This window comes from Eleutherodactylus coqui, chromosome 1 (assembly GCF_035609145.1).
Source record: "Eleutherodactylus coqui strain aEleCoq1 chromosome 1, aEleCoq1.hap1, whole genome shotgun sequence".
Classification (NCBI taxonomy): domain Eukaryota; kingdom Metazoa; phylum Chordata; class Amphibia; order Anura; family Eleutherodactylidae; genus Eleutherodactylus; species Eleutherodactylus coqui.
This window is the reverse complement of record NC_089837.1, coordinates 89635207-89707295: the sequence shown is the minus strand read 5'-3', so window position 1 is coordinate 89707295 and position 72089 is coordinate 89635207. Positions and strand designations below refer to the sequence as shown.

General features: G+C 46.9%; 1 protein-coding gene across 2 annotated transcripts; it reads right to left on the bottom strand.

Annotated features, from left to right (window-relative positions):
• Positions 1–37802: 37802 nt before the first annotated feature.
• On the bottom strand, positions 37803–64990 carry LOC136622325 (alpha-1,4-N-acetylglucosaminyltransferase-like). Of its 2 annotated transcripts, none has more exons than XM_066598089.1 (3): positions 64840–64990; positions 57487–57974; positions 37803–38831 (listed from the first exon to the last, which is right to left on the bottom strand). In XM_066598089.1, exons 2-3 carry the CDS (start codon positions 57958–57960, stop codon positions 38244–38246), a joined length of 1062 nt encoding a protein of 353 aa, XP_066454186.1. In that variant the 5' UTR covers positions 57961–57974; positions 64840–64990; the 3' UTR covers positions 37803–38243. The 2 variants fall into 2 exon arrangements, with proteins under 2 accessions (XP_066454186.1, XP_066454187.1); XM_066598090.1 differs by lacking the exon at positions 64840–64990 and adding an exon at positions 62870–62941.
• Between the last annotated feature and the right edge of the window lie 7099 nt (positions 64991–72089).

The following is a 72089-nucleotide window of genomic DNA, read 5'->3' as shown; positions in this document are numbered from 1 at the left end:
GCATCGGGACAGCGGGGAGCCGTGCCGCGGACCTCGGTGAGTAATCTCAGCTGCTCCGATCCATCAGAGCAGCTGAATCTTTAACTTTTATTGTACTTTTCTTTACTTTTTTGCGATCGGCGCTATCCACTAGCGCTGATCGCAATGCCGGGGGGGGGGGGGGGGGGTCCGAACAGCCCGGGATGACAGCTCCATGCTGTCAGCTACCTGCGGACACCGACAGCATGGAGCTGTCACGTCCACAGCCCGAGGGGCTTTATTCTCTGCAGGACACATGTTTTTACGTCCTCAGAGAATAAAGCCCACTTCGGGAGGACGTAAAAACACTATGGGCTGGTCGTTAGGGGTTCATCTTCTTCTTCCTAATATATGTCTGTTATGTGGATATACAGACAGACATTAATATATCCCAGATTATCGACCATACGGTTCTTGAAAAGTCGAAGGTCCGACAGAAATGCATCGAACCCTTTATTCACTTTGAATCTTTAAATGATCTAGTCGTTGATCGATTAATTATTCCATCAAGTTGAACCAACGAAGTAAAACAAAATTAGTGGTGCTCGAATAGTTAAATAAAGAAACTGGTTTGGGACAGGGTGGTAAGACGTGATTCTAAACAAGCACACCTAAGTCACCCCAGTCATGTACGTGAAAAACATCTACTTTTTGCAATCGGAGACTTATGCAGCCATACCACACATGAATATGACTGCGATTTGAAATTTCCTTTGGACAGTTGCATTTAGTTCTACACGAGCACATTTGTATGTGTTTCTATCAGTTGTCTTGTCTTTGTCTTTTCATCGGTTGATGATTAAGCCCATTGTGTGTATGTTTTTTAGGATATTATAATAAAATATTATTTTTAAGGGATCTTCTGTGATTTGGGCTTTTATGTAAACTAGTTCCCTCTGCCTCTGTGACTCCCATACTAGACTGCTGAACGGCTCAATGTATGTATCATAGCAGGAGGCCACTTTGCGTATGCTTTCCTTAGTTCAGTCATAGCAGCGGTCCTACGGGGCTTATAGAATCGCGGACACGAGATTTCTGCTTCTCACATGCTACTCCTCACTTCAGCAGTAGGGTTTTACTCTCTACTTCTTAACGGAAGCCACAACACAAAATTGAAATCCATGTTAAGTGGTCCGCAGGTGCCAGGGTGCCATACCATCATGTCGTGCATCTATGCCTTCCTATTCAAGGATGCTATTGTTATTTCAATCTAAGACCCAAGTATTGAGATACAGCGCTGGATCCGGCTTTTTGACTACACCCAGAATAATGTACTATAGAAATGTGAACCCTATCCAGATTTGCCTTGTTGTGCAATATACTGTATGTCAAACATGTAAATTTGTATCACCTTCAAAAAATTGTTTCAAACTTGCTCTTGGAGGATATAATGAAGAAATAATTGAAACAATTCTTTGTTTTATTAAACAAACAAACAAAACAACAATAATCAAAAAGCCAGATAAAAGAAAATAGACAACAAACATGCTAGAGCTTCAAAAACATCAAAAGTGGACATCTGAGATATGGACTGAGGTTATTTGGATGAAACAGTATGTACACCATCAAAGCAATGACAGATTCTTTGAATCAGCTGCGGCATGGAATGGGATAGGTACAAGTTTGGGCATGTAGAACATCTGGAGGTGGTAATTTACCAAACATATTTTAGAATATCCTGCACTATGCTTTAGTAAATGTTTGACTTGGGAAAAAAATGTATTTTGCAGCAGGATAAGAGCCTCAGGTTCTCAAGTGCTGTGAAGATCAAGACATACAGAGACACTGCTGATGTTTCTCAGAACAAAGGACTGGCCGCCTCGGAGCTCAAACCTCCACATGACAGAATGTACCATATTAGGGCTAACTTACATTGTGAGATAAAACACAGCTAACTTCTTTTTATTTGGAATAGTGGAACCTGAAAAGGAAACATTTTTAACCCCTTAATTATGCCGAGCTTTTTTTCCCCCATTTTTCATTTCTGGGTTTTCCTCCCCACTTTCAAAAAAAAAAAAATCATAACTCTATTCACTTTTCCATCCGCTGTCTAAGGAATTTTTTTAGTTGTATTTTTCAATGGTAGCAAATAATGTATTGAAATATTATTAGAGTTCTCCCACGTGGGATGGAATATTATGAACAGTTGTGCAGCTTCATTTTTTCCCATTTTTTTCCATTTCTCTCCACTTAGAAAATTGTAAATGTTTTCCAGTGCATTGTATAGTAGTTCTCCCTATTTAGGATGTATATATGCATAAGGTACTATAGGCTTTCCATAGTGGACAAAACTTTTAGTAGGGATGCTCTTGTCAGGGCGATTTCTCTACTGGTTAGGTAGAGTGATGTTTGGGCCAATATAGGGACATTTACTTTCTGTATAGTATCCAATGTGAAGAGGTATTTGGAATTGCCTGCTTTTTCAGCACAAAGTGGCTCACATTCAGGGATATGGGATATCAAGTTTGAAACACTCTCTCAACAAGCTGGGAGTACAGCCCATCTGGGCTTTGCTGCGAAATTATAATGGTTGCATGTTATTATGATACTTACAGAGTATGGCTTATTCTGCTTCCCTGCTGCTTTATCGGTATTGCGCTACTGTTTTTTTACCTACTGAGTTTGCTACCATTAAAGCTGTTTGTTATCATTGCATTATCTTTGAGAAGTTGGGTTTTATATCTAATTAATTAGTGTTTTTATGGAGACATTTTTGATGCAGTGATTTGATCGTGATTACTAGAGATGAGCAAACACACTCTTCCGAGCATTAGGGTACTCGAGACGAACACCACGCAGTACTCAAGTCAATTGCATTTCCTTCCCCGCATGTTTAGCGCCATTTTCTAGCGAATAGACATGCGGGGAAGGCATTAACACTTCCTGCTGTGACGTGCCAGCCCCCCCCCCCCACCCCCCACAGTAGTGAGTGGCTGGGCCGATCAGGTGACCGCTGAGTACTTAAACTGGTCCCGCCAGCGTCTCGCCTCAGACACATGCTGGCAGAGGTTAGGGAAAGTGCTGCTGCTGATATAGGGAAAGTGTTAGTGTAGGATCCTGTCTTCAAGAACCCTAACGGTCCTTCTTAGGGCTACTCTTCATAGTGTGCATTACTGTTGTGGCTGGCTGGGAGCAGTAGTGCACAATTTTTTTTTTTAAGCTTCTCGGGCTGTGCAGGCGATTTCAGCTATACTGTTCTGTGTCTGCAGTGCATAAGGCAGATTTGAGAGAAAGAGCTGCTTATATAGGAAAAGTGTTAGAGTAGGATCCTGTCTTCAAGAACCCCAACGCTCTTTCTTAGGGCTACATCTGACCTTGTGCATTATATTTGTGGCTTGCTGGGTGTTGTAGTGCTTCAATTTTTGTATTATGCATCTAGGCCTGTTCCCAGCCTTTCTTTAATAGCGTTCTCAGCCTGCAGTGCCGTACAACCAGCTCTCACCGTGAAACTGCTTTCTAACATTTCCTAGCCTACTGCAAATGACTTCAGTTATACCGTTCTGTGTCTGCAGTGCATTAGACACAGGTCTCACCACTAAACAGTACTGTAATATTTCCTGGGCCACTGCAAAGTATTTCAGCTCTGCCGCTGTGCAGAGCGTCTCACAATAGCCTTTTCTTGGTGGGGTTGAGATAGTCGCAGTTACCAGCACTATCCACTGGCTTTAGAGTCTTCTCCCACTCCATACAGCCTCTATTATCTACAAGTCTCTGCCAGCGGTAAATTATCCCTAGGTATCAGCGCAAGACAGCGGGTTAATTTTTTCAAGTCACAGCATAGACCTTCACTATCTACAAGTCTCTGTGTGCGGTGAATTAAGCCACAGTTGTCAGTGCTGTACAGTGGGGTAATTTATTTGGGCCCTGCTCTATTCTTAATCCGCCATGATGAGGAGTAGGGGTAAGGGTCGAGGACGCGGAAGTCCAAGTGAGGGTGTGGGTACAGGCCGAGTTCCTGGGCATGGTGAATCACAGCTGGCTGCTGCGGGATTAGGAGAGAGGCAAGTTTCTGGGCTCCCCAGCTTCATATCACAATTTGCGGGTCCAAGTGGTAGACCTTTATTACAAACAGAGCACTGCGAGCAGGTCCTGTCGTGGATGGCAGAAAACGCCTACAGCAATGTATCAACCACCCAGTCTTCTACGCAGTCCACTACACCCGGCTTAGGGACTGCAACTCTGAATCCTCTGGCTGCTGCTCCTCCTTCCTCCCAGCCTCCTCACTCCATGAAAATGACATATTCTGAGCAGGCAGACTGCCAGGAACTGTTCTTGGGTCCCTGTCATGAGTGGAAAAAAACAGTTCCTTTTTCACCTGAGGAGTTTGTCGTGACCGATGCCCAACCTTTGGAAAGTTCCCGGAGTCCGGGTGATGAGGTTGGGGACTTTCGGCAACTGTCTCAAGAGCTTTTTGTGGATGAGGATGATGAGACACAGTTGTCTGTCAGTGAGATAGTAGTAAGGGCAGTAAGCCCGAGGGAGGAGCGCACAGAGGATTTGGAGGAAAAGCAGCTGGACGATGAGGTGACTGACCCCACCTGGTTTGCTAAGCCTACTGAGGACAGGGCTTCAGAGAGGGAGGCAAGTGCAGCAGCAGGACAGGTTGGAAGAGGCAGTGGAGTGGCCAGGGGTAGAAGCAGGGCCAGAGTGAAGAATCCCCCAATTGTTTCCCAAAGGACCGCCTCGCGGCAAGCCTCCGTGCAGAGGGCTAGGTGTTCAAAGCTGTCGATGTTTTTCAGTGAGAGCGCGGACGACCGACGAAAAGTGGTGTGCAACCTGTGTCGCACCAAGATCAGCCAGGGAGCCACCACTACCAGCCTCACCACCACCAGCATATGATGGCAAAGCACCCCACAAGGTGGGACAAAGGCCATTCACCGCCTCCGGGTCACACCAATGCCTCTTCCCCTGTGCCCCAACCTGCCACACAGATCTAATCCTGCTCCCAGGACACAAGCACGAGCGCCTCCCGGCCTGCACCCACACCCTCAGCTCCACTGTCCTCCACTCCACCCAGCAATGTCTCAGCTATCGCTAACACAAGCGATGGAGGGAAAGCGCAAATACGCCGCCACCCACCTGCATGCACAAGGTTTAAACGTGCCCATTGCCAGCTTAATCAGCCAGGAGGTGCTGCCGTACAGGCTTGTGGAAACAGAGGCTTTCAAAAACATGATGGCGGCGGCGGTCCCGCGATACTATGTCCCAAGTCGACACTATTTTTCCCGGTGCCGTCCCAGCCCTACACCAGCACGTCTCCCGCAACATAAATCGTACTTTCACCAATGCAGTTACTGGGAAGGGCCACTTAACCACGGACACGTGGACAAGTACTGGCGGGCAGGGCCACTATATCTCCCTGACGGCACATTGGGTGAACTTGGTGGAGGCTGGGAACGAGTCAGAGCCTGGGACCACTCACGTCCTACCACACTCAGAATAGCAGGTCCTACCTCAGCGCTGGTATCTGCGGCATTTTATGCCACCTTCTCCAAACCCTCCCCTCCTCTTCCTCTGTCACCTCTACCTTCTCAATTAAGAAGTGTGAGCACGTCGCCAGTGGTCCCTAGCACAGTGGTGGGCAAGCGTCAGCAAGCTGTGCTGAAACTAATCAGCTTAGGTAACAAGAGGCACACGGCCGCCGAGCTGCTGCAGGGTCTGACAGAGCAGACTGACCTCTGGATTTCACCACTGAGCCTCCAACCGGGCATGGTCGTGTGTGACAACGGCCGTAACCTGGTGGTAGCTCTGCAGCTCAGCAGCCTCACACATGTGCCATGCCGGGCCCACGTCTTCAATCTGGTGGTTCAGCGGTTTCTGAAAAACTACCCCCACTTGTCTGACCTGCTTGGCAAGGTGCGCCGTGTCTGCGCACATTTCCGCAAGTCCACCACGGATGCTGCCACCCTGAGGACCCTGCAACATCGGTTTCAGCTGCCAGAGCACCAACTGCTGTGCGACGTGCCCACACACTGGAATTCTACGCTGCACATATTGGCCAGGCTGTACGAGCAGCATAGAGCAATAGTGGAATATCAGCTGCAACATGGGCGGCGGAGTGGTAGTCAGCCTCCGCAATTCTTTACTGAGGAGTGGGCAGGGATGGCAGATATCTGCCAGGTCCTCGGAAACTTTGAGGTGTCAACCCAGATGGTGATTAGCGATGCGGCAATCATTAGCGTTACCATCCCGCTGCTTTGCCTGCTGAGAAGTTCACTGCTAAGCATAAAGGCCGACGCTATACGGTTGGAGCAGGAGATGGGGGATGACAGTATATCGCTTGATAGCCAGACCATCCTCATGTCTATATCTCAGCGTGTTTTGGAGGAGGAGGGGAAGGGTCAGGAGGAGGGGGGGGGGAGAGACAGCTGGTCACACTGCAGAGGGCACCCATGCTGCTTGCCTCTCATCTGTTCAGCGTGTATGGGTTGAAGAGGAGGAGGATCCGGAAAGTCATCTTCCTAGTGAGGACAGCGATGTGTTGCGTACTGGTATCCTGGCACACATGGCTGACTTCATGTTAGGCTGCCTTTCCTGTGACCCTCGCATTAGATGCATTCTGGCAAACATGGATTACTGGGTATACACCCTTCTTGACTTACGTTATAAGGAGAACCTTTCCACTCGCATTCCCAAAGAGGAAAGAGGTACAAGAGTGATACAATACCAAAGGGCCCTGGAGGAAAAAGTGATGCTAAACTTCCCATCTGACAGCGCTAGTGGCAGAAGATGCAGTTCAGAAGCCCAAGTAGCAGGGAAGGAGAGGGGATCAGGCAGCATGTCCAGTGCAGGCAGGGGAACACTCTCCAAGGCCTTTGCCAGCTTTATGGCTCCCTAGCAAAACTGTCACCACTCCCCAGTCAAGGCTGAGTCGGAGGTAGCACTGTAAAAAGATGGTAAGGGAGTACATAGCCGATCGGACCACCATCCTCTATGATGCCTCTGCTCCATATAACTATTGGGTGTCAAAGCTGGACACGTGGCACGAACTTGCGCTGTACGCCCTGGAGGTGCTGGCCTGCCCTGCCGCTAGCGTCTTGTCAGAGAGCGTACTGGCCTGTCAACTGCCAGTGCCGACATGCATACACTCATAAAGATGAACAAAGGCTGGATTTCCCCAGACTTTTCTTCTCTACCTGCGGAAAGCAGCGGAACCTAATGATTCTTTTCGCTGCACCAGAAGAAAAATGCATCCTCTATCACCACAAAAAAGGGGGAATTAGCTTTGTAAAATCATTCTCAGATATTATTACTCCTCCTCCTACTCCTTTTCCTAAAACAGAATCTCATAACACTGGACAGCCAATTTTTCTGTAGCCCAAAAGGCTCTGTTTAAAAGTTTTTTACAATTTTTCAATGTTTCAAAAGTATTGATGCTTTAACAGACACCATTTTTTTTCACAGGGCTGCCTCGAGGCTCTGTTACAAATGGCACAAATACACTGACTGACTTGGACAGAAATGTGGCCAAGGCCGAGATCCTTGGCAGGGTGAAACTCTACCATGTTTGGGCGCTTTGATTTCTTCCTGTGTAATACCATCTTTGTGCACCCACAGCATAGGCGATCCCAAGGAACTCAAAGACTTCCCATTGCGGTGTTGAGCTATCTGACACCTGCACAGAATGAAGTGTGTGGGGACCCATGGATTTCCCATAGCTATTTAACTCACGGCACTTTGGGTCACACAAGGGTGAGGCTGGGACCAGGATCCGCTCACGTACTTCCCACACAGAGTATTGCGGGTCCTACCTCGGTCATGGTTTCTCGTCCCTATTATGCCACCACCTCCTCCTGCTTGGGGACTGGGTATCAGCGCTGGGCAACATTTATTTTCTCTCGTGTTACCAGAGTTTTCTGAGACACTGGTTTGGGCCAAACAAAAGGAGCTTTACTGCATTAATGAGACGTTCACAGCTGCACAAGCATCCGAGTCCGCTTTATGCCCATGATTAATCAGGGTGTGAGCCGAGGCCCTTGGCAGGGTGAAACTGCCATGTTTGGACACTCTGATTTCTTTATGTGTAATACCATCTTTAAGTTCCTTGGGCTTGCCTATGCTGTGGGTGCACAAAGACTTCCCATTGCGGTGTTTTACCTGTCTGGCACAAATACACTGACTAAGGTAGAAATGTGGGCCAAGATCCTTGGCGGGATGAAACTCTGCCATGTTTGCGCACTCTTATTTCTTCCTATGTAATACCATCTTTGTGCACTGACAGCATAGGCGAGATAGGCCGAGATCCTTGGCAGGGTGAAACTCTGCCATGTCTGGGCGCGTTGCTTTCTCCCTGTGTAATACCATCTTTGTGCACCCACAGCATAGGCGATCCCAAGGAACTCAAAGACTTCCCATTGCGGTGTTGAGCTATCTGACACCTACACAGAATGAAGTGTGTGTGGACACATGAATTTCCCATTGCTATGTAACTCGTGGCGCCTTGGGTCACACAGGGTGGAGGCTGGGACCGAGCCTGACCCTGCGCCCGCTCATGTGCATCCCACACAGAGTATTGCTGCTGCATTGTGGAGATGTGTAGAAGTGCTGGCACCCGAGCCCCATTTATGCCCACGTTTGCGGCTCCTGACAATTTTGTGACGGAGGTGGCATGGGATTGGAATGATGATCGTATGTCAATTTATCATCAATTCTCAACAGCATTGCGGGCTATTGCCCACACTTTTAGAGAGGGTCGTTGCCTGACCCTGCCAACCCTCTGCAGTGTGTGCCTCGGGTTCCTCCTCATCCAGTATGCACTTATAAATAGACATTAGGGTGGTGTGGCTATGAAGCGAGCATGTGGCATGAGGGCAGCTGAACGCTGCACAGGGAAACTTGTGTGCGCTGTGGACGCAGGGTTGGACAGCAATGCCAGCATGTAACCCAGGAGAAGAGGCAGCGGTGTCACCCGCAGGCAGTTATTGTCAATGGTTGCAGGTAGTGTGGTGCCTAGCTAAGATATGCCAGCGCATGTGCCTTGCTAATGAGGGTTTGTCCGAAGTAAATTGCTAGGGGGGGTGACGCCAGACTCTTGCCCCCATTTTGGCTTAATAGTGGGACCTGGGAGCCTCAGATGCAGCCATGCATGCTGCCCCTGCCCTTCCCTATCTGTTTCTGTGGTGTTTCCATGACTTTCTAATGTTTTCTGGTGTTTGACAAGTCATCATCACCTATGCGGAGCATCGATCCCATACAAAAATGCTTGAGTTGCCCATTGACTTCAATGGGGTTCATTACTCGAAACGAACTCCCGAGCATTACGAAGAGTTCGACTCGAGCATCGAGCACCCGAGCATTTTGGTGCTCGCTCATCTCTAGTGAAAATGCATTGAGAAAAAAAAAATGGTGTTCAACATGAATGTCTTATATACACTTATTGTAAAATAAATGAAGCCCCTATAAGGAGTTGTTGTTTTGCTGCAGAATGTGGCATGCAGTAACATTTCAGGTGGATATGCAAATGATTAGAGTGGTGACGTGATTAGACGAATAGTCTTGCCACCAGAGGCCCTAAAAATGGTTTTACTCCTGGCTATAAGAAGGTTCTCAGAGGCTACTTGTCTGTAGTGACCTCTTTTTTTGACCTGTGTAGAGCTTGTTGACCACTAGATGCCTCTACAGTGCAATCAAAGAGATTTCATCCGGTTAACATAGTTTAAGAGGCGCGCATTATTGGAGAGGGGGAAGATGGATGGTTGTATTGATGAATTGCCCCCCACTGGCCATTCTGACCAGACTGCTAGGGGGTGTTGGGACTAGTGGATGTGTGAGGGCACACAAGACAACTGGGCTAAAAATACCTTCAACAGACCACCAGTTGAGAAGATCGTCAGCTTACCTGACAAGCACGAGCAGCTCTGACTGTTTCATTGTCCGCCATCAGACAGGTGGCCCCATCATTACACCCCTGTGTCTGTCAGAACTGTTTCTAGGTGCTTGGCTGCAAGACATTTGTTCTCATGGCACCCATTACATGTACTGCTGTTCATCACCTTTATTTGAAGTGGTGTTGTTAATGATGAAATTGGACTGCTACGGAGTGGAAGCCTAGTAGTGGTACGAGGGACAATGACAGCTCAGCGGTATGTTCAGTACATCCGGCAGCCACATGTGTTCCTGTCATGGCGGCTTCCAAGTGGTATTTTTTAGCAGGATAATGCTCAGTCGCACACAGAAGGGGGTCACAGGAATGTCTCCACAACATTGTCACACATCCATGGCTGCCCGGTCACCAGATTTATCACCAATAGTACATGAATGGGACAATCTGTGATGCCAGCTTCAACAGCCTACAAAAATTGCATTATCTAGAGGCTCAGTTACAGCAAATGTGAACCAATATGCCGCAGGATACCATACGGAACCTGTATGCCTACATGCCCGCCCGTATCACATTTTGTATCTAAGCCAGAGGCGACCCGAAATGGTAGTGGAGTCTCCATCCTTGCCCGTACCACATCTTATATCCAAGCTAGAGGCAGTACAACAGGGTACTAGAGCCTCCATGCCCCCCCTATCACATCTTGTATCCAAGCTGGAGGTGGTATAACAGGGAACTAGAGCCTCCATGCCCACCTGTATCCCATCTTGTATCCAAGCTAGAGGCGGTACAACAGGGGACTATAGCCTCCATGCCCGTCCTTATTCCATCTTGTATCCAAGCTAGAGGCGGTACAACAGGGGACTAGAGCCTCAATGCCCACCTGTATCACATCTTGCATCCAAGATAGAGGCGGTACAACAGGTACTAGAGTCTCCCTTCAAGGGTTCAGTTTTCCACAATAAATTCTCCCTTTGCCCTGATATTATCACTTACTTATACCAACATTACAATCACACAGAGGAAGTTTCACTTAATTCCAACAACTCCTTCTATGAGATGATGTTATTTTGACAATGAATGTATAAAGGTCTCCAGTACGACATCTTATGCTAACGCACTTATTCTGCCAAATGAGGATGTGACCTTTCAGTAATACAAATGCAACTGATATACTAGACTTCTTAGAAATCCGTAGGTGCCCAACAGAGGTGTAACCTGAAGCTTCTGGGCCCCAAAGCAAAACCTGTAACAGGGCCCCTAACTATAATGCTTTATTCATAGTACTGGGCTCCCTATAAGGAGAGGAGAGGCCTTATGGGCCCTCTAAGGCTCCTGGGCCCCGCATCCCCTATAGTTACGCCAGTGGTGCCCAACATAGGGTGAGCCCTGGCATTGTGCAGTAGACTTTATACCCTCACATATATACTGCCATCACTAATCTGCTCTCTGAGCCTGAGGAAGAACCCTTAATAATTTGGAAAGCTTGCTATTACATCATGCATTTCTGTTAGCCACCAAAAGGTCTCATATTTACAAGAATACTTGGTTTCTCTCAGAAAAAAAAAATCACATTTTAATCTGCTCTGCATTCTAGTACACTACTGAAGCAGTGCAAACATCTTTATACATGATCCTTTATGTCTAACTTCTGTCTCCTATATAATAGAAGTGAATGTCTGACTCTCCTGTATACTCTGCTACCACTGATGTCATTTTACTGTATATAGTTGCTTTTTCTGTCTGTCTGCATTACTGGCATATTTCTACTTATTTTGTGGTAAACAGTGACATCTACTGGTGACTGCTGGAAATACACAGTACTCCTTCATACTAGTGGGCACTTCATTGTGAAGGCCAGTCACATGCCTGTCACTCAAGTCAGGACAGGTCATGGAGCCCCCAGGAGCAATAGTGCAGCACAATCTTCAGCCAGTCCTACAGTATTTGGATCTGTGTTCATGCTGCAGTCATATTGTAGGGTAAAAAGTTTTTAGGATTCTGCTTGGCCTATTTGTTTGGCTCCTGAGTACATAAAGTGCAGCAGTGTGCGCAGTAATAGTCTTTCTATAATATGTTCATACACATTCTGTGTCTAAGTGCTGAATCACACAGGCGTAAGCGAATTTCATCCGTGTAAATGCCCTGCTTAGCCCACCTTCACACAAGCACATGCGTATTTGCGCATGTTTGAGTGCAGCATATTTACATCTGAACTATGTTTTTTGTGCGCGTATCGGTCTATTTTACTGTATTTTTTCGGACCACAAGGTGTGTTCAATTGCGCGTGGCAAACAAAGACGCAGAGATTGAAATCTAATTAGTTCAATATGGTCCAAATGTGTTTTTATTTCCAATGGAATTACGCAGCATATTGCACGTCTCTTAGGGTACTGCGCGTGCATTTGCACCCTCCCCCCATTGACTTCTATGCAAACTTTTGATGCAGAAATGCACAGGAATGTAGAGCATGCTGCTTTTTTTTGCACACGCAAAATACAGAAGTATGAACAAACACATTGAAAGCAATGGATTCTATTCTGGAAGTTGGCCTTAGGTCCTCGCAAATCACGCACTCAGGGCTCCTGCACACTTGTGTTTTTTTCACGCGATATAGCTGCCTTTTTTTCATGCTATATTGCTACTTTTTTTCACGCGATTGTCAATGGGACTTTCTAATGTTAAAAACGCTTTGCAAGTTGGTGCGTTTTTAACATTGGAAAGTCCCATTGACAATCGCGTGAAAAAAAAGCAGAAATATAGCATGAAAAAAAGGCAAGTGTGCAGTAGCCCTCAAGCGTGCTTTTCTGTGTCCAAGTACACTGCATATTTGCACATGTAAAAAAAGTGCATGAATTGCATTGATTTTGTGCGTAAATATGCAGATTTCTTGTGGCTTTCATGCAGATTTACATATGGCCATTGATTTCAATGGGCTTTGGTGTGTAATACATTGCATTAAAAAATACGCTCACGCAAATCAACCCATTGAAATCAGTGGGTTCTATTCACTGCTTATTAAGAGCCCAAAAATTGCACACGTAATACACGGTGCAAAAACTCTCATGTGAACTCTCACTTTAAATAGCAGCACCCTGGAAAGATCCCTTATTAAATGTAACCTTCATTAACCCCTTAATGACGCGGCCCTTTTTATTTTTCCATTTTCATTTTTTCCTCCCCCCTTCAAAAAAATCGTAACTCCTTTATTTATCCATCAACGTCGCTGTTAGAGGGCTTGTTTTTTGCAGGACGAGTTGTATTTTTCAATGGTGCTATTTACTGTACCATATAATGTACTGAAAAATTCTAAGTGGAGTAAAATGAAAAAAAATACATTCCGTCTTTCAGTGCGTCTTGTTTCTACGGCGCACAAACTGCAACAAAAGCGACATGTTAACTTTATGCTATGGGTCAGTACGATTACTACGATACCAAAATTGTATAGTTTTTTTTACTGTATTACTCTTTTTCAAAGACATTTATTTTTTTTCAATTATTTTCTGCCGTCATCTTGTGCGCGCAATAACTTTTATTTTTCCGTCGACGTAGTTAAGCGATGGCTCATTTTTTGCGGAATGTCCTGTAGTTTGATAGTACCAATTCAGAATACATACAACTAGAGATGAGCGAGCACCAAAATGCTCGGGTGCTCGTTGCTCGAGTGGAACTTCCCGCGATGCTCGAGGGTTCGTTTCGAATAACGAACCCCATTGAAGTCAATCGGCGACTCGAGCATTTGCCCTCATGCCACACGCTCGCTTCATAGCCACACCACCCTCATGTCTATTTATAAGTGCGTCTGCCGTGAGGAGGAACCAGAGGCACACACTGCAGAGGGTTGGCAGGGCCAGGCAGCGACCTTCTTTAAAAGAGGAGGGGCAAAAGCCCACAATGCTTTTGAGAATCAATGAAAAATTGACATTCGATCTTTATTCCAATCCTTTGCCACCTCCATCAGGAGCTGCAAACATGGTCATGAAGGGGATTCAAGTGCCAGCCCAGCACTTCTACACATCCCCACAATGCAGCAATACTCTGTGTGGGAAGTATGTGAGCGGGCCCTGGGTCTGCCTCTGTCCCAGCAAACACCTTGTGTGACCCAAGGTGCTGCGAGTGACATAGCAATGGGGAATGTATGTGTCCACATACTACTCATTCTGCTTGGGTGTCGGATACCTAATCGACAACGAAAGGGGTAAACCATCTGCACTCTGCACCCTACCCAAGTCTGTCAGTGTTTTGGGGACAGACAGGTAAAACACCTCTATGGGAAGTCTGTGTGCACCCACAGCATGGGTGGGTCCAAGCAACTTAAAGACAGTACAAATAAAGAAAATCAGAGTGCCCAAACATGGCAGACTTTCACTGCGCCGAGGACATAGGGCTCTGTACAAACCCTCAGCAATCGCGGGCATAGAGCGGACTCTGATGCTAGCGTCTCATTAGCGCTGTATAGCTCCTCTTGTTTGTCCCATTGCAGTGCCCTGGATAGCTGTGGTAACGTGAGAAAATACATGTTGGCTTCGGCCCACACTCCATGCCCTAGTCAGTATGTTTTTTTTTATAGTGCTAGGCAGGTACAACACCGCTATGGGAATTCTGTGTGCACCCACAGCATGGGTGCGTCCCAGGAACCCACACATGGTACATAAAGAAATCCCATTGCAGTGCCTCGGATAGCTGTGGTAACATGAGAGAAAATACATGTTGGCTTCGGCTCACACTCCATGCCCTAGTCAGTCAGTGTTTTTTGGGGGGCCAGATAGGTAGAACACCACGATGGGAAGACTTAGTGCACCCATAGTATACACAGACCCCTGTAATATTCCTGTAGCAAAGGTATAAGCTGACCCCAGTAACAGTTATGTTGCAGAAGTCTACGGAGACCCCAATAACATTTCTTTAGTAACAGTATAGACAGACCCCAGTAACATTTCATTAGAACAAGTATAGGCAGACCCCTGTAACATTTCTGTAGCAGAAGTATAGACAGACCCCTGTAACATTTCTGTAGCAGAAGTATAGGCAGACCCCTGTAAAATTTACATGGCACAAGTATAGGCAGACCCCAGTAACATTTTAGTAGCAGAAGTATATGCAGACCCCATAGTAACATTTATGTAGCAGCAGTATTGGCGGACCCCAGTAACATTTGTGCAGCAGCAGTTTAGTCAGACCCCTGTAACATTTGTGTAGCAGCAGTATAGGCAGACCCCAGTAACATTTGTGTAGTAACAGTATAGACAGACCCCAAGTAACATTTCTGTAGTAACAGTATAGACAGACCCCAAGTAACATTTCTGTAGTAACAGTATAGACAGACCACAGTAACATTTGTGTTCCAGCAGTATAGGCAGACCCCTGTAACATTTCAGTAGCAGCAGTATAGGCAGAGCCTAGTATTAGTAACAGTTCAGTAGTAACAGTATAGACAGACTCCAGTAACATTTCTGTGGTAACAGTATAGAAAGAGCCCAGTAACATTTCTGTAGTAATAGTATAGGCAGACCCCAGTAACATTTGTGTAGCAGCAGTAAAGGCAGACCCCTGTAACATTTATGTAGCAGAAGCATAGGCAGACCCCAGCAGCATTTTTGTAGCAGCAGAATAGGCAGACCCCAGTACCATTTTAGTAGAAGTAAAGGCAGACCCCAGTAACATTTGTGTAGCAGCAGTATAAGCAGACCCCAGTACCATTTTTGTAGCAGAAGTTTACGCAGACCCCTGTAACATTTCTGTAGTAACAGTATAGACAGATCCCAGTAACATTTCTGTTGCAGAAGTATAGGCAGACCCCAGTACCATCCTAGTGGCAGCAGTATAGGCAGACCCCTGTAAAATTTACGTGGCAGCAATATAGGCAGACCCCTGCAACATTTACATGGCAGAAGTATAGGCAGACCTGTAACTTTCTTGTAGCACAAGTATAGGCAGGCAGACCCCAGTAAAATTTCTGTAGCAATTGTATAGGCCAACCTCTGAAACATTGGGGTACCATGAGCGTAGGCGAAAGCCAGGAAAATTAGTTGGAGAAGAGTGTAGGCGTGGGCCCGAAAAATAAGTGTACCTCTGAAAAATTTTTCAACTGAGAGGGCAGGTGAAACCCATAAAACTTTTTTGAAAGATACAGCTCAATGTTGCTTAATTTGTAACAGAGCATGTAGGCAGCCCTGTTGAAAAAATTGGTTCATGTTAAAGTATCAATACTTTTGAAACTTTGAAAAATTGTAAAAACATTTGTAGATGAGCCTTTTGGGCTGCAGAAAAATTGGCTGTTCAGCACGATGACATGTTGTTTCTGGAGGTGGAGGACTAATGTCAAAGACAGATTGACAAAGAGAAATGCCCCATTTTCCCGGTGATACAGAAGAGTGCTTTTATCTGCGATTGCAGCGAAAAGAATCCTTAGGTTCCGCTGCTCTCCGCCGGTGGAGAAGAGAAGTCTGGGGAAATCCAGGCTTTGTTCATCTTTATGAGTGTAAGCATGTCCGCACTGGCAGTTGACAGGAGGGTACGCTTATCCGTGATGATTCCCCCAGCTGCACTAAACACCCTCTCTGACAAGACGCTAGCGGCAGGGCAAGCCAGCACCTCCAGGGCATACAGCGCAAGTTCGTGCCATGTGTCCAGCTTTGACACTCAACAGTTGTATGGAGCAGAGGCATCACGGAGGACGGTGGTACGATCGGCTATGTACTCCCTCACCATCTTTTTACAGTGCTCCCTCTGACTCAGCCTTGACTGGGGAATGGTGACGCAGTCTTGCTGGGGAGCCATAAAGCTGGCAAAGGCCTTGGAGAGTGTTCCCCTGCCTGCGCTGAACATGCTGCCTGATCTCTGCGCCTCCCCTGCTACCTGGCCCTCGGAACCGCGCCTTCTGCTGCTACTGCTGTCAGATGGGAAGTTTACCATCAGTTTGTCCAACAGGGCCCTGTGGTATTGCATCACTCTCGAACCCCTTTCCTCTTCGGGAATGAGAGTGGAAAGGTTCTCCTTATACCGTGGGTTGAGCAGGGTGTACACCCAGTAATCCGTAGTGGCCAGAATGCGTCTAACACGAGGGTCACGAGAAAGACAGCCTAACATGAAGTCAGCCATGTGTGCCAGGGTGCCAGTACGCAACACATGACTGTCCTCACTAGGAAGATCACTTTCAGGATCCTCCTCCTCCACCTTGTACACAGGCCATACACGCTGAACAGATGGGAGGCAAGCAGCATGGGTACCCTCTGCAGTGGGCCCAGCTGTCTCTTCCCCCTCCTGCTCCTTCCCCTCCTCCTCCTCCAAAACGCGCTGAGATATAGACATGAGGGTGGTCTGACTATCAAGCGACATACTCTCTTCCCCTGTCTCCTGTTCCGACCGTAAAATGTCAGCCTTTATGCTTTGCAGCGAAATTCTCAGCAGGCATAGCAGAGGAATGGTGACGCTAATGATTACAGCATCGCTGATCACTATCTGGGTAGACTCCTCAAAGTTTCCAAGGACCTGGCAGATATCTGCCATCCAGGCCCACTACTCGGTAAAGAATTGAGGAGGCTGACTCCCAGTACGCCGCCCATGTTGGAGTTGGTATTCCACTATTGCTCTACGCTGCTCATACAGCCTGGCCAACATGTGCAGCGTAGAATTCCAGTGTGTGCACACGTCGCACAGCAGTCTGTGCTCTGGCAGATTAAACCGATGTTGCAGGGTCCGCAGGGTGGCAGCGTCCGTGGTGGACTTGCGGAAATGTGCGCAGACCCGGCGCACCCTGCCGAGGTGGTCTGACAAGTGTGAGTAGTTTTTCAGAAACTGATGAACCACCAGATTGAAGACGTGGGCCAGGCATGGCACGTGTGTGAGGCATCCGAGCTGCAGAGCCGCCACCAGGTTACGGCCGGTGTCACACATGACCATGCCCGGTTGGAGGCTCAGCGGCGATATCCAGAGGTCGGTCTGCTCTGTCAGACCCTGCAACAGTTTGGGGGCCGTGTGCCTCTTGTCACGTAGGCTGAGGAGTTTCAGCACAGCCTGCTGACGCTTGCCCACCGCTGTGCTGCTCACATTTCTTAATTGAGAGGTAGAGGTTGCGTAGGAGGAGGAAGAGGGGGATGGTTTAGAGGAGGTGGCATAGACCGCTGCAGATACCAGAACAGAAGAAGGACCCGCTATTCTGGGTGTGGGTAGGACGTGTGCGGTCACAGGCTCTGACTTGGTCCCAGCCTCCACCAAATTCACCAAGTGTGCAGTCAGGGAGATATAGTGGTCCTGCCCGCCAGTACTTGTCCACGTGTCTGTGGTTAAGTGGACCTTCCCAGTAACCGCGTTGCTGAGGGCACGATTGATGTTGCGGGAGACGTGCCGGTGTAGGGTTGGGACAGCACACCGGGAAAAATAGTGGCGACTGGGCACCGAGTAGCGTGGGACCGCCGCCGCCATCATGTTTTTAAAAGCCTCTTTTTCCACAAGCCTGTACGGCAGCATCTCCAGGCTGATCAATTTTGGCAATGTGCACATTTAAAGCTTGAGCGTGCGGGTGCATGGCGGCGTATTGGCGCTTTTGCTCCAACGCTTGCGCTAGTGACAGCTGGACGCTGCGCTGAGAGACATTGCTGGATGGGGTCGAGGACAGCGGAGGTGAGAGTGTGGGTGCAGGCCAGGAGGCGCTCGTGCCTGTTTCCTGAGAGAGGGGTTGGATCTGAGTGTCAGGTTGGGGCACAGGGGGACAGGCAGTGGTGCGACCCGGAGGCGTGAACGTCCTTCGCCCCACCTTGTGGGCTGCTTGGTCATCATATGTCTGCGCATGCTGGTGGTGGTGAGGCTGGTAGTTGTGGCTCCCCGGCTGAACTTGGCACGACACAGGTTGCACACCACTGTTCGTCGGTCGTTCACACTCTCACTGAAAAACATCCACACCTTTGAACACCTAGGCCTCTGTACGGTGGCTTGGCGCGAGGGGGTGCTTTGTGAAGCAGTTGGGGGATTCTTCGCTCTGGCCCTGCCTCTACCCCTGGCCACCCCACTGCCTCTTCCAACCAGTCCTGCGGCTGCACTTGCCTTCCCCTCTGAAGACCTGTCCTCCGTTGGCTTATCAAACCAGGCGGGGTCAGTCACCTCATCATCCAGCGGCTCTTCCTCCGAATCCTCTGTGTGCTCCTCCCTCAGACTGACTGCCCTTACTACTGCCTCACTGATAGACAACTGTGTCTCATCATCATCATCGACCTTGTCACCCACTGAAAGCTCTTAAGACAGTTGCCGGAAGTCCACAGCCTCATCACCCGTTTCCTGGGAAATTTCCAAAGGTTGGGCATCGGTCACGACAAACTCCTCAGGTGAGAGGAACCATTTTTTCCCAATCAAGGCAGGGGCCCGAGAACAGTTCCTGGGAGTTTGTCTGCTCATCAGAATGTGTCATTTTCATGGAGTGAGGAGCCTGGAAGGAAGGAGGAGCAGCAGCGAGAGGATTCAGAGTTGCAGCAGTGGACGACGTAGAAGACTGGGTGGTCAATACATTGCTGGATGCATTTTCTGCCATCCACGATAAGACCTGCTCTCACTGCTCAGTTTGTCTACCACGTGGACCCAAAAATTGTGATATGAAGCTGGGGACCCCAGATACTTGCCTCTCTCCTAATCCCGCAGCAGCCGGCTGTGACTCACCTGGACCAGGAACTCGGCCTGTGGCCACACCCTCACTTGGACCTCCGCATCCTCGCCTGCATCCACGTCCTCTAGCCCTTCCCCTGCCCCTCAGTATGGTGGATTACGCATAGAGCAGACACAGAGCGGTATTGTAACGCTAACTCCAGGCAGAAACAAAGACTACGGAAGGCTGCAAACAGGCCTAGCTGTGCAATACTGACGCACAGCAACTCCCACCAGACATCCAGTAAATTTCAGACGGTCAGAGGTAACCCAACGAAGGAGCTTTTATTTAATTTTTGTTTTCTTAAATACCGGCTATATAGCGTGTATATGACTTTCCCTCTATCAGGGGCTGTCGCCGTACGCTGTGCGTGAAGTTGATGGCAGAAACAGAGCAGTGTAAATAATTATGGAATTATTGGCGTACAGTTGAAGGCTCACAGCGGTTATGTAACGCAAACTGTCGACAGAAAAAAATTATACGGAAGGCTGCAAACAGGCCTAGCTGCGTAATAGTGAAGCACTACAACTCCCAGCAGCCACGCAGTAAAATGCACACGGTCACAGGTAGCCCTAAGAAGGGCCGTTGGGGTTCTTGTAGACAGGATTCTACACTACCACTGTCCCTGTCTCACCAGAACTACCCCTATACTCTGTACACTATAGGTGTAATAGCCTGCACAGCACGAGATAAAAAATAAAAAATTGTGCAAAACTGCTCCCAGAAGCCACAACAGTAATGCACATGGTCAGATGTGGCCCTAAAAAGAACTTTTGGGGTTCTTGTAGACAGGATCCTACACTAACACTTTCCCTATCTCGTCAGCAGCACTCTCCCTGATCTCTGCCAGCGTGTGTCTGAGGCGAGGCGCGGGCGAGACCACTTTAAATACTCGGCGGTCACTTGATCTCACCAGCCACTCACTGCAGGGGGGTAGGATAGGGCTGGAACATCACAGGAGGAAGTTGTAATGCCTTCCCTGCATTTCTATTGGCCAGAAAATGGCACTAAGCTTGCAGGGAAGGAAATGGAATGGATTTGAGTACCGCGTGGTGCTCGTCTTGAGTAACTAGCATCTCGAGTACCCTAATACTCAAACGAGCATCAAGCTCGGACGAGTATGCTCGCTCATCTCTACATACAACTTTTTGATCGCTTTTTATTGCATTTTTTCTGGTAGAAAGGGTAACTAAAAAAGTGCATTTCTGACGTTCTTTATTTATTTATTTTTTTTGGACGATGTTCACCGTGAGGGAAAAATAATGCACAACTTTGATAGATCGGACTTTTACGGACGCGGCGATACCAAATACATATTTTTATTTTAGGATTTAAATTTTTTAATAGATATGGCAAAAGGGAGGTGATTTAAACTTTTATAACTTTTTTTTACAATTAATAAAACTTTATTGATTTTTTTACTTTACTTTTAAGCCCCTCTGTGGGACAACAACATGTGATGCTTTGATCGCTCCTGCAGTACGATGTGATGCTATAGCATTACGTCATACTGCCATTTAACAGGCAGTCTATCAAGCCACCCCACAGGGATGGCTTGATAGGCAATCTGCTAAGGCAGCCCTGGAGCCTTTCAGAAGGCCCCTGGCTGCCATGACACCTGCACGGCTCCCCCGATCTTACCGCAGGGGGGCTGTACAGTACCCCTGATCATAGTTCGGGGGATTTAAATGCATTAAAGGGTTAATAGCCACGATCAACTGATCGGCCGATAGCGGCTATTGCCCGCGCGTGTCCAACTGTAATAAACAGCTGATGCCCGTGCTGTATGAAGAGAGGTCGCCCTGCGACCTCTCTTCATACATACCCCGACGCTCCACGACGTACCCTTACATCCTGGAGCGGGAAGGGGTTAAAATATTCTATTAAGAAAATGGCTTATTTCAAACAGACATGAATACAACACATTCTGAGCTACCTGCAACAGCTCCGAAACTTGGCCAGCACCTCTAAGAGAAGGAGAGCAAGTGTAGTGGCCAGAGTTTGGGGCCCCTCCCGCACAGTTGAATGTATGTGTTGTGTCCTCACAGGACGTGCAATATTCAAAAACTAAAGAAAAGGCACAACTGTGCAACGTAAATACAAAACTAAGGGAAATCCTTTCCCTCCAGACCCCTGACCCAGGAGGGGGCCCTGCCTACTCGGCAGGCCAATCGCTTTCGACAGGTGCGGACCCACAACACGTGCCTAGGCCACTAATGATTCCCTACAGGGAGCCCTGATGCAAAAAAGGGAACAGTACACCATAAACGCAGAGATACTTAACTAAGGCAGCAACGAGGAGGAGCCCTAGTAGCAGGCTGTGCTCCTCAGCAGCAGTCCAGGCAGCAACTGAACACTGACCAGCATTGAGGTCAATTCTAGCACAGCTTATATAGAAGCAGAGCTACTCAGAAACAGGTGAGGACTGACATCACTCATCCACGCACCACACTCCTCAGCTCCAGGAAAGGTAGAGGCACTGCTAAACCCTGGTTCGGCCTGAAAGCAAGGTGAAGACTTCAGAACGGCTGCAAAAGTACCTCCCCTTCTAGAAGGGGCCCCAGGACGCTTAGGACCAGGACTACCAGGGTTTGATCTGCCAAAATATTTTACCAGAGGATCCGCATGAACATCAACTGCTGGAACCCATGACCTTTCTTCTGTGCCATAGCCGCGCCAATGCACAAGGTACTGAAAAGAATTCCTGACTCGACAAGAGTCCAAAACGCGACTTATTACAAACTGCACTTCCCATCCACTAGCACAGGGGTGGTGAATCATTCCCAGAACCGATGAATCTTTTGAGCAGAGATTTGTGGAAAATCTTCATCGTGCTGGGAATTTCTAACCGAAAAGTGACCGCATTAATCTTCTCAATTATTTTAAACAGACCAATAAATCGCAGGCCAAGTTTAGCAGATGATTGTTTGAGTTTTATATTTCTGGTAGACAACCAAACCAAGTCTCCAACACAGAATCCCGCCTCCTCAGAGCGATGACTGTCTGCAACTCGCTTGCTCCGCAGGACTGATCGCTGTAAATTTCTCTGGACCTCAGCCCACCCGGCCTCAATATCAGAACAAAACTCATTTGCTCCTGGTACCTCAGAAACCCTCTTGGAAAGGGGGCAAACACATGGGTGAAATCCGTAGTTACAAAAGAACGGTGATGTCCCCGTAACCTCCAGTGGTCTATTGTTTAGAGCAAACTCAGCTAGTGGTAAGAACCTCGACCAGTCCTCCTGGTTTTCCGAGACATAACAACGTAAATATTGCTCCAGGTTCTGATTACATCCCTCAGTCTGCCTGTTGGTCTCTGGATGGTATGCCGAGGAAAACGAAAGCTGGACACCTAAACGAGAGCAACGTCTTAGCATTTGGTAAACCAGGGAGTGCCACAAAATGGCACATTTTGCTAAACCGATCCACTACCACCCAAACAACTGTGTTGCCATCGGAAAGTGGTAAATGCGTAATGAAGTCCATGGAAAAATGAGTCCATGGTCTCATAGGAATTGTCAATGGTAATAACATACCGGCTGGCCGACTGCGGGCTGACTTGGTTCTGGCACACAACTCACAAGACGAAACAAAACTGAACATATACCGTTGTAATGACGGCCACCAAAACATTCTAGAGAGTAGTCTACGGGTATTATTAATTCACGGATGCCCGGCCAATACCGAACTATGAATCTCAGCCAGCACCTGTAACCTTAGATGAACTGGAACAAAAAGCTTCCCAAGCGGAAGCTTTGACGGGGCCAAATCCTGTGCTCTACGGACTTGCTTCTCTAATTCTAATGACACTGCCGACACCACCATCCCTTCAGACAGGATAGGGGCAGAAGGTTCATCAGAAACTACTGGAAGAAAACTTCTCAAAAGAGCATCAGCCTTCACATTCTTCCAGCGTGGACGATATGTAACTAAAAGATTGAAGCGGGAAAAGAAAAGCGACCAGCGTGCCTGTCTGGAATTAAGTCTCTTAGCAAATTCCAGATATATAAGGTTTTTGTGATCCGTGAAAAACGTTTCTTTGTGTCACGCCCCTTCTAGAAAATGACGCCACTCCTCGAATGCCCATTTAATCGCCAGCAATTCCCTGTCTCCAATATCATAATTTCATTCCGAAGAAGAAAATTTATGAGAGAAGAATGCACACAGGCGGAGGTCTTGCAATGTCTCCGTTCCCTGAGACAGAACTGCTCCAAACCCCACCTCAACAATAAAAGGCCTAGAAGAATCTGGCTCCACTAGAAGCGGGTCCATAGAAAAACACTTCTTCAATCTCTGAAATGACTGCATTGCTTCCGCCGACCATTTACTAGGAAAGCACCCCTTCTTTGTCATATCAGTAAGAGGTTTAACTATCACCGAAAAATTCCTAATGAATCTACAGTAATAGTTGGCGAATCCCAAGAACCTTTGTAGGGCTTTCACATTCTCTGGTAGGACCTAGTCCTGCACCGCTCTAACCTTCTCAGGGTCCATCTTGAATCCCTCTTGGGTAATTATATGCCCCCAAAATGTGATCTCTTGTACAGCAAACACACATTTTTCTCTTTTGGCGAACAAACAATTCTTGCGCAAAACTTGGAGGACCTGGCGAGCATGGGAAACGTGAGACTCAAAATCAGGGGAAAAGATCAAAATATCATCCAGGTATACTAATACAAATCTTCCCACAAACTTAGAGAACCTCATTGATAAAGGACTGAAATACAGCAGGGGCATTAGTGAGACCAAAAGGCAACACCAGACTCTCATAATGCCCCTCTGGGGTATTAAACGCAGTCTTTCACTCATCTCACTCCTTTATCCAGATTAAATTATATGCCCCGCACAAGTCTCGTTTAGAAAACCAGTTGGAGCCATTCAACTGCGAAAACAGATCCGGGATAAGGGGAAGAGGGTATGGATTGCATTTCATGATTTTGTTCAATTCCCTAAAGTCAACACAGGGACGTAACCTGCCATCTTTTTTCTTTACAAAAAAGAACCCAGCTGCTAATGGGGAATTAGATGGCCATATATGACTCTCTCAAACTGTCCTAAATATAACCTTGGAGCGCCCTTCTCTGTGCGGTGGTAATTTGTCTGTCCCCTCCTGGGAAAACACATCAGAGAAGTCAACGATAAATTCAGGCAATTCTTCTGCCTGAATAGAAGCTATATCAACAGAAATGCAACACGACAGACAACCAGGGCTCCATTTCGCAATGTCCCCCTTCTGCCAGTCCACTACCGGGTTGTGTAAGCGTAGCCAATGCAACCCCAAGAATACTTGCGTAGGGAGGGATTCCATGACGTTATCATTTCCGTGTGGAACAGCCCAATCTTTAATTGGACATTAGGCACACAAAACCTCAGACTTTTCTGAGATAGTGGAGCAGCATCATTGGCGGAAACAGGGATAGGAAAATCCAAAGCATTCATCTCCAAGCCTAAACGTTTGACCTGTCTCCTGATGTATTAAATTAATACTAGCTCCACAATCCAGAAAGACTCTTATGGGACTGATCACACTGCCACAAAGGATCTCAGCGGGTAGCACCAGCCTGGAGGATGATACCCAAGCAATTTTATGACCTAGAGGGACCTTTTCACTAATCTCCAGGCCATCAAGTTCCAGCTGGCAATTATGACGGAGACAAAACTTAGCTATATGACCTGTACAGTTACAGGAAAAGCAACGACCTTTACACTGTACATTCCTCCCACTTCTAACCCTGCCAGTCAGTGACCCCAGCTGCATGGGCTCCTCCACATCCACGGGTAAGAAGCCAGAATCTATGGAAAGTTCCTGATGCCTCTCCCTAATCCATCTCCCAACTTTAATAGCCAGAGACATAGCCTCATCTAGACTGCGGGGTACTGGATACCCTACCAGTACGTCCTTGATCTTATTGGACAGACCATAATGGAACTGGCTCTTTAAAGCAGGGTCATTCCACTGAGTTTCTGCTGCCCACTGTCGAAACCCAGCACAATAATCCTCAACAGGGGAGTCTCTCTGTCGCAAACGTCTGATATTTGCCCCAGCCACAGATATCTTATCTGGGTCATCATAGATAAGACCCAATGCAGCAGAAAAGGTATCCACTGAGGCCAAGACCTCAGAAGTCAAAGGCAAGAAAAAAGCCCATGCCTGCGGCACCCCCTGCAGCCTGGAAATTACAAATCCCACCCTCTGGGTGTCATCCCCTGAAGACTCTGGACGCAGTCTAAAATAGAGCTTACAGACATCCCAAAAAGATCCAAAAAAAACAATTGGGTAGCTCAATCTTTGGTTCCTTGCTGGGAACCTGCATCGCAAGTTGTCGCTGTTTTAACTCTGCGACCTCAGCAGCCAGCACTCCAAGCTGGTGCAACAAAACCACAAGCTGATTCATAATACACACACAGAATCTCCCTGAGTAAGTAAGGGCTGGTCAATCTGTTGCGTCCTTACCAGACGTGCAATATACAAAAACCAGAGAAAAGGCACAACTGTGCAACGTAAATACAAAACTAAGGGAAATTCTTTCCCTGAACACCCCTAACCCGGGAGGGGGCCCTGCCTACTTGGCAGGTCGATCGCTTCCGACAGGTGGGGACCCACAACAAGTGCCTGGGTCACTAAATATTCCCTACCAGGGAGCCCTGATACAAAAAAGGGAACAGTACACCATAAACGCAGAGATACTTAACTAAAGCAGCAACGAGGAGGCGCTCCAGTAGCAGGCTGTGCTCCTCGGCAGCAACTGAACACTGACCAGCACTGAGGTCAATTCTAGCACAGCTTATATAGGAGCAGAGCTACCTAGAAACAGGTGAGGACTTACATCACTCATCCACGCACCACACTCCTCAGCTCCAGGAAAGGTAGAGACACTGCTAAACCCTGGTCTGGCCTAAAAGCCAGGTGAAGACTTCAGAACGGTTGCAACACTATGCTCTATGTATGTCTTATGTCGTTCTCATGAATGTGGTGTGAGTAAGTAATATGTGTATTAGTAATTCCAGGCATGAAAGAGTTAATGTCTGGTGATGTCTGGAAAATGTATCAGTTGGTCTAGTAATGTATTGGTTGGTGTGCATGTAATAAGTCTGGAGTGAGGTGTCAAGCGGGAAGGTTGTGGAGTGACTTGGTGGTGGGCGAGCGAGGGAATAGAGGAGAGATGGGCTGCTGCTCCTACTGAAGTTTGCCCTTATAGAAGTTTGCCCTTTCAGAGTTTTGGAACCCAAGACATGCTGAGAATGCGTGGGTGTGAGAGCACAAGAACTGCACATTCCTATTCAGAAACCACAAGTCATGCTAGAACAGTGAGTGACCGCCTGATGTAGCCCGAAGTGTGAAAGAGGTCTAGAGTCCGTCCAGTTGAGAGAGTTTCATCCAAGAGAGAGAGATCCAACAGATAACTGAGACTGTGGATGAATATACCTTGGGAAACCCAAACTGCACGAGTGAAAGGAAAACAGGCAAAGGAATGCAAGCCTACTACTAACAAGTTGATGCTGTACAAGTTGTTTCATACAAGTTATTCATCTGATGATTGAAAAAGACATTGAAGTAAAAGAACAAGACCGCACATTCCAGTTTCTTGTTGAAAAAGTACTTTCTGTGTGTGGACTAATCTTTATTCAAGTTTGGTAATCCGCCGCTGATTCAGGAACGTTGGCATCACTGGGGCAAAACAGGAACTTAACGTAACCCAAGTTACTAAACGTGATCTCCCCCTGGTTAGTAACCATTTTGGGTTCCTAGCTACCCCTTTAGAAGAGACAGTAGAGCCCCGTGACAAAGTTACTACTTTGTTTACCCCACTGTCTCCTCGGCTGGGGGCCTGCTCCTTGGTTGCTGCACAAGATAATGTTGTATTCCATAGAAGGGCTCCGATAAATTATATACTTCACTAGCCCTCTGATACTGCAGATATATACAGCTCAGCAGTGAAGGGATGTTGGTAAAAGCTCCCAACCACTCCGCTCCGCTGGAGAGAAAACATAACACTACATACAACTGATGCAGGTACACGGAACTGTCGGCCAGGGTCACAGTCAGAATCTGCAACAAGATTCTGCATGCAGAATCTGTCTCACCCATGTGAATCCGGCCTAAGTGTGGTGTCTTTTAGGATGTGTTTTCTGTAGTTTTTCTAGTTTACACTGCGATAGTCTTTTTACAGCAAACAAGAGACATCACAGCTACATAAAGCAGTAACAACAAACCAATACATTTGCATTCCTGTAATCTAGACATTGCGCAACAAATGAAACATGCAGACACCATTAAGCAATAATAGGCCAAGAAGGAGCTCCATGTTAGGCATGCCTTTGACCTCAGTCGGGATCATATTGACAAAAGTGCTGGCTGGTTTGTGCTAACCCCTGTGGAGAAACAAAGGGGTGCATGATTGACATACAGGATCAAGTTATTATTATTATTAATAATAGTAGCAGCAGTAGTTTAAAAAAAGCACTTAAATTAAAAGAAATGCATTTTCTACTTTGTCCACAAGATGGCAGAATAATATAAAAAAATGTAACTATACTCCATCCAGTGGGAAAATGTTTTACTATAACAGATTATATTTTGCAATGGATTTCCCAAAGCAGACAGCAATAATATTATAGAAGCCACAATCTGAAAACATTCTGCTTACAATTTTCTTTTTTCCTTAACCTTTAACTGTGGACATGATTTATTTCTTACACTTCCGTTAACATGGGGTCTCACAGTCTCCTATATATTGCGGTTGACTTTCTTCACAATAATGAACTGTATGTTTGCAATAATTTGTTTTCTTGTTAATTTTCAGGTTATAAATAACTAAAAAACATGTAGAGACAATCAACACACATATTAGAATGGGGAGGTGCCTGTGAGACTCCATGTCTGCAGTTATAGGTTAAGGAAACATCCCTTACTCAGCTGAAGACTCCAATCTCCAGTCTTACCTAACTACATTTTTTCACAGCCTGCCAGGAGGCATAGACGCGAGTTTTCAGGACCTGATCAGGGTCAAATTTGATTCAACCTAATGAATCTGCAGAACATTTAGAATGAATATTTTAATTACCTGATAAATCTGATCTGTCAATGCTAGAAGTAAGTGCATAGTAAACGCGAGTGTGACAACACCATGCTGCAATATCGAAATGAATAGTGCACTTCACTTATATGTGAAGCATTGGTATGGTTGCTAAGAGTTACTGAACGGCTGCTGGTGTTCCGTATGACTGTAAATTAAGTTTTTTATTCTACTAATAACTGATAACTTGTCTTGAATTTCTGTTTCAATGATAGTGTTCTGTTTCTATATACTGTTACATTTGAAGAATATATATATATATACCGTATATACCGGCGTATAAGACGACTTTTGAACCCCGAAAAATCTACTCTGAAGTCGGGGGTCGTCTTATACGCCGGTAATACCAAAAAAAAAGTGTAAAAAAAAAAAATCATTACTCACCTCCCCCGGCGTTCTGTCGCGCTCCGGCAGGATGTCGCTCGCTCCTCGTCCCCGGCGCAGCATTGCTTTCTGAATGCGGGGCTTGGAATCCCCGCCTCCAGAAAGCTAATACACACGCCGTCAGCCAGTTACAGCCATTCAATGACAGCATTGAATGGCTGTGATTGGCTGAAGGCGCACGTGGCTTCAGCCAATCACACCCATTCAATGATGTCATTGAATAGTGTGATTGGCTGAAGCCACGTGCCCTTCAGCCAATCACAGCCATTCAATGCTGTCATTGAATGGCTGTAACTGGCTGACGGCGTGTGTATTAGCTTTCTGGAGGCGGGGATTCCAAGCCCCGCATTCAGAAAGCAATGCTGCGCCGGGGACGAGGAGCGAGCGACATCCTGCCGGAGCGCGACAGAACGCCGGGGGAGGTGAGTAATGATTTTTTTTTTTACACTATATTACCGGCGTATAAGGTGACAGTTGGGGGGTCGTCTTATACGCCCCGTCGGCTTATACGCCGGTATATACGGTATATATATATATATATATATATATATAATTTTAATAAAAAAATCAAACACCTAGAATGGGCAGATATGCAAATGATTAGAGTTGTGGTGATTAGATGAACGGTCTTGTCACTTGCGGCCCTAAAAGTAGTTTCCACCTTGGCCTATAAAAAGGCTCTCAGAGGCTCCTTGTGTGCAGTGACCTCTTTATCTGCTTGTGTAGAGCTTGTTGACCAAAAAATGCCTCTAAGAGATTTTGCCCAGTTAACAGAGTTTGAGAGGGGAGCATTATTGGAATGGAGGAAGCTGGATGGTCATATTGATAAACTGCCTGCCACATGGGCCGTTCTGACTAGACTGTTGGACGGTGTTGGGACCAGTGGATGCATGAGGGCACACAAGCTCAGGACAGCCTCGACAGATGACCATTAGAAAGGATCGTCTGACAAGCACGATCAGCTCCAACTGTTTCGTTGTCCGGCATCCAGACACAGGTACATCGATACTGGCCCCTTAGTCTGTTGGAACCATTTCCAGGCGCTTGACTGAAGGATATTTTATCTCATGGTGCCCATTACATGTACTGCCTTTGAAACCCACCATCGCCTCCATTTGTCGCATACAACAGTCGGTCACCCCTAGTAGTGGCACGAGGGACAATGACAGCTCAGCAATATGCTTAGCACATCCTGCAGCCACATGTGTTCCTCTCATGGCGGCTTCCAAGAGACATTTTCCAGCAGAGTAATGCTCAGCCGCAAACACAAGAGGGTCACAGGAATGTCCCCACAACATTGTCACACTTCCGTGGCTGCTCGGTCACCAGATTTATCGCCAATAGGACATGTATGGGACATCTGGGACGCCAATTTTGACAGCCTACCAGTTTGCATGATCTAGAGGGTCAGTTACAGCAAATGTGGACTAATATATATAGGGAACCTGTATGCCTCTATGATCCCGGGTATCACATCTTGCATCCAAACTAGTGGTAGCACAACAGGATTCTAGGGCCTCCTCCCAGGGCTTCAGTAAATTATTCTTTTGCTCTGCCATTGTAATCACGTATATCAATGTCACAATTATACATAGAAAGTTTTGTTTGATACTGACAACTCCTTCTAGGTGTCATATACACACACACAGCATAAAAGGGAACTGTCACCATTGTCTCACTGCTAAAAGTGACTTCACTGACCAGTAAAGAATAAATAATGAGTCCCATGAGTAATAAGGTTCCAATGTCATCCTGGACCGTATGCAAATTATTAAGTCATGCTGATTCATGAGCTGCTGAGCTAGCCACCCACTTTCTCTTTATAGACAGCTTGTTGAATTCCCTGTTACACAGAGAACCCTGTCTATCAGGATAAGTGGGGAAAACCTATTGGATCTTAAAAATCCTAGGACCTTCCAGGCCCTTCTAATGGGGAGACTTAAATGTTCCCCTGGAGCATTTGTTAGATTTTGGAGAAACAATCAAATCCTATTAAACTTTACGCACACTACTGCTAAAGTGGAAACTCTGCTCTTTCAGTAGTTTGTGTGCAAGATGCACAAAGCAGCAACCAACGGAGAGTTCAATGGAATTGGCTCTTACAAAACCCCAAATATATAGCAATTTCCACCCTAGAAAACCGCTCATAAAAGACCAACGCCTGGTGGACACTGGAGGAATTAACACACAGACATCAACAATTAAAAGATATTTTTCTATATAAACAGGAAATGCAATATGCAACGCGGGACGGTACAATGCCTCTAGGGCAGCACCATCTCCACAGCCCCGATTGGACAAACCATCAGCAGACTTGGCTTTCGGTGCCATCTCTACACTGATGACACTAATTTATATACGTCTTCCTGTGATATCACACCCTCACTGCTATAAAGCACCGGTGATTGTCTGCTACTGTCTGTAACACCATGTCATCTCTAAAACCACATCTCTCAAAAACAACTTCTTGTGTTTCCACCATTAAATACCTGAGCTAAACCTGATATTTCCATCTCAGTCTGTGGCGCCACCAATCCTCCTCTGCAGCACATGCGTTGCCTTGGAGTCATATTTGACTCTGATCTTTCCTCCTCTCCCATATTTACGAGGACTGAGTATATACACTCATGGGAATAAGGCCTGAAATGCTTAATTAATGCTCTCTTCACACTTGGGTTGCAAGAAAAAACTACCTCCAAAAGTACATTGTTGAAACCCTGTGAGTTTTTCCTATGTGCATATTAAAATGCTGCACAAAATGCACGCAGTTGTGCTGAAAAACTTTTTGGTACGGCTTAAATTGCACCCGTAGTGCCCCGTGTGAATAAAACTGCAGCCAAAAGGGCATTTGCATGACTGAGTCCATTCACATGGGGCATTGCAGCTGTAAATAAAACCGCAACCAAAAGGGTAATTGCAAGACAGCGTGCATTTTTTTGCAACATTTTTAATACACACATAATAACAACACACATGGTTTCCGCAATGTACTTTTGGGAACAACTGCCCCGTGTGAAGGGAGCCTAAAAAGGGAACAGAAAGGAAGTCAGAGCAAGATTCCCAGCTAAAATCAATCGCTCCCCCCTCAGTTTTGCTTTGACTCCCATAGAAGTCTATGGGCTCATTCACACAATCGCAGGTGCGTGCTGTGTGCTATCCATCTCCCAATAGGAGTCAATGGAAACTCCTGTGCAGCATGCACCAAAGATAGGTCCGGTCCTATCTTTTTGCACAGCACGGACCTTTAGATGTGCGCATAGCACTCGCATGTCCTATCTTTTGCAGATGTGAGCGTTTTGCGTGTCTAAAATTCCTTTGTGTGAACACTTCTATAGGAAATCATTGGTTCTATTTAGATGCGACCTTTTCACGTGCCGCTAATGCGCAAAAACATCGCTCATGTGAACGAGGCCTAATACATATATTAATTGTTACCAAATTGAATTTACACCCAATTTTGGATTGGTAACTCTTTCACTTCTATTTCTGGCATAATTCAGTCTGTTAACAAGAATAGGTGCATTGAATATATGAATGTCCGTGCCATAAATAAGAAAGTTAAATTTAAGTAGGAATGGGTTACCTGGCTACAAAGTACTTACAGCTTCGTGCCCACCTCTGCATCGCTTTAACACACACTAGAATTTTGGTGTATCGACTAAGGCCTCCTTCCCACGAACGGATTTACGCCGCGTAATTCGCGGCGAAAATCCGCTGCGTTGCCCACTGCTATTAGGTTCTATTGAACCTAATAGCATAATGCTCACGATGTGGAATTCCACCGCGGAATTCCGCACCGTGAAATCTCCCGTCCTCACCCGCGGCATGCTCTATTTGCCGCGGGTGTACGCGCTGACGGCTTCCATTGCAGTCAATGGAAGCCGTCCGTTCACGCTATCTCCCGCTGTAACACAGCGGAAGATAGTGCGAAAACGCTTTCCCGCCTACCGCCGCCGCGTCATATGACGTGGCCAGCGCGTCACGTGACACGGCCGGCCGCGTCATGTGACACGGTGGGCGTCTCACATGACGCGGCGGCGGTGGGCGGGGAAGCGTCTTCACGCTATCTTTCGCTGGTAAGTATGGGGTCTCTGGGAGGCGCCGTGACGGGCTTCGCTGCGGAATATTCCGCGGCGGAGCCCGTCACGCTCGTGTGAAGCCAGCCTAAGACTTTAAGTTGTTTCTTATTGTTTATTTAGTACTTTATTTGGAATTGAAATGTTTGTTTATTTTTATGCATCCATTTGGATACAAAGTTTCTGCATAAACTTATCATTCAACCATAACTAAAAATATGTGTCCATGTAATACATATTTCTATAGTGCTTTAGTAATTGCAAAAAGAATTCAATAAAAAACAATGTTTGTAAAAAAAAATAAAATAAAAGGGCCTTAAAGGGGTTGTCTCGCGAAAGCAAGTGGGGTTATGCACTTCTGTATGGCCTTATTAATGCACTTTGTAATATACATCGTGCATTAAATATGAGCCATACAGAAGTTATTCACTTACCTTCCCTGCGCTGGCGTCCCTGTCTCCATGGCTCCATCTAATTTCAGCGTCTAATCTCCCGATTAGACGCGCTTGCGCAGAAGTGTCTTTTCCCTTCGGCTCGGTCCGGCAGCAGCGGCGTTCTGGCTCCGCCCCTTCTAAGCGTCATTGCGTAGCTCCGCCCCGTCACGTGTGCGGATTCCAGCCTCCTGATTGGCTGGAATCGGCACATGTGACGGGGCGGAGCTACGTGATGACGCGTAGAAGGGGGCGGAGCCAGAACGCCGCTGCTGCCGGACCGAGCCGAAGGGAAAAGACCCCTCTGCGCAAGCGCGTCTAATCGGGAGATTAGACGCTGAAATTAGATGGAGCCATGGAGACAGGGACGCCAGCGCAGGGAAGGTAAGGTAATAACTTCTGTATGGCTTATATTTAATGCACAATGTATATTACAAAGTGCATTAATATGGCCATACAGAAGTGCTTAACCCCACTTGCTGCCGCAGGACAACCCCTTTAAGGACAGCTTCATGCGAGCCTTTGCAAAAAAAATGCTTGCCGCAACATATTTGTGCATGAACAAGGTTTGAAGAGGTGCCTTTGCATGCATGTCTGTGCATAGTACTGCAATTTCTGCGCACACAAGGCCAGATCACACCCTTAGGGTGCATTCAGACGACCGTATATCAGCTGGGTTTTCACGCCGGCCGTTATACAGCGTCTCTCTCTACAGGGGGAGGAGGCTGGAAGATCCGGGAGCAGTGCTCTGAGCTCCCGTCCCCTCTCTGCCTCCTCTCGACCCCCTCTCCGCCCCTTTGCAATATTTGCAATGAGAGGAGGCAGGACGGGGGCGGGGCTAAGTTTCGGGAATTAGTTCCTCCCCGCCCCATCTCTTCTCATTGAAAATAGTGCAGGTGGGTGGAGATAATGCAGAGAGGGGGTGAGAGCTCAGAGCACTGCTCCCGGCTCTTCCAGCCTCCTCCCCCTGTAGAGAGAGAGACGCCGTATATCGGCTGGGCGTGAAAACCCAGCCGATATACGGTCGTCTGAATGCACCCTTACGTGACACACCCTTTCCATGGATTTAATAGCTATTTAAGCCTAATGAGGTCCAGATTTCAGCGTGGTCAGTGTCATGCTCTTCACCTTGAGTATTTTTGCACCCTCCTCCATAGATTTCTATGGGACTTCTGCTGCACAAAACGCAGAAAAATATAACAGGTTCTACTTGTTTCCGCATGCATGTGCAAATTATGTGTGTGCAAATACCTGCATAAACACAGTCGTGTGAAAAAGTAGATATTTTCTTATAGAGCAACCTACATGAAAACACCTGAAAAATCCCATACTTGGAGCAAAAGAAATTTCTTTATAGCCCCCAGTGTATGTAGTTTGTTTCATAACTGCATACTGAAGGGGGCGTGGCCTGACTGAGGAAGAAGACGGACGTCTCTGACTGAGCTCCGTTTCTAATCAGCCTGAAAGCAACTAAATTCTGCTCCAGCAGCAAGATCTCCCTACCTCCAAGCACTGACATGCCGAAGAGAAAGGTGTTTAAACCCCCGCCACAGAGAGTTTCCGACTTCTTCCTGCTGCGGCCAGAGACCCAGGAGCGGACCACACGTGTGCAGCAGCCGCCATCACCTTCTCTCTCACTGCCGGAGAGAGAAGAGAATAGAGGACCGGCTGCGATCCCCGCAGCAATAGGGACAGCAACTGACTCCTGCACCTATTTGCCCGCAAGACTGAAAAGCCCAGCGAGCGGAGAGGTAAGCGAGGGGATGAGAGAGATGCGGGTTCACAGCAGAGCTCACCTATTGGCGTCTGATAGCTTCCAGACACCTTCACCTCCTTCTCTGCATCAAATAAAGCAGCAAAAACCCACAAAAAACCCCAAAAAGATACACGCTCACCACAACTAAGTAATGCCCAGAGCCATGCAGAAGAGAATACAGAACTCTCTCGAGAAGGGGAAAGCCTTCCTGCTGCTTACATACCCAGCAGCCAGCAATATAAAATGGCTGCATCTCCGAGCTCAAGCCCCTCTTCCCAACCTTCATCTCCCTCTAATAGCCCGGAAAAACAAAAACCCAGGCTCTCTGCTCCACAATACTTACAACAGCTCTCAGAAACAGAAGATGATTTTCTGATCAAAGTTCCCTCCTCCAATACCCCTGCCTCAGAGGACTTTATCAAAAACAGGATCATCGCACTAAGAGGCACATTACAAAACGATTTCTTCCACATTCCACCACTCGCTCCAAGAGCTAGAAGAGCATACAGACCACATTGAAAATAAAATGGAAGAATTCTCTTCTTCACACAACAACCTAATCGATGCGCATTATGCCTTAGAAGAAGAGGTAACAGCGATCAAACACAAAATGGCAGATTTGGAAGATAGGAACAGAAGAAATAATATTAAACTAAGACGCATCCCCGAAAATGTTGGACAATCTGAACTAAAAAATTATCTTTCCAAATTTATGGCGACTCTCCTGCCAAACTCCTCTGAACATGACCGAATAATTGACTGCATGGACTGCCTAAACCGAAATTCCTACCAGAAACTACTCCCCGTGACATAATCGCAAGAATCCACTTTTTCCATATAAAAGAAGCTCTCATCTTCACAGCAAGAAAATCTAAAACTCTACCTACTCCATACTCTGATATTCACTTATTCGCCGACCTCTCTGCATTCACAGTTCAAAGCAGAAAAACCTTTACACGAGTCACCTCTTCCTTGAGAGCAGCCGGTATACCGTGGGCTTCCCCACAAAGCTCCTGGTTCACAAAGACAACTCGCTACACATAATATCTTCCCCAAAAAAGGGAGAATCCATATTGGTGAAATGGGGAATACAGATGATCGAACAAGCTCTACCCACTAATCCACCATATCTACAGAGGTCAAAGACAGATGCTTCACCTAAATGATGAATCCGGAATCTCTTCAGACCAAAACATATTACCACAAGACAAACTGCTGCTGGTATTCATCCAAACCGAAGATTTAAACAGGCTGAACTAGTTCAGGCGAACTTTTCTTCCCCCACAAAATAAGCATGCAGGCGTCAAAACCTGTTCTGATGCTCATTAGTTATTGTTTCCTTGTTTCTTCTGTGTTTTTGTTCCCACTCTACAGATACGAACCTCATCAAAGCCCAACAACAAGAATCTCAGACGAGTTACGAACCACTAACTACGCATTGTTTGATGTACCTGGTAAATTTGTGTTCTATTACTTTGTCGCTAGGATTCTAAGTCAAGATATTAGCACATGTTTGTATAGATATAATGACACTTTAAAATTTTTATCACAAAACGCCAAGGGTCTAAACTCCCCTTTTAAAAGAAGTATGATGTGGAGAGAGGCAAGGGAAACATATTTTGTGTCCAAGAGACACATGTTGCAGAAAAATCGCACCCAAAATTTGAAAATAAAAAATTCCCCCAAATCTTCATGGCATGCGCAATTAAAAAACATGCGGGTGTCCTTGTGGCATTTAAGGAAAATTGTGATTTCGTACTTCATGATTTAGCTTCAGATAGAAATGGAAGATATATAATTTTGGTGGGTACCCTACAGGGACATTTAATTACTTTAATCAATATATACGCTCCCAACAAGTCACAGCTATCATTCCTGAATAAAGAAAATTTAAAAAATCCCGAATGGAAAATTATTAATTTGTGGGATTTCAACACCATTCCAGACAAAACTATAGATACTACCTCAAAAAACAGAACAGCACCCACACTAAATCCATGGCTTCATAAAGAAAACCTATATGACACATTCCGCTGTCTAAATTCATCTTCTAAACAGTACTCCTATTTCTCCCCCCGCCACAAGACTTTTTCGAGAATAGACGTTTTTGTATCAGACAGATGGATGCTTCCCCACATTCGTACATCAGAAATAGGAACCACAACATGGTCAGATCACTCTCCCATTCTGCTAAAGCTTGACCTAGGAGCCCCCCATAGAAATCCATAACTGCATACTGAAATACAGCTAACATCCAGTTGTGATATTTTTTTTACTTTTTACTGCCAAACACAAGCTTCCAGAGGGGGGAAAAAAAAACAACATATCATCTTTGCAAAAAAAAAACACACTACACACTATGTCACGCCAGCCTAATAATGCAAAGTGTAGACTGGGTGTAATGAAAGCTGGAATGTGAGTTATTACCATCTACAAGTTGTTGGAGTGCTGCTTGAAATTTAAAATTGTAATAAGGCTACTGAGATCGGAGATCTCTCATATGTCCAAATTATTATCATCCGAAAAAGAACAAGAGACTGTATGCAGAGTCACCATTGTCCTCTTCATGAGGAACCAGCACATGTAAACTTTATTAATAGTGCAAGGTAAGACAAAGAAGTATGTAGTGGTCCAATCACAGGAAGCAACACCATAAGTTAAACCTTAATTCAGTGGAAAAGTAACAAATCATTACAAAATTTAGTACTGACAAATGAATACATAATGTGACATGTGTATACATTAGCTACTGTTTATAAGAGGATGGAATGTGGATACAATGACTCAATATGGTCTCCAGGAAACCCTAAAGGCCCCACTACAAGGACACGCAAGTTTCAGACTAGACTGTTTTTTTTACCCCCGAATAACAACAGTAATAGAGGTCATCTTTATACTTTTACAGAGTTTTCCTAAACTTCCGTCATCCATTATATTTCTTTAGGGCACTTTTTTGCCTCCTCAGTAGCATAAAAAAATGCACTGTGCTTTGTAACAAAACTAACACACAATTACATTATGAGGTCATTTGGTATAACAAAAATGAATCTACTGGTGACTAGTTACATTATTTAAAATTGCTCCATAGGTGGAGGGACAGTATTGCTTGTAAAGATGCTCCACTAGTGTGTGACTTCCAACCACCATGGATTTCCTCTCTTTATTCATGTAGTTCCAAAGATGAACAGCATAAGAGTTATTAAACATTGGCAACGTTTTCCAAACCTTAAAGTAGTTTTTCCAAGCAGGATACGCAATGGGATAGAATCGTTCAGGATGAAGGTAGGAGACATTTGCACACTTGAGGTCACCAACAGATTTAAACTGGGGAAGACCACAATACTTCTTTACGACACGTGTGAAAACGCCTGGTCCTTGGTGTCCCCATACTGTTCCTTTATAGTTTTGTACAAAGTTTTCCATAAACTCCCATGATAACTTATGGTGCAGAGAGAGACCAAAAACACTATTGCTAGTACTTTTGGTATTTTCAGCAGCTAGAAAGTTGTCTTCAGGAATGGGTCGAATTGAAATCACGTCAGTATCCATATAAATGCCTCCGTACTTCCAGATCAGGGCAAGTCTGCAGGCGTCTGCTTTAACATGAGTCCAGTAAATGTCTCTTCTGGGGTCTATCTAGGATTTATTAAAAAAAGGAGAAAACATTCTGGGTAAATAGTGGCAAGCAACATTGACATACTGTAAGTGCATTTGACTTCAACTAAGGGGGTTGTCCCATACAGACCACTAATGTCCTCATGTCCTATTGGGCATATGGACATCATATAGGCATATAGGGGGTCTCACATTTGAAGCCCCCACCATCCTAGTCTGTTTTTTTTTTCTTCAATTGGTTTCTAAAGCATAAGAGGGCATTTCAATGTAAGGGATTTCTGCACACAAGCATACGCGTATATTCACTCGCGAGAGCATGACGTGATTATTGCTGTGAATGGAGCACTGTCACGTGGTTTTGCGGCCCTTGCATTAAACTGTACTTTATTTACACTTTTGCGTCCGTTCACATGTGTCCCGTGCCATTTTTGAATCGGCTGAGCAGCCTAAATAGTCCCCAGTGTCATCAAATAACACCTCACAATCGTGCAGATACGTATGCGATTGCATTCGGACAGTGCGCACATTTGCACACCTCCATGGACTCTTATGGTGCTTTGGGTCCACACAAGAATGGAGTGTTTCTTGTATTTTTCCCTGAAGGAAAAGCGCACACAAAAAAATGTTGAATCTAGGATAACCATTGAAAACATGAATTATCGTCAGTGGTTTGCACAAAATCGCCCGTGTGAAGGAGTTTAAAGGTGTTCTTAAGGGCTCCTTCAAAATCACTCGCATGAATCGCAGAGAGTAGAACCCATTTCAATGGGCTCCCTCACATTCAAAAATATTCATGACATGCTATGTTTGTGTGCATTTGCGCACCCAAGACACCATAGGAGTCTATGGAGGTGGGCAAATGTGCACCCCATCCGTACGAAATCACGCTCTGAACAGAGTGATCTAACGGTGTTGATTGATAACATCGGGAATAATTAGGCTGCCCAATCTGTTCAATCACGGCCCGGGTGTGTCCCGCACTGTGGTAAACAGGCCCAGTAGTGTAGAAAAGTACAGTAGAATGCGCGGATACCTGAGCGAAAGCACGTGATAGCGCTCCCTTCACAGAGCAATCATGTCACACTCTTGTGAATGTATACACTCCTACACTCATCCTCAGGAGCCTTAAAAAGGATTCTCAGTGCTGAACGCCATTGAAGGCTAACACTGCAGTAGCTTCCAGTCTGTCTGTTTCCCACAACCTGTCTGTACAAAGTGAACACAATCTAAAAGATATCTTATTTAAAATTAGAGCATTAACTAAAGAATAAAATCCTTGACAACCACCTTAATACCCTTTAACGACAGTTTCACATGGACCAAAACTAGAAATGTATAGAAAAAAGAGAAGAGTTAAGTCTTTCCTGCACATCTCATCCCCGTGGGAAATAAAGAATTTCCTGTTGCACCTGTCACAGATGTGACAGATGTGGCAAAGGAGTTCTTCATCCCCGCAGGGAGTTTAAAGAATCCCCTACCGCAGCTGTCACAGATGACAGCTGTGGTAGCGGATCCAGCTGCCGGCATCCTGTAATTGTTTTTCAGGGAAGGGCTTTAAATATAACCAATGGTTCTAATAGATGTGTGGTTTTGTGCACACAATTGTATGCACATAAACACGCTCGTCTGAATCCACCCTTAGGGCTTTTACCCACTAGCGTTTTTTCTAATGCTGCAATATCGCAAAATACGTTTTTTTCCAATGGGACTTTCTAATGATAAAATCGCATTGCACAATAGAGAAAGGAAATAGAGAGCAGTGCATTGTGGGAGCTTAGATGACAATTACACAAACCTAAAATTATTAGGTCACAGAGATTTCCCCCTTGGCTGGGTTCACACAGGGCGGATTTGCCGCGGAAATTCCGTACGGAAATTCGCTGCGGCAAATCTGCCTGCGGCGGTTAGTCCCTGCATTAGCCAGCCATGTGGGCGAGATTTGTCAAAAACCTCGTCCACACAGGACCGCCAATCCATCGCAGCAAAGCCAGCAGAAGCCTGCCCAGCGGCGCAGATTCCCCCGCCAAGGCATGTCAATTTTTTCTTTTTTTCCGTTGCAGCCGCAGAATTGCGATTCTCTGCATTAGATTTTAACATTAACAAGTCCCATAGACGCCAGGGAAAGAAAACGCTGCGAATTTCGCAGTGAAAAAAAGAACAATAGTGGGTAGGCACCCTTAGGGCTCCCACCCACTGGCAATATTTTCTCCAGTGCGATGCAATTCTAAAGTTAAAGTCTCGCATCGCAGTGTGAGAAAAAAAATCAACATAACGCCGGGATATCGGCATCACGCCGACATATCGCCAGTCTTTTCAATGGGGCCAGCGGCAGCAGCGCTAGCCCCATTGAAAAGAGATGGAGAATGCTGGGGACTTCTGCCACAGCTGTAACAGCTGTGACAGCTATGGCAGGAGTTTCCTTCATCCCCGGGGATGAAGGAATCCTCTGCCACAGCTGTTACAGCTGTCACAGCTGTGGCAGAAGTCCCCGGCATTCTATCCCATTGCTTTCAATGGGATCGGCACTGCTGCCGATCCCATTGAAAGCACTGCTTTGGCAAGCCTCGTGGAATGATTATCAGGGAGGGGCTTGAAATATAAGCCCTTCCCCGATAATCTGGCAAAAGTGTTAAAAAAAAAAAAAAAATCATACTCACCTCTCCTGCGCTCAGTTGCGTCCTCCTGCTGGCTCCCTGGCACTGCTCTGAAGCACTTTCAGCAGTCGGGGATTTAAAAATCCCCGCCTCTTGAAAGAGCTATGCAGATTGGCTGAGGGCTCAGCCAATAGCAGCTACTGCTTAGCTATTGGCTGAGCGCTCAGCCAATCACACATAGCTCTTAGCTATTCAGTCATGAATAGCCAAGATATAGCTATTCATGAATGAATAGCTAAGAGCTATGTGGCGCTCAGCCAATAGCTAAGCAGTAGCTGCTATTGGCTAAGCCCTCAGCCAATCTGCACAGCCCTTTTAGGAGGCGGGGATTTTTAAATCCCCGACTGCTGAAAGAGCTTCATAGCTGTGCCGGGGAGCCAGCAGGAGGACGCGGCTGAGCGCAGGAGTGGTGAGTATGTTTTATTTTATTTTTTTTTAACACTTTTGCCAGATTATCGGGGAAGGGCTTATATTTGCAGCCCTTCCCCGATAATCATACTGCGGGGCTTGGCAAACCATTGATTTCAATGGGATCGGCAGCAGTCCTTCAGCGGGGATGAAGGAAACTCCTGCCACAGCTGTCACAGCTGTGGCAGAAGTCCGCGGCATTCTCCCTATGCTTTCCATGGGGCTAGCGCTGCTGTCGCTGGCCCCATTAAAACCATTTGCGATATGCCGGTTCTATACCGGCCTCTTACTTGCGCTTCGATGCACGAGTTCTCTCTTGCTTTCGCAGCGCAAGAAAGAAAATATCGCCAGTGGGTGGGAGCCCTTATAGAGGAAAAAAATAGCTCAGCAGTCTTCTTGCAGGTTTCCTGTTTCTGCTGTTGATTTGAAATTATTGCTTGTGTCCGACTTGCTGTAAGTTTGTACAGCTGAAAATATTAATTCCAATAATGTAGATATAGCCAGTTCAACGTGCAAAACAATCTTATTCCTTTATTTGAAGTTTTCACATTAAAACTCAAGACTAGAGATGAGCGAGCACCAAAATGCTCGGGTGCTCGTTGCTCTAGTCGAACTTTCCGCGATGGTCGAGAACTCGTTTCGAATAACGAACCCATTGAAGTCTTCACTTGTGAAAAACCAGAAAACATCCGAAATCCATGGAAACACCACAGAAACGGATTGGGCAGGGCAGGGGCAGAATTCAGGGCTGCATCTCAGGCTCCCAGGTCTCACTATTAAGCCACAATAGGGGCAAGAGTCTGCCCCTCCCTAACAATTTTTACTTCGGACAAACCCTCATTAGCAAGGTATACCTTAGCAAACCACCACACTACCTGCAACCAAGCACAATCACTGCCTGCGGGTAACACCGCTGCCTCTTCTCCTGGGTTACATGCTGCCCAACCTCCCACATGACCCTGCGTCCACAGCGCACACAAAAGTTTCCCTGCGCAGCCTTCAGCTGCCCTTATGCCAGACGCTCGCTTCATAGCTACACCACCCTCATGTCTATTTCCAAGAGCGTCTACGATGAGGAGGAACCGGAGGCACACACTTCAGAGGGTTGGCAGGGCCAGGCAGCGACCCTCTTTAAAGGGGGGGGGGGATAGCCCACAATGCTGTTGAGAATCGATGATAAATTGACGTACGATCATCATTCCAATCCCGTGCCACCTCCGTCGCAAAGTAGTCAGGAGCCTCAAACGTGGGCATAAAGGGGACTTAGGTGCCAGCATTTCCACACATCTCCACAATGCAGCAATATTCTGTGTGGGAAGCACGTAAGCGGGCCCAGGGTCAGGCTCGGTCCCAGCCACCATCTTGTGTGACTCAGGGTGCCGTGAGTTGCCGAGCAATGGGAAATCTATGTGTCCCCCACACAATTCATTCTGTCTAGGTGTTGGATAGCTCAACACCGCAATGGAAAGTCTTTGAGTTCCTTGGGCTCGCCTATGCACAAAGATGGTATTACACAAGAAGAAATCAGAGTGCCCAAACATGGCAGACTTTCACCCCACCAAGGACCTCGGCCCACATTTCTACCCTAGTTGGTCAGTGTATTTGTGCCAGACAGGTAAAGCAATGCAATGGGAACTCATTGTGCACTCACAGCATAGGCTAGCCCAAGAAACTCAAGCATGGTATTACACATGAGGAAATCAGAGTGCCCAAACATGGCAGAGTTTCACCCTGCGAAAGGCCTTGGCCTACTTTTCCACCCTAGTCAGTAAGTGGGTTTGTGTCAGACAGGTAAAACACTGCAATGGGAAGTCTTTGTGCACCCACAGCATAGGCGAGCCCCAGGAACTTAAAGATGGTATTACGCATAAAGAAATCACAGCGCCCGAACATGGCAAAGTTACACCCCGCCAAGGACTTCGGACCAAACCCTCAGCAATCGTGGGCATAAAGCGGACTTCGATGCTAGTACAGCTGTGAATGTCTCATTAAATTAGTTGTGGTTGCTTTCACCGCTCCAAAGACTGGATTAACCAGGAACACGTTCCACAGGCCCAACCTGGCACAGTTGCATTTCCCCCAGGACATAGGCCTCAGCCCACACCCTCAACAATCACAGGCATGAAGCGGACTCCAATGCTAGTCCAGCTGTGAAGGTCTCATTAAATCAGTTACGTTTTCTTTCACCGCTCCAAAAACCGTATGAACCGGATTTTCGTCGGAAATCTCGCGGTTTGGCCGCAGCAAAAACCGCGAGATTTCCGCCGGGAGAACCGCCGCGGTTTAAGCCGCGGCGGCTTTGAAGCGGCCCGGCCGCGCTGCGGCCTGCGCTCCCATAGAGGAGAGCGCGGCCGCAGCGAAGAATGGACATGCTGCGGTTTCAACCGGATTTACCGCAGCGGATTAGCCGTCCCGTGTGGACAAGATTTCTGAGAAATCTCATCTACATGGCTGGCTAATCCCGGGATTAGCGGCCGTGGGCGGTTTTGCCGCGGGCGGATCTGCTGCGGCAAAACCGCGGCAAATCCGCCCTGTGTGACCCTAGCCTAAAAAGGATTCTCAGTGCTGAACGCCATTGAAGGCTAACACTGCAGTAGCTTCCAGTCTGTCCGTTTCCCCCAACCTGTCTGTACAAAGTGAACACAATCTAAAAGATAATTTAGAGTGTTAACTAAAGAATAAAATCCTTGACAACGCCCCTAATACCCTTTAACGACAATTTCACATGGACCAAAACTAGAAATGTATAGAAAAAAAGAGAAGAGTTAAGTCTTTCCTGCACATCTCATGCCTAAGATTTGAGAGTACTCTTATATTTGACTCTATTGCCATGGGGTAATTGCCCCGATCTATAGGACATGTAATATTTGTAGCTCTGCACACCCAAAAGGTGTATTAGATCTCATGAGAGATTCCTTTCACGGCCATGAAACCTTGGGTATTTTCTGTATCCCCGATCAGGGATGGAGGTATTTGGTTGCACACTGGATGCAATATCCCTCTGCAAATATTGAACAATTCATAACTAAAAAGAAAGGGCTTATTAGGTACAAAAAGGGCTGTTTATGAAAAGACATGCCATGTATACCTGGAATATACAGTATTGTTGCCTTGGATATCTGCACCAGGTTTGGCATCTACTGTTTTGCTACAGGCCACAGTCATCTTTAGCTAAAATTGAAAATCACCTTATGCCCTGACTAAGTGTGCCTTCTCACGAGCGTGTTTATGTGCGTGTATACGTGAGCACAAAAACACGCGTCTATTACAACCACTGCATTCTCTATGGTGAGTTCACATGTCCATGCTTTACAAGCGCGCACCTGTAAAGATAGGTCATGCGTGCACCATAGGGAATGCACGCATTGCTTTCAATGGAGACGTGGCTGCTGTCGGCGGCTCCATTGAAGGCAATGGTCTGCCGGCCAATCTTTATTGTTTTTCAGGGAAGAGCTTTAAGTATAAGCTCTTCCCTGAAAATCATCCCTTTTAGTGTAAAAAATAAATATATATATACTTACCTGTCCCCCGCGGGGATGAAGAACACATCTGCCACAAGCGGCAGATGTTTTCTTCATCCCCGCGGGAAATAAAGAATTCCCTGCTGCACCTGTCACAGATGTGACTGATGCGGCAAAGAAGTTCTTCATCCCCACAGGGGTTTAAAGGATCCCCTACCGCAGCTGTCACAGATGACAGCTGTGGTAGCGGATCCAGCTGCCGGCATGCTGTAATTGTTTTTCAGGGAAGGGCTTTAAATATAACCAATGGTTCTAATAGATGCGTGGTTTTGTGCACACAATTGTATGCACATAAACACGCTTGTCTGAATCCACTCTAAGGCTGAGTTCACACAGGGAGGATTTGCTGCAGTTTTGCCGCTGCATATCCGCATTGTGGCAAAACCACTGCGTTTGCAGTGCAATGCAGCACATATGAGTTTTGGAAAAAAAGCTGTTCTCACAGAACTGATTTTTTCCGCACAGCCGCAGTGTGGAAATGCAACTGCGGCGCGGTTTTTAAAAAAGCAGCATGTCCATTCTTCTGTCTTTTCCGCAGCGCTTTTTTGTCCATAGACCTCTATGGACGCAGCTAAATCCGCACCAAAATACACTGCAAAAAGTGTAAAAGCGCTGCGGAAAAAAACCCTTGTGGATTTTTCCGCAAGAAAACCCGCAAGACAAAAATAAACTTTGAACCGGTTGTGCCGCAGAAGCATTTCTTCTGCGGCAAAACCGCAACGGAAAAAATGACGCAAAACCGCAACAAATCCGCCCTGTGTGAACCCAGCCTTAGGGCTTTTGCCCACTAGCGTTTTTTTCTAACGCTGCGATATTGCACCGTTTTTTTTCAATGGGACTTTCTAATGTTAAAATCGCACAAAAATCGCAAAAGCACAAACTTATGATTTTTGTGCGATGGATTTTAGAACATTAGAAAGTCCCATTGAAAAAAACACAGCGATATTGCAGCGTTAAAAAAAAAAAACGCTGGTGGGTAAAAGCTCTGAGAATGTGGTGATGTAGAATCAATGTAAAAATTGTGCTAAAGAAGTAACAAATAAAACATCTATATATGGATATCGTAGTAATCACACTGATCCAGATGATAAAAGTATCATGCTTTTTTGCCGTTCGCTGAACGTTGTAGAAAAAAAACTAAACTCGAAACAGAATAGTGGAAATTCTGAGGGGTTTGATAAAAAAAAAAAAGTTAGAAAACAGTTCTACAACACATTATATGTACCCCAGAGTGGTGCCATTAAAATATACATCTCATCCCAAACACAAACAAGCCCTAATACGGCTATGTCAATGGGTTATAGCTCTTGCAATGCGACTATGAAAATCGTTCGGTCCTTATGGTACAAAATAAGCCAGTCACTAAGGAGTTAAAGGAAATAGAGAGCAGTGCATTGTGGGAGCTCAGATGACAATTACACAAACCTAAAATTATTAGGTTACAGAGATTTCCCCCTTAGGGCGCCTACCCACCTGCGTTTGCGATTTTTGTGCGTGAAAAATGCAGCGTTTTCCGCGCGTTTTTGGCGCGTTTTCCGCGGCATTTTTTGCGCCCTTTCCGTTAATTTCCATTGACATTCATGGGTGCATTAAGAGAAAAATAAGGACACATATGCAACTGACAGTTCCTATGTGAAAAATTGCAACGGACCGGAAAAAAAAACGCAAATGGACAAGAACACATTCTATACTAATTGCTCTTCAGAAAAAACGCAAAACGCAAAGGAAAAAAAATCGCAACTGGGTAGGCACCCTTAGGCTGGGTTCACACAGGGCGGATTTGACGCGGAAATTCTGCGCCGCAGCATGTCATTTTTTTCTTCTTTTCCGCTGCAGCTGCACTGTTCTCTATGGGAGCGACGTCCGCAACGGAAAAGTGTGCAGCCAAGCTGCTCTAAAAGCTGTGGCTAAGTGCCGTGGGTTGTGAAGCAGCGCTTTACCAGCGGAAATTTTGCAATTTTTCGTTGCTGTCAGGCCTTAGTCAGACGGGTGTTTTTTTTCACGCGATTTGCGCATCGCATGTCGCATGCGCAAGCGCAAATCGCGTGACTGGCGGTGAAAAATTGCCGGAAAAATCTGCACCTAGCCGCGTTAATCGTCGCAGCAAAACGCCCGTCTGACCGGAGAAAAATCGCCGTGCGCATCAAAATGCGCATGAAACTTAGACTGACCGGCGAAAAAAATGATTTTGGGGCGCACATAAAACGCAGAACGCAGATAGGCGCGATCTGCGAATCGTCGTGTCCTATAATTTTTCGCATATCCGCATAAAAAGCGGACATGTGACCGATACCATAGCGAACCATTGGTTCTATATATGCGCAAATCGCATGCGCATGCGCAAATCGCGCGAAAAAATGCCCGTCTGAATAAGGCCTCAAACTGCGAGATTTCCGGTGGGATTCCATCCTGTAGGAACCCAGCCTTAGGGCTCCCACCCACTGGCGTTTTTTTCTCCCATGCGATGCGATTCTAAAGTTAAAGTCTCGCATCGCAGTGCGAGAAAAACGCAGGCAGATATCCCAAAATCGCTGGGATATCGCTGCGACATCGCCAGTCTTTTCAATGGGGCCAGCGGTAGCAGCGCTAGCCCCATTGAAAAGATATGGAGAATGCAGCTGACTTCTACCACAGCTGTGACAGCTGTGACAGCTGTGGCAGAAGTCCGTGGCATGCTATCTAGAGATGAGCGAACGTACTCGTCCGAGCTTGATACTCGTTCGAGTATTAGCGTGTTTGAGATGCTCGTTACTCGTGACGAGTACCACGCGATGTTCGGGTTACTTTCACTTTCATCTCTGAGACGTTAGCGCGCTTTTCTGGCCAATAGAAAGACAGGGAAGGCATTACAACTTCCCCCTGCGACGTTCAAGCCCTATACCACCCCCCTGCAGTGAGTGGCTGGCGAGATCAGGTGTCACCGAGTATAAAAATCGGCCCCTCCCGCGGCTCGCCACAGATGCGTTCTGACATAGAGGAGGGAAAGGGCTGTCTTGGTGGAGCTGCTATAGGGAGAGTGTTAGGAGTATTTTAGGCTTCAAGAACCCCAACGGTCCTTCTTAGGGCCACATCTAACCGTGTGCAGTACTGTGGAGGCTGCTTTTTGCAGTGTTGCACATTTTTTTTTTTTGGGTATATCGGCTGTGCAGAGCATTGCGCCCTGCAGTAATACTCCAGGGCCAGAAGTGGTGGTTAGGTAGGGACAGAAGACATATTGATTGAATATAGGCAGTGGGCCTTTGCAAAAACATTTGGGGAAAAAAATCTATTTGGGCTGCCTGTGACTGTCCTCAGTGTTCTGGGTCTCTGCTGGGTGTAGTAGTCCTCCAAATTCATACGCAGCCAGCTAAGTGTTACAGCAGGCTTGTGCAAAATTATTTCCTGGCTCTGTCTGGGCTGTTAAATCACCGCTGTATTGCAGTCCACAGTGCAACACTCTGCAGTTCTTTGACATACTCCAGGGCCAGAAGTGGTGGTTAGGCAGGGACAGAAGACATATTGATTGAATATAGGCAGTGGGCCTTTGCAAAAACATTTGGGGAAAAAAATCTATTTGGGCTGCCTGTCACTGTCCTCAGTGTTCTGGGTCTCTGCTGGGTGTAGTAGTCCTCCAAATTATTTCCTGGCGTTCCGTAAGCGAAGTCAGCCGCCAACCACAGGCCAAAAGGCACATTTAATTACAGCGTTCTGTTTCTGCACTACTGGTAATACACCATGCTGAGGGGTAGGGGTAGGCCTAGAGGACGTGGACGTAGGCGAGGACGCGGAGGCCCAAGTCAGGGTGTAGGCACAGGCCGAGCCAGTGCGGTGGCCAGGGGTAGAGGCAGGGCCAGACCGAATAATCCACCAACTGTTTCCCAAAGCGCCCCCTCGCGCCATGCCACCCTGCAGAGGTCAAGGTGCTCAACGGTGTGGCAGTTTTTCACAGAGACGCCTGACGACCGACGAACAGTGGTGTGCAACCTTTGTCGCACCAAGATCAGCTGGGGAGCCACCACCACCAGCATGCGCAGGCATATGATGGCCAAGCACCCCACAAGGTGGGACAAAGGCCGTTCACCGCCTCCGGTTTGCACCACTGCCTCTCCCCCTGTGCCCCAACCTGCCACTGAGATCCAACTCCCCTATGAGGACACAGGCACGAGTGCCTACCGGCCTGCACCCACACCCTCACCTCCGCTGTCCTCGGTCCCATCCAGCAATGTCTCTCAGCGCAGTGTCCAGACGTCGCTAGCGCCACTGTTTGAGCGCGAGCGCAAGTACTCCGCAACGCACCCGCACGCTCAAGCGTTAAACGTGCACATTGCCAAATTGATCAGCCTGGAGATGCTGCCGTATAGGCTTGTGGAAACGGAGCCTTTCAAAAGCATGATGGCGGCGGCGGCCCCGCGCTACTCGGTTCCCAGTCGCCACTACTTTTCCCTATGTGCCGTCCCAGCCCTGCACGACCACGTCTCCCGCAACATTGTACGCGCCCTCACCAACGCGGTATGCCAAGGTCCACTTAACAACAGACACGTGGACAAGCACAGGCGGGCAGGGCCACTATATCTCCCTGATGGCACATTGGGTGAATTTAGTGGAATCTGGGACAGAGTCAGAGCCTGGGACCCCTCACGTCCTACCCACCCCCCGAATTGCGTGCCCCAGCTCGGTGGTGGTATCTGCGGCGGTGTATGCTTCCTCCACTAAACCACCCTCCTCCTCCTCCTACGCAACCTCTGTCTCGCAATCAAGATGTGTCAGCAGCAGCACGTCGCCAGCAGTCGGTGTCGCGCGGCATGGCAGCACAGCGGTGGGCAAGCGTCAGCAGGCCGTGCTGAAACTACTCAGCTTAGGAGAGAAGAGGCACACGACCCATGAACTGCTGCAGGGTCTGGTCTGACAGAGCAGACCGACCGCTGGCTTGCGCCGCTGAGCCTCCAACCGGGCATGGTCGTGTGTGACAACGGCCGTAACCTGGTGGCGGCTCTGCAGCTCGGCAGCCTCACGCACGTGCCATGCCTGGCCCATGTCTTTAATTTGGTGGTTCAGCGCTTTCTGAAAAGCTACCCACACTTGTCATACCTGCTCGGAAAGGTGTGCCGGGTCTGCGCACATTTCCGCAACTCCAAGACGGACGCTGCCACCCTGCGGACCCTGCAACATCGGTTTCATCTGCCAGTGCACCGATTGCTGTGCGACGTGCCCACACGGTGGAACTGTACGCTCCACATGTTGGCCAGACTCTATGAGCAGCATAGAGCTATTGCGGAATACCAACTCCAACATGGGCGGCGTAGTGGGAGTCAGCCTCCTCAATTCTTTACAGAAGAGTGGGCCTGGTTGGCAGCCATCTGCCAGGTCCTTGGAGACTTTGAGGAGTCTACCCAGATGCTGAGCGGAGATACTGCAATCATTAGCGTCACCATTCCTCTGCTATGCCTCTTGAGAAGTTCCCTGCAAAGCATAAAGGCAGACGCTTTGCACTCGGAAACGGAGGCGGGGGAAGACAGTATGTCGCTGGATAGTCAGAGCACCCTCATGTCTATATCTCAGCACGTTGAGGAGGAGGAGGAGGGGGAGGAGCATGAAGAGGAGGGGGAAGAGACAGCTTGGCCCACTGCTGAGGGTACACATGCTGCTTGCCTGTCATCCTTTCAGCATGTATGGCCAGAGGAGGAGGAGGAGGAGGAGGAGGATCCTGAAAGTGACCTTCCTAGTGAGGACAGCCATGTGTTGCGTACAGGTACCCTGGCACACATGGCTGACTTCATGTTAGGATGCCTTTCTCGTGACCCTCGCATTACACGCATTCTGGCCACTACGGATTACTGGGTGTACACACTGCTCAACCCACGGTATAAGGAGAACCTTTCCACTCTCATTCCCGAAGAGGAAATGGGTTCCAGAATGATGCTATACCACAGGGCGCTGGTGGACAAACTGATGGTAAACTTCCCATCCGACAGCGCTAGTGGCCGAAGGCGCAGTTCCGAGGGCCAGGTAGCAGGGGAGACGCAGAGATCAGGCAGCATGTACAGCGCAGGCAGGGGACCATTCTCCAAGGCCTTTGCCAGCTTTCTGGCTCCCCAGCAAGACTGTGTCACTGGTCCCCAGTCAAGGCTGAGTTGGCGGGAGCACTGTAAAAGGATGGTGAGGGAGTACGTAGCCGATCGCACGACCGTCCTCGGTGACGCCTCTGCCCCCTACAACTACTGGGTGTCGAAGCTGGACACGTGGCCTGAACTCGCGCTGTATGCCCTGGAGGTGCTTGCTTGTCCTGCGGCTAGCGTCTTGTCAGAGAGTGTGTTTAGTGTGGCTGGGGGAATCATCACGGATAAGCGTACCCACCCGTCAACCGACAGTGCCGACAGGCTTACACTCATCAAGATGAACAAAGCCTGGATTTCCCCAGACTTCTCTTCTTCACCAGCGGACAGCAGCGATACCTAAACAATACGTAGGCTGCACCCGCGGATGGAAGCATCGTTCTCTATCACCATCAAAAACGGGGACATTTTTGCTTCATCAATCTGTGTATAATATTCCTCCTCCTCCGCCTGCTCCTCCTCCTGAAACCTCACATAATCACGCCGAACGGGCAATTTTTCTTAGGCCCACAAGGCTCAGTCATATAATTTTTGTAAACAATTTTTATACGTTTCAATGCTCATTAAAGCGTTGAAACTTTCACCTCAACCAGTTTTTATTTTAACTGGGCTGCCTCCAGGCCTAGTTACCAATTAAGCCACATTAACTAAAGCGATTAATGGATTTCACCTGCCCTCTTGGTTGGGCATGGGCAATTTTTCTCAGGTACATTAGTACTGTTGGTACACCAATTTTTGGGGGCCCTCGCCTACAGTGTAATCAAATGAATTTTTAGCCCACCTGCATTACAGCTGACGTTACCTCAGCTGTGTTGGGCACTGCAATGGGATATATTTATGTACCGCCGGTGGGTTCCAGGGAGCCACCCATGCTGTGGGTGCACACGAAATTCCCATTGCGGAGTTGTACCTGCCTGTGACTATTTATAAAAAACCGCGGTCTGACTGGGGCATGCAGACACCTTGACAGAATGAATAGTGTGTGGCACATAGGTTCCCCATTGCTATGCCCACGTGTGCAGCTCCAGATGGAGGTGGCACAGGATTGGATTTCTCATTGCTTCTGTACAGCATTGTGGACTATCGCCCCGCCCCTTTTAAAGAGGGTCACTGCCTAGCCGTGCCAACCCTCTGCAGTGTGTCCCTGCTTTTCCTTTGGCAGACGCACTTCTAAATAGACATGAGGGTGGTGTGGCATGATGGCAGCTGAAGGCTGGGCAGGGACACTTTGGTGTGCGCTGTGGACACTGGGTCGTGTGGGGGGGGGGTTGGGCAGCATGTAACCCAGGAGAAGTGGCAGCGGAGTGTCATGCAGGCAGTGATTGTGCTTTGTTGGAGGTAGTGTGGTGCTTAGCTAAGGTATGCATTGCTAATGAGGGCTTTTCAGAAGTAAAAGTTGTTGGGGGGGGGCACTCTTGCTGCTATTGTGGCTTAATAGTGGGACCTGGGAACTTGAGATGCAGCCCAACATGTAGCCCCTCGCCTGCCCTATCCGTTTCTGTGTCGTTCCCATGACTTTCTTGAATTGCCCAGATTTTCACAAATGAAAACCTTAGCGAGCATCGGCGATATAAAAAAATGCTCGGGTCGCCCATTGATTTCAATGGGGTTCGTTACTCGAAACGAACCCTCGAGCATCGCGATAATTTCGTCCCGAGTAACGAGCACCCGAGCATTTTGGTGCTCGCTCATCTCTAATGATATCCCATTGCTTTCAATGGGATCGGCACTGCTGCCGATCCCATTGAAAGCAGTGGTTTCTGACAAGCCCTGCAGAATGATTTTCGGAGAAGGGCTTGAAATATAAGCCCTTCCCCGATAATCATAAAAAAGTGGTTAAAAAAATAATTAAAAAGTTACTCACCTCTCCTGCTGTCAGCGGCGTTGGAGAAGTCTTGGAGGCGGGAATGAAAAGTTCGAATTAAAGGGGAGCTCAGTCTGGTTTCGTTAGCAGAGCGGAGAGCCTGGGCTGGTTGATGGATTGAGATGAGGGAGGCAATATAGGGGGGTGCTGCACTGTGGAGGGCTTTGTGGATGAAGGTAGTGAGTTTAAATTGAATTCTGTATTTAACGGGCAGCCAGTGCAGTGACTGGCACAGGGCAGAGGCGTCTGAGTAGCGGCTGGACAGGAAGATGAGCCTGGCTGCCGCATTCAGGATGGATTGGAGAGGGTAGAGTCTGGTGCAGGGGAGGCCGATCAGCAACGAGTTGCAATAATCGAGCCGGGAGTGGATGAGGGCAACAGTAAGCGTTTTTAGCGTGTCCACAGTGAGAAAATATCGGATTCTTGCGATGGTCTTGAGGTGCAGCTGACATGTTCAGGCCAGAGATTGGATGTAGGGGGTAAAAGAGAGATCAGAATCGAATATGACCCCAAGGCAGCGGGAATGTTGTCTAGGAGTTATGGTGGCACCGCACACTGAGATGGAGATGTCAGCATGAGGTCGGTTAGTGGAGGGTTGAAATACCAGTAAGTCAGTTTTAGAGAGGTTTAGTTTTAGGTAGAGAGAGGACATAGTGTTAGAGACAGCGGACAGACAGTCGGTGATGTTTTGGAGGAAAGGTGCAGAGATGTCACGAGAAGAGGTGTATAGCTGGGTGTCGTCAGCATACAGGTGGTATTGGAGGCCAAATCTCCTGATTGTTTGTCCAATAGGGGCTGTGTAGATAGAGAAAAGGAGGGGGCCGAGGACTGAGCCCTGGGGGACCCCAACAGCAAGGGGAAGAGGAGGGGAGTTGGAGCCAGCAAAGGAGACACTGAAAGAGCAGTCAGATAGGTAGGAGGAAAACCAGGAGAGAGCAGTGTTCTTTAGGCCAATTGAGCGTAGCATACTGAGGAGGAGTTTGTGGTCAACAGTGTCAAATGCTGCAGAAAGGTCGAGGAGGATTGGTAGGGAGTAATCGCCCCTCGATTTGGCTGTCAGTAGGTCATTGGATACCCTTGTAAGGGCAGTTTCTGTCGAGTGTTGAAGTCGGAAGCCAGACTGTAGGGGGTCTAGGAGAGAGTGCTCTGATAGATAGCTTACAAGGCGGGAGTAAACCAGGCGTTCTAGTAGTTTGGAGATGAAGGGGAGGTTTGAGATGGGTCGGTAGTTGGCAGCATCACTCGCGTCCAGAGTCGGCTTTTTTAGCAATGGGGATATGATGGCGTGTTTGAAAGAAGAGGGAAAGATACCAGAGGTCAAAGAGAGGTTGAATATAGTGGTGAGATGGGAGATGACCACTGGGGAGAAGGAGCGGAGGAGGTGTGAGGGGAGGGGGTTGCTAGCGCAGGTTTTGGGGCGAGCAGAGAAGAGCAATTTGAAGACTTCTTCCTCTGTCGTTGGTCTGAGTACAGACAGTGAGTAGGAACTATATGCAGTGCTGACAAGACTAGGGTCAGGGCTAGTCTGGGATTGGGAAGTTATTTCCTGACGGATGTCATCAATTTTCTTTTTGAAGTAAGCAGCCAACTCTACAGCACTGAGATCCGTCACAGGGGGTTGCGGTTTAGGGCTGAGAAGGGAGTGAAAAGTATCAAGGAGCCGTTTAGGGTTGTGCGATAATGAGGAGACTAGAGAGGTGAAATAGACTTGTTTGGCGTGCTGGAGGGCGAGGTTGTAGGTTCTGAGCATAAATTTGTAGTGGAGGAAGTCTGCGGACGTTTGCGATTTCCTCCACAGCCGTTCAGCACTTCTAGAGCACCGCCGGATGAAGCATGTTTGAGGCGTGAGCCAGGGTTGCCGAGTTCTACATCGGAGGGCTTGGGTCCTGGGGGGGGGCGCCGCTTCATCCAGGGCATGTTTGAGAGTGGTGTTGTAGTGAGCAGCTGCCAGGTTGGGGCAGGAGAGGAGAGAGTCAGTGGACAGAGAGGACTCTAGGGATTCAGCGAAGTCCTGGGTGTGAAAGGCCTTAGGGGGGTTCACACATGGCGGATTTGCGCGGCAAATCCGCCTGCGGCTGCTAATCTCGTTATTAGCCAGCCATGTGGACGAGATTTCTCAGAAATCTCATCCACATGGGACGGCCAATTCACTGCGGTTAATCCGTCCGAAACCGTGGCAGCATGTCCAATCTTTTCTCTTTCCGTTGCGGCCGCGCGCTTCTCTATGGGAGCGCCGACCACAGCAGAAGAGCGAGCGGCCGGGCCGCTTCAAAGCCGCTGCGGGTTTTTCCGCGACACTTCTCCCGGCAGAAATCTCGCGGTTTTTGCTACGGCCAAAGCGCGAGATTTCCGGCGGGATTCCGCCCCGTGTGACCCCAGCCTAAAGGTTCCTGTAGGTACGGTAGGTAGGTGGGTCTGGAGAGATGTTAGTGAGCGTGACAGAGAAAGAGAGGAGGTTATGATCTGAGAGCGGGAGAGGAGGAAGACCAGATCAAGAGTGTTTCCATCCCTGTGAGTGGGAGAGGCTGTGAGTTGAGAGAGACCAAGTGAGGAGGTGAGCGAGAGAAGCTTAGAGGCAGATGGGGAGTTGGGGTCGTTAGTGGGGATGTTAAAATCACCCAAGATGAGGGTTGGAATTTCACAGGATAGGAAGTGAGGGAGCCAGGCAGCAAAGTGGTCCAAAAACAGGCAAGGAGCACCTGGGGGGCGGTAGATAACTGCTACTCGCACGGACAGCGGAGGGAAAAGCCGTAGCGTATGTACCTCAAATGATGGAAAAGTGAGTGAAGGTACAGGGGGGATGACCTGGTAGGTACATTTCAGGGAGAGAAGAGCACCTACTCCTCCGCAACGCCTGTCATCTGGTCTCGGGGTATGAGACAACTGCAGGCTATTATAAGACAGTGCAGCAGGGGAGGCTGTGTCAGACTGCTATATCCACGTTTCTGTGAGAACTAGCAGATTTAAAGATTTAGCAGTAAAAAAGTCATGGATGGTGGGGAGTTTATTACATGCTGACTGGCAGTTCCAGAGCGCACATTTAAAGGAGTCAGGGGAGGGTATGCATGGGCTAGCAGTTGGGCTTGGGGATTTTATTAGTGAGTCAGGTAGGGGGTGATAGCTAGGAGCAGTGGAGGGTGGGCCAGGATTGGGAGAGATATCCCCAGCTGCTAGCAGCAGGATAGAGAGGGTTAGCACATGATTAGGAGATTTATGAGGATTACTGTTATTTTTGTTAGTGGCATTAGGGGGTTTGAGGCTAAGCAAGAAGGTAAAGAGTGCATGCGAGCTGTGCATAGGTGGGGACAGGAGAGAGGGGCTAATGTGAATAGTGCGCCCCAGAGGTTGGCGCTTGAAAGAAGTTCTGAAACTGAAAACAAGGATGAGAACAGAAGTGACAGCATTAGCGATAGCTTTGAAGTGTAAAGTATTTAGGCAGAGTTTGTGGCCTACCCTGTCGAACTGCCATGGTCAAACTGTATCATACTTCATCCAGCTCAAACACGTGTGGCAGCTGCATGCAAACCTAATGACCAGGGGGAGGGGGGGTGGGTGAAATTTATTGCTCTCCTTAGATAAGGAAAGCATCTCAGCAAGGCTGGGTGAAAGATTCCATTTGGGGGAGGTGGATGGCAGAACTGACTAATAGTAAAGTTTCAATTATCAATGCAAACAGATGAAATGCAAAATACACAATTCACAGCAAGCAGCACAGATGATTTAAGCAGAGGGAGATAGCAGGAGTTCAGCTTGGAGTGGGATGATGCAGAAATGAACGTACCAATGCAAAAAGATGAAATGCAAAATACACAATTCACAGCAAACAAGCAGCACAGATGATACTTTGTGTTTTGTTCTGCCAGCATAAATAAAAGACAAGACGTTCAGCAACTGGTCGTGGCCTGGTGTGTTTCCCCCTGCACTGCTATGATATATATATATATACAGAGAGAGAGAGAGAGAGAGAGAGAGATAGCAGTCGCCATCCTGCTAGCATAAATATAGCAGTCTGCCATCCTGCCAGAATAAATAAAGCATCCTGCCAGCATAATAATATATATAATAGCAGTCGCTATCCTGGGACAGTCTGTCTACTAGCACATAATGTATTAAATAATCTACATGTGTCTACCGTACCTTCTCATACCAGGGCAGAAATGGTGTGCCTGCAAATAATTTCTCCAATCGCAGAGGGAAGAAGTAGATATTCTGGTAGGATGACAGGGATGGGAAACGTTCGCGGGCTTTCTTCTCATCATCTTCACTGATTATGTCATGTAGTCCTTTCATGAAGAAGACCACTGGTCTGTCCGGATACATTCGAGCTGCTGATTCGATTGAGCACAACACCAAGGATGGCTTGTCCATTCTATCTGTGGTCTCCACAAATATTATACCATTTCCTTGCCGAAGAACATTTCTTGGGATTATATTGTAGGATCTGAATATTTGGTTAGTACTTTTTGCTGTGACTGACAAATTACCTTCAAACATGACGAAACCCATTATGTTAGTGCGGTTTTTGTTTAAAATAGTTCTGATAAAGGTGCATATCAATGCCAGTAACAGCAGAAACGAGAAACTCTTTAGTCCTTTCAACAAAACTGCCATGTCCAACGACTAAGCTGTGAAAGAAAAAAGTGAATACATTAGCATAAATAGGATTAAAACCATGTAAAAACGGCTCTGAACTTCCAGTCTGTGCAACATTTAATGTATTTTTTATTACAAAATAGACTGTCTAAGGCCTCATACACACAGCAGAGCCATGTGCTCGGAGCTTGTATTCTTGAAGGGAGCCGGTCACCACCTATGAGAACCATAAACTAAGTGATGGTTCTCATAGGGCAGGTTCCCATCAATCCACATGTTATTTTATTCCAACTTTCCTTGCCCACTGTTCTTACCACTGAGTCAGCATGCACTACCATTGATATCAATGGGAGAATACACAAAGCCTGCAGCTTTGAATCTGATGTCCTCTACGCATACAAACTTTAATGAGAGATAGTGATAGGAAACAGAAAGGCAGGAAGTTATAAAAAAAAAATTGAGAGAAAAATATGGGGTATATCCCAATAAAAGTTGGTGCCTATGGGTTTTAGACAAAAACATACTACCAAATGTTGCCATTAGGAAAATATGAGGAGTGGATGAAGTGTAAAAATAGGAGTTTGTCACACTTAATTTCTAAGAACCATCCATTGTGGTTTGGGACAGATTTACATTTACTGTATGATGTCTCAGTGATTTGTCATGGTGTAAATACCTTTCCATATACAGTAGTTCAATGTCTACTCCTTGTACATGTTCCTCTAAATATGGTACAATGTGTGTTCCTGGTACATGTTCCTATAGATATGGTACAATGTGTGCCACTTGTACATGTTCCTATAGATATGGTACAATGTGTGCCCCTTGTACATGTTCCTATAGACATGGTACAATGTGTCCTCCTTGTACATGTTCCTATAGACATGGTACAATGTGTGCTACTTGTACAGGTTCCTATAGGTATAGCAGAATGTGTGCTCCTTGTACACATTCTATAGATATAGTACAATGTGCTCTCCTTGTACATGTTCCTATAGATATGGTACAATGTCTACTCCTAGTACATGTTCCTACAGATATGGTACAATGTGCGCTCCTTGTACATGTTCCTATAGATATGGTACAATGTGCGCTCCTTGTACATGTTCCTATAGATATGGTACAATGTGTGCCACTTGTACATGTTCCTATAGATATAGTACAATGTGCTCCTTGTACATGTTCTATAGATATGGTACAATCTGCTCCTTGTACATGTTCTATAGATATGGTACAATGTGGTTTCCTTGTTCATGCTCCTATAGATATGGTACAGTGTGTGCTCCCCTTGTACATGTTCCTATAGATGTGGTACAATGTGGTCTCCTTGTACATGTTCCTATAGATATGGTACAATGTGTGCCCCTTGTACATGTTCCTATAGACATGGTACAATGTGTCCTCCTTGTACATGTTCCTATAGATATGGTACATTGTGTTCTCATTGTACATGTTCCTATAGACATGGTACAATGTGTGCTACTTGTACAGGTTCCTATAGGTATAGCAGAATGTGTGTTCCTTGTACACGTTCTATAGATATAGTACAATGTGCTCTCCTTGTACATGTTCCTATAGATATGGTACAATGTGCTCTCCTTGTACATGTTCCTATAGATATGGTACAATGTGCTCCTTGTACATGTTCTATAGATATAGTACAATGTGCTCTCCTTGTACATGTTCCTATAGATATGGTACAATGTGTCCCCCTTGTACAGGTTCCTATAGATATGGTACAATGTGTGCTCCTTGTACATGTTCCTATAGGTATGGTACAATGTGTTCTCCTTGTACATGTTTTATAGACATGGTACAATGTGTCCTCCTAGTACATGTTCCTATAGATATAGTACAATGTGCTCTCCTTGTACATGTTCCTATAGATATGGTACAATGTGCTCTCCTTGTACATGTTCCTATAGATATGGTACAATGTGTGCCCCTTGTACATGTTCCTATAGATATGGTACAATGTGTTCTCATTGTACATGTTCCTATAGACATGGTACAATGTGTGCTCCTTGTACATGTTCCTATAGGTATAGCAGAATGTGTGCTCCGTGTACACATTCTATAGATATGGTACAATGTGCTCTCCTTGTACATGTTCCTATAGATATGGTACAATGTGTGTTCTCCTTGTACATGTTCCTATAGATATGGTACAATGTGTTTTCCTTGTACATGTTCTATAGACATGGTACAATGTGTCCTCCTAGTACATGTTCCTATAGATATGGTACAATTTGCTCTCCTTGTACATGTTCCTATAGATATGGTACAATGTGTCCTCCTTGTACATGTTCCTATAGATATGGTACAGTGTGTGCTCTCCTTGTACATGTTCCTATAGACATGGTACAATGTGTGTTCCTTGTACATGTTCCTATAGACATGGTACAATGTGTGCTCCTTGTACATGTTCTATAGATATGGTACAATGTGCTCTCCTTGTACATGTTCCCATAGATATGGTACAATTTGTGCTCTCCTTGTACATGTTCCTATAGATATGGTACAATGTGCTCCTTGTACATGTTCTATAGATATGGTACAATCTGCTCCTTGTACATGTTCTATAGATATGGTACAATGTGGTTTCCTTGTTCATGCTCCTATAGATATGGTACAGTGTGTGCTCCCCTTGTACATGTTCCTATAGATGTGGTACAATGTGGTCTCCTTGTACATGTTCATATAGATGTGGTACAATGTGTGCTCTCCTTGTACATGTTCCTATAGATATGGTACAATGTGTCCTCCTTGTACATGTTCCTATAGACATGGTACAATGTGTGCTCCTTGTACATGTTCCTATAGATATCGTACAATGTGCTCTCCTTGTACATGTTCCTATAGATGAGGTACAATTTGTGCTCTCCTTGTACATGCTCCTATAGATATGGTACAATGTGTCCTCCTTGTACCTGCTCCTATAGATATGGTACAATGTGTCCTCCTTGTACCTGCTCCTGTAGATATGGTACAATGTGTCCTCCTTGTACATGTTCCTATAGATATGGTACAATGTGCTCATCTTGTACATGTTCCTTTAGATATGATACAACTAGCTGATATAGCCGGCTTCGCCCAAGTTAATTTGGTACAAGTGTTTTACTTATTTGCACTGAAAATTTTATAAAGTGCTGGCTACTTCAGAGGAACCAAAGAATAAAATATGTATACACATAGCAGAGCATTAGTTTCTCCTCAGACTGCATGTACCGATGTCTCTCTGCACATAGTGCCACCCCTTCCACTCTCTTCACTTTTTACCCTTACAGGTAAAACCCCTTTTTTATTCAAATTTACCCCTAGACTGGCGGTTACAGCCCCTTCTTAGCCTTAATGGCAAGCTTCATCCCTGCAGTCCATGGCTGCTTCCTTAGGTACTTTATAGCTTTTCAGTATATGCACACATAGGTCAGTTAGATTCTCCTTAGTAAATACACATAGAGGTCATTTAGATTCTCTTGAGCATATATACATGGAGGTTGTTGCAGCCGTTCTGAGGTTCCCACCTTGCTTTCAGGCCAGAGCAGGGTTTAGCAGCATTCCTACCTCTCCTGGAGCTGAGAGGTGTGGTGGTTGCAAGATTAATGTCAGTCAGCACCTGGTGCTAAGTAGTTCTGCTCCTATTTAAGCAGTACTAACTGTGACTCCTGTGCTGGTCAATCACTTCAGTCCTATGTTGGACAGCGACGGAGCAAGACAGAGTGGTGGAAGCTCTTCATATTAAGCTAAGTTCTTTGCTTTTTGGTTTGGTTTTGTTTCTCCTTTTGTTTTGTGCTAGGGCTCCCTGATAGGGACTGGTCAGTGGCCCAAGCATGAGTGCAGGCTCGAACTTATCAGCGTGGTCGGTCTGCCGAGCAGGCAGGGCCCCCTCCCGGGTTAGGGGACGATAGGGAGAGCATTTCCCTTTAGTTTTTGCCCGAGTACGGAAGTACTCGAAAATCGCGGTATTCGGGCGAAAAAGGGGCGGGGCGAGCACGTTCGCTCATCTCTAGTTATATTACATAGGGGGGTCACTTACGTTTCCGCTTAGAATTCAAAAATCAAGTTGCAACCAATTTGCTCTTCATATATAGGACCTAAAGAATGGTTGTGCCAAATTTCAAGTTTGTACGACATCGGGAAGTTAGAGAATTAGTGACAAGTCAGTCAGTTGGTGATGGCTTTTGCGTTTACACATAAGATTGACACAGTGCAACCAGTGGTCATATTACATTTGAGCGCAGAACACATGCCTATATTATACATGGTTTGTTGTTAATGGGGACATATATTCCTAAATGGATACATTGTTTCTGGAAGACATACAAATGTCGCTTCATATTGTAGATGGGTTTAAAGTGGCAGATGGTGATATGTAGTTCTGCAGCAATGTCAACACTATAACATTTGTGCTTAAATTTCTATTCCTAGGGTTTCCATCATAAGAGGCGAACAACAAACATCACAGTAGTGTGTGGCACATCACTGACATGAAGGGCTCCCAACAGATCCCACTGAGTCTACTGACCATAGACTTTAATGTGTCAAAGGGAGACCACTTTGGTCTTCGTTTGACCAGACTTCTGTTCATTCCTGGACAGAAAAGCATCCTTACCTAAAGTATACTGTCCACGCAAAATGATGGAAAAGAAAGAAAACCTAGTCAAACAGAAACCAAAGTGGTCTCCATTTGACACATTAAACTCTATGGCTATATATGTTTCCAGTGAAAGTGAGAACCTAGCCTGACACAGATACCGTAGATACTTGATAGAAGACAGATGGACAGTCCCGGTGTGTGCTCCCCCTACAGACACTCTACAGACCTCACCCTCCTACTTACCCAGGATGCCAAATGCTCCCTCCAACTGGAGTTTGTGCTGAGACCAGACATCTCTATACAAAATACTGGGAACAGTTACTGGATTACCTGCTTGGCCGGTAACAGGACCTGCAGAGCTGATAGACGGAGCAGCACAGCAATCAGTATTATGACTCAGCCCCAGCCTCACTGAGAATTACCTCTGCTCTGCCTCCTCCTCTTAGTGCCATTGGAGGCACACCCTCTGCTGTACTGTCCTAAAACTCATACGTCTAGGAGAGCACAGCAACATGGCTAAAAAGCTGTTGACACCTCTGTAGACCCGGGCTGACACGTAGATGGCCCTGCACAATCCGAAGCCAGGCAGTTATCAGATGGTGTATGCCATTAGCAGGTGCTGTAGGGAGGTCGGTCACCTGACGCCTGCGGAGTGGATGCTGATCAAAGACATGTGCCATCTTAACCTGTTTTGAGGAAGCGATCAAAATAGTCAGTCATGATGACACACTGATCAGTATGGCCACCCCTGTTGCCTGCCTGCTGGAACAATCACTATAGGTTCAAGGGGACAATGATGTGTTGTTGTCACAGGAGGAGGAGGAAGGGATATCGATCTCATAACTATCTGGGCAGTCTGCCATTACTCAACATTGCAGGGAGGGTGGCCTTGTCCAAGAAATAGGGACATCTTCTCCAACACGTTTATTTACCTATGGGAGAAGTACAAAGCAGGAAGAGCAGGAGGAGCAAGAAGAGGAAGGGGTTAATACAGGTCCAGAGGCAGGAAAGGGGGCTATGCAATGTTCCTTCTATCCATCACTAACCCCAGATATACTATGTGGATAGCAGGACTAGCCGGAGGACACTCTTAGGCCTAACCGCAAGGAATGTGGACAACCAGCACTAGGCATTTTGAGGCATATGAGTCCTTTTATGCTACATTGCTTACAGAAGGACCATTACATATCCCACATCAAAACATCAGATCATTATCATTACCACACTACAAGACCAAATTGACAAATCTCATTCTGGCAGAGAAGAGGGACTTCAAAATGTAGAACTATCTGTAATGTCCCAGAACCAAAGTCTTTGCTACACCTCAGTGCAAAGTTATCGTGTGCTTTCTTAAAGGGGTTGTCCCGCGCCGAAACGGGTTTTTTTTTTTTTCAACCCTCCCCCCCCCCGTTCGGCGCGAGACAACCCCGATGCAGGGGTTAAAAAAGAAAACCGCACAATGCTTACCTGAATCCCCGCGCTCCGGTGACTTATTACTTACCTGCTGAAGATGGCCGCCCGGATCTTCTCCCTCGGTGGACCGCAGGGCTTCTGTGCGGTCCATTGCTGATTCCAGCCTCCTGATTGGCTGGAATTGGCACGTGACGGGGCGGAGCTACAAGGAGCCACTCTCCGGCACGAGCGGCCCCATTGAGAAAAGAAGAAGACCGGACTGCGCAAGCGCGTCTAATCCGGCGATTAGACACTGAAAATTAGACGGCTCCATGGAAACGAGGACGCTAGCAACGGAGCAGGTAAGTGAAAAACTTCTGATAACTTCTGTATGGCTCATAATTAATGCACAATGTACATTACAAAGTGCATTAATATGGCCATACAGAAGTGTATAGACCCACTTGCTGCCGCGGGACAACCCCTTTAAAGCATATTTTTCACAAAGCATAATAATATATATTGTTTGTATCCTGCACTGCATAACATTATATTTGCTGAATTTATGCAAGATTCTGCTTATGCAGAGATATAAAGGTTAAATTGTACAGATTAGATGTGATTTTGGTTATAAAGAAGACCCTCAGCAGATGTTGCACATCCCCCAGGAATGTGGGAGGGCCACCTACAGCAAGGAGAGTCAGTTGTCTTTTGGAGAGGTAAGGGGGTAGAGTAATATGTGAGCTAAGAACAAATGGCAGACACAGAGAGAGCTCCTGGGATCTTAAGCCACTCTGCCATTTTCGTGCCAGTCCACGCTGTGAAGGGAATTACTGTGTGATGAGCTTTGAGGAAGCAAGGCAGAACTGCAGCTAAAGACAGAAAGGATAAGTTGTACAAGGACATACCTCACGTTATGCTTTGATTGACTCGTAACCTGGAATATGCATAACGAATTGCAGTAAAGTTAAAGCTGTTTCACAAAATCTCAGTGTCGGAAATCCATTCTGCACTCCGTATATCTGAAGCAGGTCCCTTGACAAAGGGATATGGTGTGGAGCCCGGTACCCTCAGGTTAGTGAAGCCACCCTGCCAGGTGACATGAGAACTACAACTTCCTGTTGTATTAACCCCCTGTTGCACCACATATCAGGATACACTGTTAAGCAGCTTGAGCGGAGCATTTTCTTATGACTGTGAGGTTGTATCCACAATGGATCACAGCTCTGCGGTTCACGGCGGACAAGGAAGAAGCCGTCGCAGAAAAACCACCAATATTAGCAGGGGAAGTCTGGCATTGACAGCACTTATCCATGATAGTCCAAGAGTATGTCAACTCTCACGTGAATATACTCAGACTAGAGATGAGCGAGCATACTCGACCGAGCTTGATGATCGCTCGAGTATTAGGGTGTTCGAGATGCTCGTTACTCGAGTCGAGCACCACGCGGTACTCGAGTCAATTCCATTTCCTTCCCTGCATGTTTTGCGCCATTTTCTGGCCAATAGACATGCAGGGAAGGCATTACAACTTCCTCCTGTGACGTGCCAGCCCTATCCCACCCCACCCCCCTTGCAGTGAGTGGCTGGTGAGATCAAGTGACCGCTGAGTATTTAAAGCGGTCCCGCCTACGGCTCGCCACAGACACACGCTGGCAGAGATTAGGGAGAGTGCTGTTCCTGCGGTTCCTGCTATAGGCAGAGTGGTAGGCTACTGTTAGCGTCTTCAAGAACCCCAACGGTCCTTCTTAGGGCCACATCTGACCATGTGCATTACTGTTGTGGCTGCTGGGAGCAGTTTTGCACAATTTTTTTTTTTTCCATCTTGGGCTGTGCAGACAATAGCATTCTCAGTCTGCAGTCAATTATACAGAGTATAGGGGCAGTACTGGTGAGGCAGGGACAGTGGTAGTGTAGAATCCTGTCTACAAGAACCCCAACGGTCCTTTTTAGGGCTACCTCTGACCGTCTGCATTTTATTGCGTGGCTGCTGGGAGTTGTAGTGCTTCACTATTACGCAGCTAGGCCTTTTTGCAGCTTTGTGTATAATTTTTTCTGGCTGCAGTTTGCGTTACATAACCGCCGCCAACTGTACGCCAATAATTCCCTAATTTTTTACACCGCTCTGTGTCTGCCGTCAGCTTCAGGCACAGCGTACGGCGACAGCCCCTGATAGAGGGAAAGTCATATACACGCTATATAGCCTGTATTCTTTTTTTTTTTTCATATTTAATTCAAAACATACTTTATTGGGATTTTCTGCATTACAATCATTGTGAAACATTTTCAGAATCAACGTTGACACAGTTAGTTCCTAGCTTAACCTTGAGCTAACATTAAACTTGTCCCTTGCGGTTGTGGTTTGTCATAACTTCAGTAATACCATTGCTAATAACCTTTGCATGTAGACATTGCATCCTTGTAACTCTCCCACCCACCCCAATCGCCCTGCTATCTATAATTGCTTGATATATACTTTTGAATGTAACTGTAACTTGTCACTTAATAGCTTCATAGAGTTTAAAGAAAAAAAAGGGAAAAGGAAAGGAGATAAGAGGGGAAGGGAAAGGGTATAGAGAGCTGTTAGGGGATAGAGAGTTAAAGAAGGGGGGGGGGCGGGGGGGGGGGGAAGACTTGGTCCCGAGTCCCTCTCTCTTCACTTCAAACTTTAAGTTAGTTAGGCAAAACTCCACTCACCAGCCATTGTCCAAACCTTGGGGAGTTGCGGAATGTTAACCAGGGTTCCCATGTGGTGTGGTATGCAGAGTATTTTGCGTCGTCCTTTGCTCTTAGCTCTTCCATGCAGCCTATATCGTCCAGAGCGGTTACCCAGTTTACCCTTGTGGGTGGGTCCTGGGTTCTCCATAACCTCGATATCGCTGCTCTCATAGCTAAAAGAAAAAAACGAAGGTACTTCTCCTGTTGTTTCTTATAGATCCCGGAAGGATCGACAAGAGGGTCATTTCAGGTGTCAGCACTAGAGAGTCCCTGTTCAAGGCATTATATAGAGATTCAATTTCCTTCCAGAGTGTCCTGACCTGCGGGCAGGTCCACCATATATGTGATAGTGAGAAGGTACAGGTCCATAAAATGGAAGAATCTGTCTCAAAATGGCCGCTAGATACAAAATGGAGCATTATAAGATGTAAATAAGCTTGTGTGTAGTGAAACAATAATTAAAGCAGAAATAACTTTAGAGCATGACATTCGGTGCAATGTCTAATGATTTTTTTCTATTCATCCGAGAACATTTGCCTGGTACAGTCGCTATCAGAAGAGACTCCCCCACGTCCTGAGCTTTGGGAAAAGAGCAAATCGTGCTGATAAGACGCTGCGATCATCCAAACTCACAAGGGAGGAATAATCATTTGAAGGACATTTCACATAGATATTCTCACTACGCTGATTGTTGAACAATACACGATTCTTGATGTTTTTCTAACCCAATGACTAATGACGTATTCCTTTCCTGTATTAGAACTATACTCAGTCAATAAACGCTCAGAGTACGTACGCCTTAAGCAGAGTGAGCTATATACTTGCCGGGGCTCTCTCTACGTATCTGAGGAGAACTAGAAACCGACTCTTTGTGTGGTTCTTGGCCTCCGTGGTGCACCGGATACGAATTGATTTGGAACCCAAGGCTTGAAAGGTTAATGTGACCGGTCATGTGTAGCAGTCCTTAACAATAGTGTACCGATCCCTCTTTGACATCTCCAACACAGGTCAGACACCCCAGGACAGTATTTAGCCAGGCACGCAGGGGTACGGTACCACCTCGTTAACAGCTTATAATTGAGCTCCTGGTGACTACTCGAGACTGTCATCTTGTGAGTCAAGCATATGGCTTTGGCCCAGTCCTCCTCGGTCACCTCCTTTCCCATATCTTTCTCCCAAGCCCTCCTAAATCCGTCTCTGGAGTCCAGTCCCCCCCTGGTCACCAAAAAGCCATAGACCGCAGATATCTCCCCTCTGGCCCTCTGAGGTTCTTTGCACATCACTTCGAAGGGAGTGTTTGATGCCGTCAGGTCTGGAATCGGACCTAGAGCTCGTATGTAGTAGCCAATCTGAAAGTGTTGGAACCACGCGCCTGTCACATGCCCTCTACCCGCTAAGAGAACGTTTAATGGTAAAAGACCCTCTCCGTCCACCACGTCTTTAACCCTAGGGAATTCGATGCCCAGTCCATCCAATAGGGGTAATCCCATATCTCCCTGAGGGAAGTCCAGGTTTCCTCTCAGTGGTGTCCAGGGTCCAGGGACCTTCACCAGGCTATGTCTCAACGCGAAACTATCCCACGTTTTTAATAAGGAGCTTATAAATCAGGAGACTCTGATGCCCCTCCTTCCCAACCCGTCTCGTAGCCAGAAGAGTCCCCGAATCCGTCCCGCCGCTACCTCTTGCTCCAACTCAACCCAGCGCTTGGTTGTCCCGTCATGTACCAAATCTATAACCGTCTTGCAAATGACGGCTCTGTAATAAAGGAGCAAGTCTGGTAATCCTGTCCCGCCTTTCTCCCTTGGTTGAGTCAGTAGTCTATAGTTTAAGCGTGGTTTGAATCCCCCCCCCCCCCCCCATACGAAGCGTGTCACTGCCTTTTTCAGTTTTACGAAGAAAATCCGTGGGACCTGTATGGGAAGTGTTTGATATAGGTATAGGAGTTTGGGAAGAGTGTTCATTTTAATGGCGCTAATCCTGCCGAACCACGATAGGGTCTTCGGTCTCCATCTCTCGAAATCTTTTATCATGACAAAGTATATGGGCTCGTAATTTAACTCATAGATCTTCCTGGGGTCGGTAGGGAAAGTCACTCCCAGGTATTTAATGTTGTCCTCTCGCCAACTCGGGGGGAATAATTGTTTAAGCCGCGTGGTCTCCGACGTCTGGAGTGTAATATTTAAAATGTCAGATTTTTTCAGGTTGATCTTGAAGTTGCTGACCTGGCTATAACTATTGAATTCCTGCAGGATAGCAGGCAGTGCTCGGTCGGGGTTGGTGATATAGACTAATAAATCATCCGCAAACAAGGCAACCTTGTGCTCTTGTTTAGCTGTTTTGTAGCCTTGTATTTCTTCGTTTTCCCTCAGGGCGTTGGCCAGAGATTCCATAACCAGGGTATATAAAGTCGAAGACAGCGGGCATCCCTGTCGCGTTCCATTCTTTATGCTTATTGGGTTGGATAGCCTCCCATTAACGCTTATCTGTGCTGTAGGATTATTGTAAAGGGCCATTACCCATTTAATTATCCTATTACCTAGCCCTATCTTCCTTAACGTAGCTTCCAAAAACTTCCAGTTAACACGGTCGAAGGCTTTTTCGGCGTCTACTGATAGGAGGCACAGTGGGCTATTTTCTTCTCGTGCTCTTCCTATCAATGATAGGGTCCGTATCGTATTGTCCCTGGCTTCTCGTCCCGTCACAAATCCCACCTGATCCCTATGGACTAGTCCAGGGACAATAGGGCGTAGACGCGCGGCTATCGTTTTGGCGAATATTTTAGTATCAACATTTAGTAAAGAAATTGGGCGATAGTTTCCGCAGGACATGGGGTCTTTACCTGGCTTTGGGATAACTGTAACAATTGCCTGCAAGGCTTGATACGGGAAGGGGCATTCTTCAGACACTGCAGGTGAAGGCTCTGCTGAGCATGGGGGGCCACTAAATCTCCACATATTTTATAAAACCTGGGAGTGAAGCCGTCCGGCCCCGGGCTTTTCCCTATTTTCAGGTTTTGGATTTCTGCTAATATTTCTTGGTCCATCATGTCTTCCTCTAACAGTTCTTGGCTTTCCGCTGAGATCATTGTTGGCGTGTGTTTTTGTAGATATTGGTCTATCTCGGATGTTTCCACTGTCTCCTCTATGTTGTATAGCTCGCCATAGTATTCCCTAAAGCATTCCAAGATCTCGCTTGTTGCATGGACTTTACCCTTGCTTTCCGAGTTCATTGCAAATATATGTGCCTGGCCCTCCCTTGGGTTTAGGGCCCTAGCCAGCCAAGAACTGCATTTATTGCTAAATTCATAATATCCTCCCTTAACTTTATCCCGCAAGTGTAGGTACGCCTGGTCCATATTCCCCCAAATTTGCTGGCGTTGTGTTGATATCTCCGCTTTTAAAGATGGGGAGGCGCTAGACTTATTGGCCTGCTCCGCTTTTTCCAGTTGGGATATTAAGCTTGCCAATTTAGCTCCCCTCTCTTTCTTAAGTCTTGTCCCATGGGAGATGAAAACTCCCCTCAAGACGCATTTCAGGGCCTCCCATTGGATGGTTGGGGAAGTTGCATCTGTTTTGTGGATTTCTCTAAAGGATTTAATTGTCTGTCTGACCTCTTGCAGGCAGCAAAAGTCACCCAGAAGGTTGTCATTTAGTCTCCACATATTTAGTCCCCTTGTTGTCCCCCCCCCCCCCCCAACCCCAGCAGGGCCCCGTATACAGGCGCGTGGTCCGACCAAATGAAGTTGCCAATAGAGCATCTGGGGTTCCAGTCCAGAAGACCATGGGAAACAAATATATAGTCCAAGCGTCCATAACTATTATGGGCGATGGAGTGATGGCTAAAGTCCTTGACCTCCGGGTGAAGTGTCCTCCAGAGATCAACGCGCTTCAACTCAGATAATCGTCTCCGCAATCTACGCAGGGCCACCAGGGAGAGACTGGACTTACCCACAGAAGTGTCCAAAGCCGGATCCCAGGTAAGATTGAAGTCACCGCCCAGCACGATGTATGAGCCCGCTGCGAATTGGTCCAATTCCCCCAGTAACCGACATCCGTAAGCGATCTGACCTGCGTTGGGGAGATAAACGTTAGCCACTGTTATTATGCGGCACCCTAGATCGATTCTAAGAAAGATGTACCTGCCTTCGGTGTCCACTCTGGAAGTAAGAACTCTGTAAGGAAGGTTCTTGTGGATTGCAATAGATGTTCCGCAGACTTTCTTGTCTGGGTGTGTGCTGTGATACCAGCTCGTGTAGTATTTATTGTTACTCTTGGGTAGGTGATCTTTTCTATAGTGAGTCTCCTGCAGCATAGCTATCATGATCTTTTTTTTATGCATGTGGGCCAGGATTTGACCTCTTTTGGCCGGGGCGTTCATACCCCTGGCGTTGTATGTGCAAAAAGATAAGTTTGTCATGGTGGTGTAGTAATGGTTGAGAGTGGAGCTATTGCTGTCCATGAGACCCGGGACCAAGATGGGTAGTAGGAAAGAGAAAGCGAGGACAGTAGAAGTGGGGAAGGGTTGGGGGAATAAGAAATGGAATGACAGAAAGCAAACATTCTGTCGACTGGGACGTACATTCCCAGTCTAACCAACGGGAAGCCAACCATCGGTCAGCTATAGATGACACTATTGTGGCGTCAACCCAGTGAGGAGAGGAAATCACAGATACCCGAGCAGCCCGGCCACCCGCCCGCCATCCCTGTGGTCGGCTGCACAGCTTGTAACATTAGGCAACTTTGGCAACAATAATAACATAGTTGTGCGCATAAGCAGCTATCAGGCTTCTAGTTATTGCTTCAGTCTACCGGTCAATCCAGACGGTGCATTACAGCAAAACTCGACGGCTCGCACCAGGTCGGAGGAGTTCAACTTCCATGGGTGTTTACTAATCAGCGTTATCTGTTGGCGCGATTGCTGGCTCTAGGGCCTTGGGGTCCCACCTCGTGCCAGGTATCTCTGGGGCCAGTTATAGGTAGTGATGGCAGGTGGGGCCAGTCCGGCAGTGCTACCATTGGAAGTTCCAAGGTACCTAGGAATCTGGGGAGATCGGCTGGAGATCTAAAAGTCCCTGTCTTGCCGTTCCTGGAGGCCGTAAGCTGAAAGGGGTATCCCCACCGATACACAATTTTGTTGGCCTTTAGGATATCCAGCAGGGGTCGTACGGCTCTACGCAGTTGCAGGGTGCGTCTTGCTAAATCTGAGAAGATTGCTATAGGGGAACCGTTGTGGGTTAAAGTGTCCTTTCTATCGCGGGCGCACTTCATTATGGCTTCTTTTTCTTTGAAGTAGTGTATGCGGCACACGACGTCTCTTGGCCTATTGGGGTCATCCGGTTTGGGGCCAGAGCTCTATGTATGTGATCAATTACAACCGGTTGATCGGGACTGCGGTTTAGCAATGAGCTAAAGAAGTTTCGGGCCCAGTCCTTCAGTTGGAA

Excerpts from the sequence above, each read along its gene's own strand:
- LOC136622325 (XM_066598089.1), bottom strand. The coding sequence starts at position 57,960 with ATGGCAGTTTTGTTGAAAGGACTAAAGAGTTTCTCGTTTCTGCTGTTA. Across the intron at positions 38,832-57,486 it reads TTCTGCCCTGGTATGAGAAG|ATAGACCCCAGAAGAGACAT; the intron begins GTACGGTAGACA and ends AATAAATCCTAG.